The sequence below is a fragment of the Mytilus galloprovincialis genome, chromosome 1 (assembly GCF_965363235.1).
Source record: "Mytilus galloprovincialis chromosome 1, xbMytGall1.hap1.1, whole genome shotgun sequence".
Lineage (NCBI taxonomy): Eukaryota > Metazoa > Mollusca > Bivalvia > Mytilida > Mytilidae > Mytilus > Mytilus galloprovincialis.
In genome coordinates, this window is record NC_134838.1 from 74,633,105 (window position 1) to 74,705,193 (window position 72,089).

The window sequence follows — 72,089 nt, forward strand, 5'->3', positions numbered from 1 at the left end:
CATGTCGTTATCAGTTTATTTTTCGACTTTTGGGTTTGAATATTGATCTTGTATTTTCGTCTATCTTTCAATTGTAAATTCAACAATTATTAGTTAAGTTTCAAATACAGAGTAATGAAATTAATTTAAGTGAACATCGCATACCAATGACGTTAACATAAAAGTCTTGATTAACAAACGAAGGTAAGTTTTTACAGCTTGGGATGAATTAATTATTAATCCATGAAAGTGTCGTGAACAAACACCGATAAAATGTCTCTAATCAGTTGCAGGTCACTTTGAATTTGTTCTTGTTTAGGAATATTATCTGGTCAACAATTACAGACGAAAGACGGTTTGACTTTCTATTTTTTGTTACAAGTAGTGCACATAAAAGCATTCCCTCGGAAGGAAAGGACGTTGCTGGTACCACTATAACAAAATGTAGCCTTAAGATAAACATATTTATGTTCTTAAGTGATTTTTCTTTTTCAACGGAACTAAAGTGAGTGGACATGTGAAGAAAATTATCTCAAAATGTATAACAGGCAAATGAGTATCCGAGTACTAAAACTGTACTCGAGTACTCGGCCTTCCGAGCGAGTACCCGAGTACTCGAGTATTCGATGCCATCCCTAGTATTTTCATTGGAGCTCTGTATTTTTGAATTTTTCTTTTTACCAGTATAACAGTGTAAGTTATTTTTACAATGACCGATTATTTTTGAGCAACTACATCTTGAACGAATATCATTCCATCGAAATGAAATGTAAAATAAATGTCTAGAGCAGTTTGATTTTCTGCCAAGAACATTAAAAATATTGATTATTACAACAAGTGTTGCTGAGTTTAAAAACAACTTCTCATTGATAATTGATATTAAATATAATTTAGATGACAAATATTTTTATCACATGGGACATCAACACGCTCAATGATTTTCATTCAATTTTCGCAATGCAAACAATAACAATTCACGAACACGCTCAATGATTTTCATTCAATTTCGCAATAAAAACAATAACAATAACAATTCACGATAGCTGCTATTCCTTTTTTTAATTAAGTGTTAAATGTTAATACGATTTTAATCTGTTCTTAACTACATTTATTTAGCAAGAATGTGCGGACGGCGACTTGGACTAATTACTGGTGACGTCTATGATTATCAGATTGAATCTTCATCACTTAAGGACAATGATCACCAATTTGCCTTTGGTCGATTATTTCGTCCTGAAAATGGTTGGTGTGCACGTTCTACTGATAATACCCCATGGTTTATGGTAAGAAACATACATTATTGTTTGCGTATTTGTTGAGGGATAATAGTTATCAAAGGTACCAGGATTATAATTTAGTACGCCAGACGCGCGTTTCGTCTACACAAGACTCATCAGTGACGCTCATGTCAAAATATTTATATTTTTAATCTCTTGATCAATTACTTCCGAAAATAAAGAAGATTTACGCCGGAAGCTGATACGGATTTTCTGCCCCGACCGATATGGCATTCTAATATGACGTCCTCATTACGCTTTGTTTACAAAGCCGTGTTTTAGTTAGCACAAACTATGTTTGACACATGCGCACAAACTTACTGTTTGCATTCTCGTGATTTTCACTTTTATTCTTATTAAAAAAATTATATTTAATCTACTTGGGCTGGTACTGCTTATCAGATCGGGTGTACAGATACGTCTTGTTTCTTCCGGTCGTTACACATATGCAAAAAACACTGTATTAGGGATGAATTATATGCTAAATAGAAATATTGCCTTAGCACCTGATATTTATTAATTGAAAAAAAATAGGATATTTCTTTATTCCGTTTCCTTTATCACAATCAGTCAAAATTTCATTATCATAAATATCACGCAATCGCCAAAAATCAAAGATCAGACGACGATACTGATATTTTGATATTTAAGATCGGGATAACTTCAGATATTTTTTTTTTTTTGCTTTCTAGGTTGATTTGTTAGTGCCATTGAAAGTACAAGGCGTAGAGTTACAAGGAATTAAAGACGGACAAAATGTTAAACTTATAAATTCCTTCAATATTTTATACGGAATTGATAGGAACAATCTTGCTATTTACCAGAATCCAATGGGGACAATGAAGGTTAGTTTTCTCATCTAAAGATCACATAACCGTTTGTTGTAAGCCTTTTTTTTTACGTATCCTTATAAATTTTTCAGCTTACATCCGGTAAAATTGTATCAAACCCGTTCTTTGTTTATATATTTTAAATGCCATCAACAAAGTAAATTTGTATTATTTCAAATGTAAATAAACTTTCCATAGATTCAAGGATTACAATTCTGTTCGCATGCGTCTACTAAAGACTCCGAAACGTCCCACGAACCAATCAAAAATATTTATAACGCCAAAAAAGTACAAAGTTGAAGAGCATTGAGGACCAAAATATCGAAACAAATTTTAAAATACAACCAAGTTCATCAAGTACATGTAGTTGTGTAGAACATCCTGAGTATTCTGAAAAAAACTTTTGTAAACAGTTACTTTATAAGTATGACCATATAACTGATATATTGATGCCAACACAGATTTGCTGACTACTGATAAGAGATAAAAAAAAAAAATGAAAATTTTGTCGGCATGTAATTTTTTTTAAAGCAAAATTTATTTCTGAAAGTGGTTTCTGAATTGTTTCGGTGGATTTTGGTATTTATGTATATAACACATTAGCTATTAGGAGCATTAAAATTTAGAAGAAGATAAAAAAACAGGACATCCTATTATCGTAGATTCAATTTGTATAAGACATTTGCAATACAATAAAAAAACAATTAAACACCTTGATTATATTGATAAAAGCGTATTTTTCAATCGGTAATTGACAGCTACGTATACGAAAATGGGTCCGACCTAGACATCAGGATTAACATTTTGTATTTGCGCCTGATGCCCGTTTCGTCTACTTTAGACTCATGAGTGACGCTCGAATGAAAAAATGTTATAAAGTCCAGATAAAGTCAGAAGTTAAATAGCATATAATTAATATCGATATTCGTGTGTTGAATACGCTTCATTTGGTAAGCCCAAAAAGACTAAACAATTTGAATCCCAATATAATTTAGTTACCAATAACCCAGGCAAAGACCCAAATTGCTGCATAATAAAATTAATAAAAAAAGCAACAGAATAATATTGAACATTGTAAAAGGAATTGTCAGCAATAACAAAATTGCCAATGAAAAAACAAGTCCATAAACGGTCTGTCTATATCTATCTAACTTTGGCATGTACAGTATGTTCAGTGACATAATACCATGAATAACACAATATTAAATAGGGATATATGGTATGATTGAAAATAAGACAATTATTCATCAGAGTCCACCTACATTGGTAGGAATTAAAGGTTACTGTAATGCCGTCAATATTGATAACAATGAACTAACAGTATAGCTGGGAATAAAGGCTACTACATGACAAGAGCAAAAACATTTCTAATGAAACTTATGAAAAAGACCACAAACGAAACACATATAAAACAGAGAGTTCCGAACAAAGGCCACAAATCACAAACATAGGACAGACATAATGAGAACAGAGTAGGCTTTAACGTGATTGTTAGCACTTAACCATGTAACAAAAGCACAACATTAAAGATACTGTAAAAATCCGTTGAAAATACATTGACTCATAACATGTAGATCGACAGAAGGCAAAACATAAAATCAACTTAAAAGAAACCACTTAAAAGACACAATGCATCAATCTAAAACAACTCACAGATTACACAAAATGTAACCAAGTTGCATTTTAACTCCATTTTTGTGCATCCCAACAGGTGTTCAAAACCGATCCCTCAATAGGAGTATCGATTCAGCAGTTTATATTCACCACAGAAATTTACAGCCGATACATAAAGGTTGTCCCACTCGAATACACCGATGCATGTTTAAAGCTAGAAATAATTGGCTGTTCTAAACAAGGTAAGAGCACAAGGCTTAATTTGTAAAACAATGTATTTTTTTATATAAGATATACTTACTAAAAAATAAATGACTTTTTATTTTTGCTTCAAATGACACTAACCTTGCATATTTAAATAATTGAAATTAAAAGATAACTGTATTGTATTTGAAGCTTCGCGGACGTCCATCGGTACTTGTAATGTTACAAATTACCTGGCGACGCGTACAGTTATCTCTCTTCTAATGCTAATTAAATTCATAATTAAATTTCAAGCATTATTTCAGTGTAAAACTTTCATTAAAGAAAATTCCACGAAAAGATGGTATCTTCTTTGGTCCTTAAACTATGTGACGTCATACGTATGCTTCCGGGGTCAAACTTAAACACCCGGTGTTTTCTGGCTTCTTGGTCGCTTCATAATGTAATAAATTGATACAAAGAAGATTTTAAGGTGCAACACGTGAGTTTTCTTGCTTATTATTGTAACAATAACATGTCAATACATTCCGCAATTCAAAATATCGGCTTCCGAAGTTACAGACAAGGAGATAGAGAATCTACACTTACTGTCATACAATCAGAACCATTGATACAAAATAATTGCATTAGAATTATGAATCATTATTTATTATTTTTCAGCAAGACGTGATTTGTGGTGCAGAAATTACAAATACGATTTAGGCTTTGAGGTTCTACCATACCATGCGTTTTGGATGATCGAAGACCACGATGCTATCCGCATGATAAAAACAGATGTCGATATTCAGCAATGTATTGGACACTGTCAAAATATTACATGTCTTTCTTTTTCATTCGATTACCACGAAAGATATTGCGTTTTGCATATGGGTCATAAATACACACGACAGTTTCAAAAGTGGTGGGTAAATAAAGTCGATGTCAGTAACATCTATTACCAAAGATTGTGTTTTAAAGGTTAGATATTTCTTCAACATGCAAATGTTTACTTAGAAAGAATAACTTTTTACAAAATTTGTAACGATACCAGGAGGAATAAATCTGGCATCACTATGGTCTAATTTGGCCATGATGATTTTTTTAAATATGGAAGTTGTTGTTCAATAAGGTTCATGTTTAGACAGCTGATATCCTTCAATGTTGGTTTTGAATGAACATCAATATTATATTTACATGTTTAAATGGGCTACATGTAAGAGTTACTTTATTAGTGACAAACGATATTTCCCCTTGATTTTTATTTCAATTGTTTATTACACAGATATATAGACGTTTATAAAAATATTTGTAATAATTGTAATCATATTTCATAAAATTTGACTTTTGAAAACATTTAGATTTACTGAAATATACGTCTTTATCTTATCTTTAAGAATTCTTAGAAGTTAACGAATGTGGCTCAAAAATATTCCTAAAAGACGAAAACACAACAACAATTGTATCCCCGAGTTTTCCATTGAATTATGGTCAGGGAATAAATTGTGTTTGGTCTATTCAGTCGGAAATGTACGTGGAGATTGAATTTGTCTACATCAAACTACAAGAGAAAATTTTAGTGAATGATCTTCAAAAGGTAAGTATAACATACACATACACACATACATACAGTGCTATACCAAACATCCATAGCATTTTGGAGATTTGCACAATTACTTTCAGAATGGAAACAGCGCTATTTCAGGTTCAAAATATTGCTACTCGTTTATACCAATAATGTGGGTTACAGTATATGTGTTTCATGTCACGATATAACCGGTTGCTGCCAGGTAAAATTTTGGAATCGAGTATTATATATACCTTTTTTGTCGAGCCTTCGACTTTAGTCGAAAAAGCGAGTCATAGCGATCCTACATTCCGTCGTCGTCGGCGTCGTCGTCGGCGGCGTCGTCGGCGGCGTCAACAAATATTCACTCTGTGGTTAAAGTTTTTGAAATGTTAATAACTTTCTTAAACTATCCTTGAATTGTACGAAACTTTGACAGAAGCTTGTTTATGATCAGGAGATAGTATCCAGAAGTAAATTTTGTAAAAATAAAATTCCATTTTTTCCGTATTTTACTTATAAATGGACTTAGTTTTTTTCTGCCAGGAAACATTACATTCACTCTGTGGTTAAAGTTTTTAAAATTTTAATAACTTTCTTAAACTATCCTGGCCTGGAAATGTACAAAACTTGGCCAGAAGCTTGTTTATGATCAGGAGATAGTATCCAGAAGTAAATTTTGTAAAAATAAAATTCCATTTTTTCCGTATTTTACTTATAAATGGACTTAGTTTTTCTGCCAGGAAACATTACATTCACTCTGTGGTTAAAGTTTTTAAAATTTTAATAACTTTCTTAAGCTATCCTGGAATTGTAAGAAATTTGGCCAGAAGCTTGTTTATGATCAGAAGATAGTATCCAGATGTAAATTTTGTAAAAATAAAATTCCATTTTTCCCGTATTTTACTTATAAATGGACTTAGTTTTTCTTCCTGTTAACATTACATACAGTCTGCAGTTAAAGTATTTAAAACATTTTTAGGATTCTTAAACTAGCCTGGATTTTTACCAAACTTGGACAGAAGCTTCTGACAATCAAAAGATAGTATCGAGAGGAATAATTTTATTGATTTTTTTCATCATTTTTTATGAGTGTGTGATTAACAGCAAAAGTAGGCTAGACACTGGGTTCCGCGGAACCCTTACAAATTTTTTTTTATCTAATACTATTATCTGCTATCAATTATACATGTCCTACCTGCAAAAAAAAAATGCCTAAGTAACACAAACAGACATAATTGTTTAATGTGACAATCTTTGTAATCCCGCAGCTAAAATAAATAGAATAAATGTGCGATAGACATCAAAGTGACAACTACACACTCACACTATACGTTAATATAGGGAAAGAAGTGACCATGCCAATTGGAACATATCATGTTACACAGACATTTGACAACGGCAAATCAAACTATGATGATGTCTGGTAAACATTCAAGGTGACGATTTCAACTATAACATTCCAAATAATTTTGCGATTGCTTCCTTGTTCGCAATCATGCTTTATCAAGGAAAGAAAGCTCGAGAGTATCACATCAACTGGATGTTAAATGGCTAGATACAAGGCAGGTCTTAAAGAAAGAGGCGAAATATAGACCAATGGGACAAACTTATAAGTTAACATCAATTCTCTGTAATAATAGACCAAATATGAAAAATTTTGGCCAGATTATTTTTTTCCGATTACTTTTTTTTTTAAGTTGAAATGGTCCAGACTAACAGTCAAATTAAAAAAAAATAAATAAAAAAAATCTGTATAGTCTGTTGCCATGGAAACAACATGACATCATATGTATATATTAGTATAGCAAGGAGAAATGGCTAACATCGTATTTTATGGTAAAAATGAGATAAAGCATAACATTTTTTGTTATTTTCATGGGTATAAGAGAAGAATTCAATCATTTAAACTGCTAACTGACAAATTTTTCGAATAAAAACAGTTTTTTGGTCCACCTAACACAAAAATCGGCATGATTTTTCCCGATTTTTGTCATTTGTTACATCTGATTTTACCGAAAACGCAGAAATCCTCACACAAAGGACTATAAAATAATGGATGTTTTGTCAACAAAATGCTGCAAAAAAATTCTTGGGTAAATGTTGCAGAAAGTTGCAAGAAGAGGAATACTAGTAATTGTAATTTACCTTGAAATTCCCCTTTTTTACGTTCTATTTGTAAATAAATATTTTTCATATGAATATTTTCATGATAAATAGTCCTTTCTTATGAAAAAAAACTATTTTTAGATGTATTGAGAGTAAATATATCATATAACATATTCCAGCAATTGAAAATTTCATGCACAAACTAATATGGATGTAATTTCGAAAAATGAGTTATTTCCCCTTTTTGAAAATCTTCGTCCGTCGTCGCTAACTTTTACAAAAATCTTCAACTCTGAAACTACTTGGCCAAACTGAACCAAACTTGGCAACAGTCATTATTGGGGTATCTAGTTTAAAAAGTGTGTCCGGTAACCCGGCCAACCAACCAAGATGGCCGTCATGGCGAAAAATAGAACATAGGGGTAAAATGCAGTTTTTGGCTCATAACACAAAAACCAAAGCATTTAGAGCAAATCTGACATGGGTTAAAAGTGTTTATCAGGTCAAAATCTATCTGCCCTGAAATTTTCAGATGAATCGGACAACCCGTTATTGTATTGATGCCCCTGAATTGGTAATTTTAAGGAAATTTGGCTGTTTTTGGTTATTATCTTGAATATTATTATAGATAGAGATAAACTGTAAACAGCAATAATGTTCAGCAAAGTAAGATTTACAAATAAGTCAACATGACCGAAATGGCCAGTTGACCTCTTTAGGAGTTATTGCCCTTTATAGTCAATTTTTAACATATTTTCGTAAATCTTAGTAATCGTTTACAAAAATCTTCTCCTCTGAAACTACTAGCCAAAATTAATCTAAAGTTGGCCACAATCATCTTTGGGGTATGTAGTTTAAAAAATGTGTCCGGTGACACGGCCATCTAACTAAGATGACCGCCACGGCTAAAAATTGAACATAAAATGCAGATTTTGGCTTATAACTCAAAAACCAAAGCATTTAGAATAAATCTGACATGGGATAAAATTGTTTATCAGGTCAATTTCTATCTGTCTTGAAATTTTCAGATGAATTGGACAACCCGTTGTTGGGTTGCTGCCCCTGAATTGGTAATTTTAAGGTAATTTTGCTGTTTTTGGTTATTATCTTGAATATTATTATAGATAGAGATAAACTGTAAACAGCAATAATGTACAGCAAAGTAAGACCTAAAACAAGTCAAAATGACCATAATGGTCAATTGACCCCCTAAGGAGTTATTGTCCTTTATAGTAAATTTTTAACAATTTTCATAAAATTTGTAAATTTTTACTAACATTTTCCACTGAAACTACTGGGCCAAATTCATTACAGATAGAGAGAATTGTAAGCAGTAAGAATTTTTAGTAAAGTAAGATGTACAAACACATCACCATCGATTTATATGTATACTTTATTATGTTTTGACCTCTTGTACACGTTTGTTTCTGAGGAAATAATATTTTGTCTTGTCTTGCCATCACCAAAACACAATTTTGTCATGAATTAATGTGCTTCCTTTGTTTAATATTCACATAGACCAAGGTGAGCGACACAGGCTCTTTAGAAACTCTAGTTCTGAAACAATAGCATAACATCACAACATTGAAAAAGTGATACTTATTAAAATTAGCATCTGCCTAAAGTACACTTCATTCCAAAATTACGGTTTTTCAACAAAGATGTAGTATTTTGTCCTCTAACCTTTACATTAAATTGAATTGAAGAAAAAAATTATATGTTTTATGTTCAGTTTTGTTTCAAAAGAGTTTTTACTTAATTACTCAAAGTATACCCTGTGAAATAAATTGATTCTCAAATTTTTAACAGAAAACCCAAATTTTCCATAAATATAATGAACCTAGTGATGAACCCATTTAGTTTATCTCGGTATTTAAAGAAAATCATTTGTAGTATCCATCCCAAAATTCTTTGATTTTAGTGCCTCTCTATTTCTAAATTTTTTGTGCAAAAAAAAAAAAAAAAAAAAATTGTGTCACTACCCCTCCCCCACCCTCTTTTTCTAAGGTTTGCATTGAGGTTTTTTATTGTCAACCATAGATCAGTCATTTGAACAAACATATTTAACAAAAACACCACCATAAATATAACATTTTAGTTGGTTTATATGGTGGAAATTGTCTAGTATGATAGCAAACATATAAAAAATTGACATACATGAACAGTTTACACCCCTAATATAACCCAATTTGAATTATCCGCCATTGATTTAAAATATGTTTACCCAGAGATATTTTTTCATTAATGACTAGCTAAATACCTAATCTTTAAGTGTAGTGAGTCATGTTTTGGCTATATTTCTGCAAAAAAAATATTTTAGGGACCAAATTTGGTCGAATTTGAATCTTTTTGCTTAAGATCCACAGTACCCAAAATAGCTATTAGCTCTGACATTCTATACTGTATTTCACCGTATATGATTTACTTTAATAAATATATCTTTATAAAGCATATTCTGTTGTTCATTTAATGGTAAACTATTAAAAGCTATCTGACATAATAAATGAGCTGTTCATAATTGAAATTTGGTCATTTTGGGGTAAATTTTTCCTTGGTTGCTAAGGAAAATTATGTTCCTTAGCAACCGACAATAAGGACTGGGATGATTAAGATTTTAATGTGATTTTTATAAATAATGCAACTAACTTTGATGTTAGTGGTAGTTTTTCTATCACATTATTTTTTTTTATGTGGCCAGCTGTTGGTTGATGCATACAGAGAATTGATGTTTAAAAGATCCAACTGTGAACGACATAGTTAAAAAAAAAAATAAAACACAACGAACCCTACCAAAGAAACAGGATGAACTCATGTACTCTGGAACTGTGTATTATGATATTTTTATTTCAATATTCATAGGTATATGTTGTGTGAATGCAATGAGATTTTCATTTGGTGCATTCAACATAGTCACCAAATTTTTAATTATTGAAAAAAGTATTGATTACCATTTTGATCGCATATAACTTAAATTAATAAATCTATAACCTTTTTTGTACTTTAGATGGGTGTGTACGACATTAACCCAGGAGAATGTGAAGACACATTGAGTATCAGAGACAAAAGTGGCTATACAAAGAATATTCTTCCATCTGATAAGAAATTGGATGGGGTCAAACTAATATCGGTATCAAATAAAATGACGATACAGCTCTCCACTTGCTTTCATTATGAAAGAAATGATGCAAAGGCATTTGAACTGAAAGTATCTATGATAGGTATGTGCCGTATTGTATCATATATTAACAAGGTAGTATAAGTAACATATATGGCAATAAAAACCCGTAATAGGATATACATTACGATAAACTGACAAAAGAAAATAGCAGTTCTCTAAACGTTATATAGAAAACAAAAGATTGAGCAATATCAACCCATAAATAAATGGTAATGCCCCGAAGGTTTCTCTTGTACAGCTCCCATTGATGATATCTGCCTGTTTACTCCTAAAAGAATTCATTGATCCGTCATATGAAAGTTTAAATTTTATCATTATTTCATTTGGTCAATGATTGAAATATAATAATTGTTAAAACAAAAATAAAACGAATTGAAAAATGAGTTGTCCATAAACTCTAACAAATCAAATGACAAACGCGTGCCTTCATCAACCAACAAGATGTCAAAAAACAATGTTTATGTACCTGACTTGGTATAAGCATTTTATATGAACTAATTGGTGGGTCAGACACAAAATGTGCATGCTCATGCAGTTGTATTTTGTATATATGGTTTGTGTCTTATTTCATTGCTTAATAGAGAAATGTGAATAGATTTCTTTCAGTGTTGATCAAAGTGATTACTCATGGAATTTGTAAAACAAATATTATTTATAATAAATGCAGACATACATTTTGTATGATATGGTCAGTTTTTTGTACGTTTTGTTGTATAATTTGAATTCGAAACTAGTGTTCAATGATGCTACTGTTTTAACATTTTAACATATTTTTCCGATCTCTAAAAATGCTTTTGAAATAACAGAAGGAATTGTTCATTGTACGACAAAAGGAAGGTTTTGTTTTATTTTGAGGACGGAAGATGAATGTTGTAGGAACTTCTTAGGAAGAAAGATAAGAAGTTAGCAATATCTTTTAACTCTACTTTCCGCTATATAGATGATGTTCTTTCACTAAATAATTCAAAATTTAGTGACTATGTGGAACGCACCTATCCCATCGAGCTAGAGATAAAGGATACTACAGATACAGTTAAGTCGGCCTCATATCTTGACTTACATCTAGAAATTGACAATGAGGGTCGGTTGAAAACAAAACTTTACGACAAAAGAGATGATTTCAGCTTTCCAATTGTGAACTTTCCATTTCCAAGTAGCAACATTCCAGCAGCACCTGCATACGGGGTTTATATCTCCCAATTGATACGATATTCCCGTGATTACATTTCCTATCATGATTTTCTCGATAGAGGGTTGCTGCTCACAAGGAAGCTATTAAACCAAGAGTTCCAAATGGTGAAGTTGAAATCATCCCTTCGTAAATTGTACGGACGTCATCACGAGTTGGTTGACCGTTTAGAATAACCGTTTCACAAATGATATCGGATATGTTTTTTACTTCGTAACTACAATCCCCTTCTCTTTCATGAATTTGACCTACCGAATTAGACTATTTACTGGATTTGTTATCACATAAGAAACACGACGGGTGCCACATGTGGAGCAGGATCTGCTTACCCTATCGGAGCACCTGAGATCACCCCTATTTTTTTCTTGGGGTTCGTGTTGTTTATTCTTTAGTTTTCTATGTTGTGTCATGTGTGCTTTTGTTTGTTTGTCTTTTTCATTTTAGCCATGGCGTTGTCAGTTTGTTTTAGATATATGAGTTTGACTGTCCCTTTGGTATCTTTCGTCCCTCTTTTGTAACTTTACAAAGTTGTTTATGAAGCAAAACACTAAATAATAGACATCTAATAAATGTTGACATTGCCTTTCTTCAGATTTACCAGCATGTGGCGGAATAGATAGTTGTTTTCAGACATGTACCCAGCAATCGGCTTACATATTTACGCCAGGGTTCCCAATAGGTTACGAACCTGGAGACACGTGTTTTTGGAAAATAAAGGGTACATACGGTCAATATGTAACATTTTACATTATAAATCTAGATGTTAATGATGATTCCTCATGCGAAAAGTCGTTTATTTCTGTTGATGACATCGACCTTCTAGGACGTAGTAAAAGCTTGGGCAAGTTTTGTAAGGGCAGCCGGCCTTACAGTGTATTGACATCAAGTTGGGAGAAACTCTACATTGAATTTAAAGCTGCAACTGATCATGATTTACAAGGAAATGGCGGATTTCTCGGAAAATATGAATTTAAGTCCTTCATACAAGAAACATTTGATTTAGGAAATAATAGTAAGTACACATTTTCGTAAAAAAAAATATATTACATTATAGTTTATTTAAGTACACTTATAAAATCTATTCTAGTTCTTGTATTATTGATTTGTTTGTGCTATAGACGGATTTATCTATGATTGACCTAGAAAACATGGGCGCATCCATTAACACTCACGTGACCGATCCGTCATTACAACCGTGAAAAATAACTCACGTGTATTGATCAATACATTATCGATTTTCTGTTTACATTTTTATTTCCTTCATTTTATAATTTATTTCACTATGGATACTTCCGAAAGTTATAAAACGGTGGAGGCATTTCTTGGCAGTTAATAGTTGTACAAATAATCGTAGAAAATTTCAAGATGTGGAAAAATTCAATAAATAAAATATGTGAATTTTACACAATACAATTATAATCCACCTGGTCATGTTATTACTGGTGACCTTGGCATCGTTACCAATGAACAACTTAGAGAGTTGTTAGCCAAGGGACCAAAATATAGAATCCCCCAGCCCATCAACTGGAAAAAAAATTTCAAGTTACTGATGGATGCAGTTGAGGACTACTAGTATGCAAGAAAATGGGTAAAGCGCGAACCAGACGAACCAGAACTGGACACTTTGTCTGAATGGATCAAAGCTATTCGATCATGCATTCAGAGCGCATACAAAAACTACGATGTAATATGAGTACAGTTCAGTAGTCCGATGTACGTTCATCCCTAATGTAATACTGTACTACTGTATTTCACTGTATTGTATACATCGGGGACTTATAAAGGAATCTAATACAGATTCAGGATGAAAATATACGGGACCTCTGTTTTGGGTGTTTTGGGGTTTTTTTTGGGGGGGGGGGGGGAGGGAGTTGTGAAAACACTTAATGACGCTTTTAAAACATAACTAGTTATTGCTTTTAATTAACACGTGTTCGTCTTTTGTGGTTTAATGACATTCATTTATTTTAAGCACGAACCGGAGCATGATGTTATACTATGCATACTAGTAGTTTTATGCCAAGAAATTTTTCTTCAAAAGGAATTGGAATCGAACACCTTATAACTATAGGATAACCGCTGATACATGTAACAGGGCCGTTACTCAATTGTGCACCTGGTTTTTCTGATATATCACATTCTACCCGGCAAGTCGAAGACAATTTATTTTTATTGATGTTTGTGTTATAATAAGCAATATTTTGATTACCCAATGATTATAAACGATGTTACCGAATACCGTGAGTTATATTTTAAGGACACGACACCTGGCCTGCAATACACTTATAATTGTTATGTCCATCCCTTATCTAATTACTTTACTTTTTATTCTGTAATTTGCCGAGGTTCACGTATGCTTCACATTCTTGTGTTTACTTTAATTATATGCGGTCTGGGAAATAGACGTATATATTGTTTACTTTTGTTCACGGTTGTAAAGCGATCGCTATTACGACGACGCCTAGGAGTCGCATCATAAACTAAGGCAGATAATTGGAAAAACCTGTCTATAGTACAAGTTAATCTATCGAAGACCATGTTCTTTCTGAATTAACTTAAAATAGTATTGAAAATTCAAATATAAGAATTACTAACAAGAAAAAAATACTATTCACACATTTTTCAAATGACTTTTCATAATATACATATCTAAAAAGGAGTAAATATTCCAAAAAGAAGCAAGCAACCAGTAAAACATTATAACACAACGTTGGAGATGCCATGCGTCCATGGTCAAATGTATTCCAAATTTCCTTAGTTTACAGTAATACCATACAAAAACATTTTTCGTAAAAATGCTGTTTGCATAACCTGCTTGTTTATATATTTTATTGTCAAATGTTATATATCAAAGGTTGTAAAGAAAATTGGTATGGATTTAAAAACAGTTGCTACGGAATGCAGAGGAAAACTTTTGGGTTAACATGGATTGCAGCTGAGAGTGAATGCGAGGTTGAAGGAGGACATCTTGTTAGCATAGCCGACCAATCAGAAATGGAATTTATTCATTACCTTGTAACAATCCTCAGCAACGACCCGAATGAAAATCGTGCATATATTGGTATTTGATACTTTACTATAATTATAATGGTAAACATACTTTTCATAACAAAAAACAACGATTTTGACTCTTGAAAATTCTTAATTTTCAAATATGTGCTTTGGTGTTGCTCAAGTAACAAATGTGCTTCGCATTCTCAAAAAAATCATTTTGATAAAAAAAAGTGATGGATGTTTGAAAAAATTACACATAAGACAAATGTTAACGAGAAGGTGCGATATTCTCTTGGAGGCCGTTTATATTTTACACATACAATATTTTTCTAATATATCTGATTTAAAGTTGTTTGAAAACAACTATGTTTCATCAATATAAGCTTTTTTATTTGTAATATATAATTACAGACGCAGATATTATACCCCTACTGCAACTACATGCTTCAAATCAGTTTTGCAATACTCGCTTGCGAATCTTTAATCATATCAGTTATCCAATCGTCTTCGTCATAAGTGTATTTACAACGATCGAGAAAATATGTCAACAATTTGAAAAATTTAAATAAAAATTGAATAAAACAAGTATCGAACACACGTATATCTTGCGTATTTTCTTTATAATAAAGGATTAAAGAAGAAGACGAATGGATATAGTATTAAAGACTACATTTGGTCTGATGGTAAACCGATGACATTTACATCGTGGTAAGTTTACATTAATTTCTTTATATTAACAAAATTGTACTAAACGTTCTTAGATAAGGGACTAGGCGGCACTTCAATGTCCTTACCACTGAAAGTTATGTTTGGGAGTATTTTCATACAATGGACCGACCCTGCCAAGTGTATAGTTATAACTCAAAATCAGGAACCTCACCCATAGTTGTCGTATGTCATTTATGACTGTTTTTGGTTTATTTGATATCGACAATTTGGATTTATTTGTTTTTTTGACTTAATTCACAAAAGTGATGTTATCCTTCAAAATTGGCTAAGAGGAACATCAATATTATTTCTTACATGTTTTATGAGCAGTTTTCTGATTGACTGCCCGTATGTCCGTATCCCGACTGGCCAGAGGTCCAGATTTTTTTTCACTTTGTTCATGCCATATTTTTGACACAATGTATTAACAAAATGTGAAGAAAGACATACATACATGTGATGTTGTAGTTTTTGTTTGTTGCGTCCGAGCATGCTGCATAGGTGTGAATTATTGGATTAATAATATATTGTTTAGACTATCTTGGTTATAAATGGTGAAATTGAAATCATCCCTTCGTAAATTTTACGGACGCCATCACGAGTTGGTTGACCGTTATGGAATAAACGTTTCACATAAATTATGATATTAGATTTCTTATGTGGGAACTACAATTCACTTCCATTTTCACCACGAATGTGACCTACCGAATTAGACTACTAGTAATTACTGGGTTTGTAAAAACATGAGCAAGACGACGGATGCCACATGTGGATCAGCATCTGCCTACCTTTCTAGAACACCTAAGATCAGCCCTAGTTTTAAATAGGGTTCGTATTGCTTAGTCTTTAATTTTCTATGTTGTGTCTTGTGTACAATTATTTGTCTCTTTGTCTGTTTTTAGCCATGGCGTTGTCAGTTTACTTTCGATCTATGAGTTTGACTGTCACTCAGGCATCTTTCGCCCCTCTTTGATGTAGATTTGATTTTTTTTCTCATTCCAATAGGTACCACGATCCTACTTCGGAACTGCAACAACCAGATGGTTTAGAAAATGAAAAATGCTCAATACTTCAGTTGTTCAGTATTCATAACATGAACGACTGGCATGATGTTGCTTGTGCTTATGATAAAATATCTAATTTCATATGCGAAATAAGTCAAGACTTCCAAATTCATGGTAAGATTTATGTTATTTTACAACAAAATATAACAAAATAACGAGAAAAGTTTCCCTGTACTAAAGCATGTTTTGAAATATAAGTACTAAAATACGCAGAAGTCATTTGAATCGGCTGAGGGTATGTGAAATAAAGGAGTGGTTGATATCTTTTTATTAACGTCTATGTAAAATAAAAATTCGTATTTTTGTAATTTCATTCGTATTGAAAACGGAGAGATACAATATTGATTGTCAATCTGTTTAATACAAGTAATAAAAAAAGGAAGACTCCTATTTGAAAATGATAGTACCTTATATATTTTCAGAGACACTTGTTATGCAGAGTTATGCAATGTCTGACCCCTTATGGGAGAAATACAGTTATGAACATATCTCTAAACCCAATGTTTCGGCAACTCATAAATACATATTACTGCTAGACATCGAGTAGGCATCGCATGTCAGGGGCGTAGCTAGGTATTCATTCAACTGTATGCACAAATCGGCAGGGGGTCTTGGGGCCGCTCAAGGCCCCCAGCAGGTCCCCCCTGGTACATAGTACATATTGACGATCCTTCATTAAAAAGATAGGTACGTGCACGTAAACACTGATATTACTATATAATAACACTATCCTTTTGACTAGAAAGACATCAACCATCAATCTTTTGATTCTTAAACCTTCACCCTAGCCACACAAACACATACACACATAGTCGATGCCTAATGCAAAAGTTCTGTTCTGTTCATACTAACGTAACAAAATTCAAGAAATTCGTATTTCTTTATATTCCGCTCTACTGTAAAATCCCTACCTGCTTAGGAATTTGAATAATTGTGGTCATTACACGTAGATCTGAGAGTACTCAAAATTACTGGAAGCTATTTGTTAGATTGATTTTTAAACATCCTGTGTAAAATATTTATGCAAGTTTAGAACAAAAAAAAGCCAAATTGATTATTTACAATAAACACAACAGAGAGCTTAGTCCTGTAATAGGTGTTGTACAGGACGAAGGTCTGGAAATTTGAAAATGCCATGCATTGGAAAATGAGGGATTATTGGATAGGAGCAGAAACTTTGCCTTTTAATAGACCAACTACGAACTCCTCAAAGAGTGGCATTCTCTCTACAACTAGGCATAATATTAAATTTCCCCATTCTGACCAGACGTGAAGTCCTACGTATTTATACATCCTGCACAGCCAAACGGACGACCAACATTGGCAAGTCGGGTGAAGACAAAGTGGAAAGCTAGTTGAAAACTAACAAGAAATAATTAAAAATTCATGTGTCTAAGTTGAGGTTCATTCAAGTTTTTGTTGATAGAATTGAAATGATCTGAACCAAAGTTCTAGTTTATAGTTTCTATATAAGGTACACACATAAAAAATATTCAATTCTATCCAATATTCCATTCACTAAGGACGAGAGACTAGTGTACACATGACATTCGATAATTAGAGTTGACACTGGAGTTCATGTACATATAACGTTGTTTATTATTTTTTTTAATAAAAAAAAATATTTGTGAAAAAATTATGTGTAGGCACGTGCCTAAAGTGCCTAACGGCAGCTACGCCCCTGCATGTGATACATGTTAGACATTGCATAAAATGCTAGCTACTTGTATATAAATGATGTTCTATTTGCTAATATTTTAAAAAGTAATCAAAATAGTTTTGATCATAGTTATTTTATATGCATGTCTTTAGATGATATAAGAAACACATGGAGTCATGTTACAACACAACAAACAGATGCTTTGTACATGTGCGAATCTGGTGAATATATCTTAAATACTTTTCTATGTGACTCTGTAGAGGACTGTATCTCCGGTGATGATGAGCGGAATTGTTGTAAGTATATGTTTGAACTTTTATAATTAACCTATTGTTTGAAACAAACAAAAATCACAGTTTACATTGCCGTTTACGCGGGAGGTTTTGGCTAGCCACCAGGTTTAACCGACCAAGTGTTTTTGTAATGTCCCAAATACAAAAAAGAAGATGTGGTATAATTACCAGTGAGACAACTAACCACAAAAAACCAACATGACACAGCAATTACTTGTTAATTACTATTTAAAACAATTAATGCATATCTTTTTCATAAGACAAATCATAATGTAAAATTAGAAAAAAAACACAAAAATCTTGACAAGAAACAATTAAAGATCCACTAATAACATGAATTTCTCATGAAAACAAATAAAAAAAGAGAATTAAAATATGCGATTATTCACCTTCTGAAATCTATTTCAGCATCAATAGATACGGAGGACCAGTTTACCTGTGATGATGGCAGCCGTATATCAATAAGTCTTTACTGTGACTTCATACTTCATTGTAAAGATGGGTCGGATGAAAACTCTTGTGGTAATAATACTTAATCGCACACATGTTGTCTGTTAATGAAAATGACTTAACTACAGTTTTCATAAATGTAGGTACTTTGAATTCAAGCATATTTGATAATTGAATGAGAATTAATATTTTCTCCAATACATGTTATAAACGCTTAGTTTCCAGTCGTGCATACGACTAATCAAACTTGAACTTACGTAGTTTGTATGACAATTTCTAAGAGCATACATACAATGTATGTAAAAAGTAGTGGACAAATAATCGTAATTTCAAAATGAAAATAATTTGGAACTTACCTAAAAATATATGTGGAACCGTTAAAACGTTGTTTATTTTTTCATGACTCATAAGTTAAAAATGAATAATGATAATAACATGAATAACATCATTTTGTTAAAATCGAAATAACGGATTTCAGAGGGTGAAACCTTTGTGCACAAGTACTATCGGCTGATTAAAGAAATTGCATTCACGATTGATTAATTCTAAATAATGCATGACATCCTGCTTATTGTTTTTATTTAGAGAGACGAGCCTGTTTACCTGATGAATGGCAATGTACCAACAGACAATGTATAGCCAACCAACAAAGATGCGATTTTGTGGAAAATTGTTTAGACAAGTCCGATGAACTTGAATGCGGTAAATAAAATTGAGAATAGAAATGGGGAATGTGTCAAAGTTACAACAACCCGAACACAGGGCAGACAGCATTCGAAATGAATAAGTTATGTTCCAATACCATTTAATGTGTTATTATATAAAAGACATAATTACAAAAAAAAAACGTTTTCCGGGGAAAGTTCAAAACGGAAAGTTCCTAATCAAATGGCAAATCAAAATCTCAAACACATCAAACACATGTCGTATTCCTGACTTATATAAGCAGATTTGCCAAAATCAAAACAAAATATGAGATAAGATCTTCGCCTGCCTAAACTTACTTTTGAGATTTTTAAAGTCTAATTCCAGACGTGTGATATGGTCATCGTTTACTTTAACTCGTATTCTAATATGACATGCTTCTTTCGCTTTTCAAACAAACCAATGCTCGAAATCCAATAACATTTTTGCACATGCTCATAATGACTACTGCAGACAAATGAATTTTACCAAACTGGCATGCATCTAATAAATGTCATTAATCAAAACCACTTACAAACTCTTGAATGATGTACTTGTTGTTACTAAATACATAAACAATGACTACAATGTGTTACAAATCGCAATTGACAAATTTGACCTAGATACGGCAGCCGTTCATTTTGACTGTTCAAATCCCTTCCCTCTAAAAAAAAAAACCAAATTTGTCATAAGCGTGTTTACAAACAAAAAAGGGGAGGTTCACGGAAGAGCCTACAGAGACGCTCTACACTATATACACATCGGACATAGAAATAACTGTAATTGTCCTAATTGTCAGAATCGAAACAGTTAATGCAAGCTATACTTTATTATAGTTTTAACAAAGATAGGCATTATATTCTTGATATTTTAGTCCTCACTATCGCACAGGCAAAAATAATCACGAATATAATGCCAACCCATGCTAAAACTAAAATAAAGTATAGCTTGCATCAAATATTTCTTAATTAATATCGAAGGAATGTCTTCAACTAAACAACTAGGGAGCCTTGATGCAATACCTTTTTGGAAGCATTACGCCTCTTTCATGGACATACTGCCAGCATAAGTAACATCTAGTTTAAAGACTTGAATAAACACCTTTGTTTTCCTTTCTTATTCTACCCTATGTATCATTAACTGATATATATATATATTTTAAACATACTCTGATTCATAAATGAATATTTCAGAAACATGTAGATTTGAAAGTTTTCAATGTTACGATCAGCAATGTATACCATCAACAAGAGTTTGTGACGGAATGATTGATTGCAGTGGACTTTTTCATGAAGACGAATCTGAAGACTGTCAACAAAAAAGACAACATACTTGCAAAGATTGGTGGGCCAGCGGGGCAAAACGAAATGGAGAATATCTTATAGATTTATATCTAAATAGTAAGATGTTGTGTCTATGTAAATTTCAAATAATATATTCATGTTACTGTTGTCGATAAAATTGAGAATGGAAATGGGGAATGTGCCAAAGAGACAACAACCCAACCATAGAACAGACAACAGCAGAAGGTCACCAACAGGTCTTCAATGCAACGAGAAATTCTCGCACCCGGAGGCGTCCTTCAGCTGACCCCTAAACAAACATATACTATGAGATAGTTTTCTCATACAAGTATTTGTCATTTAGGTGATCATTTATATTCTAAGATATTATTTTCATTTCCAGTTTTAAATTTGTTAGATCGGGGTTTTAATCGAAGTCTAATTAAGCCAAAGTTATATATCTACTACTTGCATATAATGACGTCACATGAGGGGTAATCAAGCTTACAATTTATTCCATCAATAGGTCAAATTCAATGTGTTGGTGAAAAATAAAACATACAACACTAGATACCAGTATTACTTACCGATATAGTATTAACTTGAATAAACATAATAACATACATTTGTATCACTGTTGCTACAAATACAGTCCGTTCTATAATATGCCTACAATGTATCTGCTATTACATGTATTATATAAAATATTTTTTTTCTTCTTTTTTTTTAAAGATTTATATATATTTCATTGAAATCTTTACATTTGTTAGTTTAAAACAACGATTACCTGTACCTTATCCCGGCCATGTTAACATTAGTAATGATATTTATATATACAGGAGTTAGTGGTTGTTAGTAATATTCATTAAATACATATTATATAATATACGGGTATATATACATGTAAGTTAAATGCTAACAATTATAAAGATGGTTCAACATAAATGTCTAATAAAACAAACAAAAAATAATCAATTTTTCATAAATGAGATATTATTTAGTTTTTGATTTTAAGGAATCAAACAAAGATTATAAATCAAGAGTAATTTCATTTCTTGTATCTCTTTCTTCTCTCTTCCCTCCCTTTTTTAATGCAATAAATGTTTAAATGATTTTATTAAATTTTAACTCCTCTACCCTCCCAAGAAAAATAAAAGAAATTAAAATAAAATAAAGTTAGATAACTAAGATAAACTTTAGAACACACTGAAAGTAATTAAGACATATAAAAACTGGAAATGGTAAAAATTGATGAATAGATAAATAAATATCAGGAAATACCAATGTAAAGAGGTAAATAGAAAAAAAAAGAAATTAGAACAACTTGCATTCACTTTCACTTTCTCTGTCTCTCATACACACATACAATTCTTACTTACATATACACATACATTACTTACTTATGCACATAATTATAGTTTATAATTATATGCATCAAAGTATAAACAAATTCTTATCATAAAAATAACTATTACACTTACTCGTTATTCATTTCAGAGAGTGCCTTGGTAGAATGCATATTTCAAGAGTCAAAAGATCAAATTCATGTTACGACTGTTGTCCATCATGATAACGAGGAAATTATAACTGCAATTACGGACGGATTCGATATAAGACCCAAATATTTTGCCAGTGATGCACATATTGTTATGTTAAAGCAAATGGAAAAATGTCAACAGGCCATAGAAGTTAATTGTCATTTCTCACAAAACAGGATCTATAGATCATCGCTAGATGGAAGAGAGATACATAATAAACAACATCAAGGGAACTGTGGATGCCCTTTCGTCGACAATTGTAATTCGGATATCAACAAGTAAATTATATTTTTGATATAATATTAAGAAAGTAAATAGAAAAATATCCATGGAGAAAACGATGAAAAGACAACAAACCACAATAATTATAACAATAGCATTGCATATACATAAACCGATAATATGAAGCCTTTTACAAATGATTTGTAATGTTTGGTTTTCTGTTTTGTTTTGTGCTGATAAACCATTTTCCAAGTAAGGAGACCCCTCTGTCACTTTTTGTATATGAACAATACCCAAAGACTATAACAAACCCGGTCATAAATTGCCACGATATCAGTTACTTTGGATGGGTAATCAGCAATGTTTTACAGGGTTATTCGTGGCTTTTGTTAAATTTATAGATGTCAAAATCGATAAAAGAAGGTACAATTAGGAGGAAATGAACATTTGTAAAAGTTAGATATAAAACTGTTTAATACTTTTTTTGGTAAAATCTCAATTTAACAAATGTTTAGTCACATAGAATGCTTTTCCAATTATTCAATTTTCACATCTATCTATCATTTGAAACTGTGTATAAAATAGAGAGAGACAATACCAGAAGGACAACAAAACTAACGACTGGACAAAAATATATGAAACCCATTCGAAAACCGAAAGAAATCCAAAAATAGTGTCGAAAGTGTGAGAATATCGTTCCTGACTATTCACTTAACATTTATTTTGTTATCAAAAGTAATTTTTATAAGCATGTACTTTTTTTGCTTCAACACTTTTTGTGCTCAATAGATATATATATATATATATACTGCTATCTTAATAAGAATGTATGTTGCATCATTTAATAAAACGAAAATGCAATTTGTTTATTTTTAAAGATGTAACTGTGGTACTGAACCATATGATTGGTACTCAGCAGATGATAATGAAATACGATCAGACATTGGTGTTCTAACAAATAACAAAGATCTTCCAGTTAAACGGATACGTACAATATGGACAGCAGGCGTCGATACTTTCGTTAAAATTCATCTAGGACCATTAAAATGTGAAGAAGGTATTTGAAATCTAAATGATATATTTTCAACATTAACAGCAGTATGTTTGTCATCAGCATATTCATTGGCAATTTGAGTTCAAATATCAAATTGCCAATGAATATGCTCAATATAAATCTAAAGATATACTATGATATACGTTAATGACAGCGCAACCGCGCGACAATAAAAACAACATACGATTTAATGATGGCACAACCAGATGGTCAACAATGTAAATAAATTTAGCTGAAATTTAAAGTCAACACTTGATAATGCAAAAATTAGGGTTTAATTCGTTCGTATTCATTTTGAATTATTGAATAGCATCCATGAACATTTGTATTGAATTTAATACTATAGGAGCCATTACTACGAATGACTGAAGTTACCGTAATCTGTATGGTTCAACGTTACGAAATGCTGGATTATTGACAACGTGGACATACTCATATTATTATTAAAGGACAAATCGATATTCGTTTTTACCATCATGACAAGATAGTCACAACACTCTGCCTATAGTATAATTAACAAAGAAACCAAACAAAAAAAAAATCAAAACAATGGGTTTGTTGATCTATCGACTGTGATATTGTTACCATTTATTGCTAGTTATTATTGTCCTTGACATGAATATTTCTTTTCGGGATTGATCATTATTTCAATAACTTCAGATCAAACGTACATTGTTTTACAAAATAATTTCGTTCACAATTATGTTTTATGTATATTATGACTGGCGTATTTAATTTATAATCCTAGTACCTTTAATAACTAATATGTATGATTGAATTAACATACAGAATACGCACAAAGGGTAATATAGTGTTTGATAAACGCTTAAGATACGTAATAAACTGAATTTGCTTTTTGCCTGTTGTGTTTGTTTTGTGCATGTACTAACTTTGGGTCATGCATTGATACCCAAAATCCTTCGTTTTTCAATAGTATCGTTTACAAAAGTTACACAATGTTCAATTCATTTCAGATATTTCAATAGTATCAACTGTTTATTTATGCAGAAGGGGACAGAGTGTATCATCACATGTACTTTGTCTATTAGATTATGACGACAAAGGAGAACTGATTGGCTGTAGAGACCTGTCACATCTATCTAACTGTGGTAAAATATCTGATTCAACATCTTCTGTTTTGTTATGTAAAGCCCAATTAAAACACTTTTCGCGTGCATGGCTAATAAACGTCAGGTAGCAATTGCTTCAGTATTTTTTGTAAAGGTTGATTTAAACAATTACTAAATTGTATCAAAACTTAATCTGAAACTTCCACAGTATCAATAGATGTTAATGTCTAATTGGTGTTGATACCTTACGTCCGTCAGTATTTATATGTTAGCCTGTTAAATGTTTCAGTTTCGCTCTCTGTTAATATATACAACCACGGAACGTTTTATAGTATATCATTTATATATTTGAAAGGTATTTTTATACCAATCATGTGCATTTCATTCTCATTCCAAATAAATGATGACAGAAGAATGAACTGTTTTTTTATAAATATATAAAAGGTACATTAACGATTACCACCTGAAAGACATGTTAAGTAGTGTATGATTTATTACTCACTAAAATAATGTCAAAAACAAAATCGTAGTATGTTGTATGGGTGTTGATAATCGTTGAATGTCGAATGCTAACCTATAGTTGGCTTGTTTTACGTTATTCGGTCTCAAATAAGAAGATTAATAGTGAAATTCCTTTCCAGGGAGAATTATTATAGTCAAATATTGGGTTTGTCTTTATATAAAAAGAAACAATATTTATTTTTCAGAACAGTTCCTTTGTCCTCCAGGATACTTTAAGTGTAAAAATAGTTACTGCATTCCACCGAAACTGTTATGTAATGGAATTCATGATTGCCCACTAGGCGAAGATGAATTTAACTGCAGTAAGTAAAGACTGTAAAGCAAATATATATTGACTTAAATTGATTTTCTATATTGAAACTTAAAAAAAAGAAACTATATAGTTGCAAAACATTTAAACATAATTTTCCATTTTCTTTGAATCAATGCGTAAACAGCAATTAGAGAAACACAAGAAATGATTCAATGCAATGCATTGTCCAAACATACTGAAATGGAATACACTGTACCAAAGTAAAAGATTGCAAAGTTTTGTTTTTTTTTTATTTATCAAAACCATTGATTTGATGTAAAAACCCGAATATATGTTGTTGATTTTTTTGCTATTTCATCTTAATATGAAAAAACTTAAACCAGGTCTACTTTACTTTTTTAATGCTTTTGCAGATATTTGAAAACCTAATTCTCATCTTCGAAATTAAATGCAGTCTTTTGCCATCACTTTTCGCAAAAATAAAATTGACTCATGTGTTCAATAGGATTGTATTTTCTCACCTTCTGATTTAGTCAGATTCTTTCAATCATGTGCATTTGCTAAGCATATATTAATTATATTTTATGATAAATTGGAATTCAAACATGTGTATCGTTTTATTACTTTTGTAAACTACTATATATTTGTCAAAGCGTTGTACATTTTTAATTTATTTACTTTGTGATTCCACAGGCAAACCTCTTTGTAGTGGTCTTTTTAGATGTCATAGTAGTAATTTGTGTTTAAATCCAGACAAACGTTGTAATGGATTTGCTGAGTGCCCACAATTTGATGACGAACTACTCTGTCATACCGCATGCACAGGAACTTGTAAATGCCACGGTTTATCAAGAAAATGTATATTTGAAAATATCTCTGAAATTTCATTTCTCTCTGAAATTCGAAAAATTGACCTGAGTCTGTCAAATTTATCATCGTCTAGTTTAAAACTGAAAGAAAATGTGCTTTTGGCAGAATTGAATGTATCTAGGACAGAGCTTCATAATCTTGAAAGATTGGAATTTGGCGAATCTCATAACCTTTTTTTATTGGACATATCTTTTAACCAGTTGACCGCTATTCCAAAAAATATTTTTAGAGGATTAACTCATTTAAAAAGTCTTCTTCTACTAGGAAATCATTTCCTTGAAAACATTTATCCGAAATCGTTTTCTGGATTGCATAGTTTGCCGATGATATCGCTTCGAGAAAATAATATTTATCTATTGACAGAAAACACTTTTATTGGTTTAACAAAATTAAAATTACTAAATCTCACTGACAATAAAATAAAAATGGTGGAAGATCGAAGTTTTGCAAGTTTAAAAAACTTAGAAATTTTAGACATACGACGAAATAAAATTAATATATTTCAGAAGAATATATTTGAAGGTCTTACTAATCTGAAGGAACTATACTCAGATGCTTTCGTATTTTGTTGCCTGAGACCGGATTCTGTAAGGGAGGCAGATTGTGTACCAGAGAGAGATGAGTTCTCCTCGTGCTCCGATATGATGCGCAATGACATACTTAGAACCTGCTTATGGATTATCGGTGTGTGTGGTTTATTTGGAAACCTGATTGTTCTTGCTTACCGCATTTTTTACGACCGAAAATCGTTGTCAAAGAGTTACGGCATTTTCATTACTAGTCTGGGAACTTCTGATTGTTTGATGGGTATATATATGTTGACAATAGCTTCAGCTGATGTCATGTTTCGTGGAAACTACGTGTGGAATGACCTGTCATGGCGGTATGGAGTCGCTTGTAGAATAGCTGGAATTCTATCTACAGTGTCTAGTGAAAGTTCGGTAGTATTTCTCTTTCTAATAACTATCGATCGATTTATCGCGATCAAATATCCATTTGGGGAAATAAGGTTTGGAAAGAAATCAGCCATACGTATATCTTTTGTTGTTTTTGTGACCTCCTTCATCCTAGCCGTTATTCCATTACTTCCTGGATCGTATTTCGACGGAAATTTCTATTCACGGTCTGCAGTTTGCCTTGCACTACCGCTTACCAGAGATAAACCAAATGGATGGGAATATTCATTTGGAATTTTTATTGTGTTCAATTTTATCTTATTCGTTATAATTGCTGTTACCCAGTTAGTGATATATAAAGAGGTTACAAATCCAATTCATATTAGATCAACCAAGAAAAACCAGGACTTAACCATTGCAAGAAAGCTTTTTCTTGTTGTATTCAGCGACTTTTTATGTTGGTTTCCAGTTGGCGTAATGGGTAAGAAATAATAAATATTTTTTGTAAAGTTGTTTTAATATTGCTTTTCTTTATCAAATAAATATAAAAACAATCGGAAGTACTTAACAGCTGCATTTGATTTGCACTAAGTAAATAACTTATGGGGCCCTTAAACCAAACCGATATAATTATATAAATAAGCAGACAAACACGAGCTGAAATAAACGAACATAAAGCAAAAAAACGATATCTTCGGACACTCTAAATTTAATAATAAATCAAGCTTTTCATATATTCTTGAGCATATCCTATTGAATATGCCATACCCTTTCCATCGCAAGTGGTCAATCGCAATGCGTCGGTGGAAAAATATATGCCAAGGCAAATATAAATATATTCACCTACCTCAAAACTATTGACTGATTAGACGATGTAACCTTGAATTCATCAGAAGATCAGGTAAAAAAAATAAGGGAATTGGATGTACTAAAAAAATATTTAATCATGTCAATAGTCTTCAGAAAAGTCTGTCTAAAGAATTTGAGGAAGACGTCATCGATTAAAAAACTCTTTCTTTGTTTTGAGATGTTTTTGTGAGTTATTTTTGTTTTATTGGAAAGAATGATGTCAGTAACATATGTTTTAGCTCTATATAGATACGTCTTAATTTCAAAAGCAATTGACGCAATATAACAATCACCATTATTCGCAAAATTACTTGAGATATATACATATTATATTTAAGATTAATTATCTTGAAATGAATTTGAGGATATAATGAATACTGAAATTTAAATACGGTTATCTTTCCTCCCATAACTATAGAATAAGATTTAAGATGTATACATAAAACAAAACATTATAAGGTCAATCATTCCCTTTTAGTAGATTCAAATCGCGGCAGAGGACTATGTATTCAATGATTTATTTCTGCTGTTGAGATTCATACAATTAGTATAGCAACTGTGATAAACTAGCAAACACATCATTTTTCTCAAAATGTACAGATTGTTACAAAAACAGAACAAAAATAGATAACAATGTTTTAGTATTTCATTTTAGAATAGTTCTGGAATAAATGAAAGGTTATCATCGTGCTTTGACAAAAAAAACAACACTTTTATAATAAAAAGTGTAATTTCGGTTTAAAAGAGGGACGAAAGATACCAAATGGACAGTCAAACTCATAAATCTAAAACAAACTGACAACACCATGGCTAAAAATGCAAAAGACGAACAAAAAACAGCACACATGACACAACATAGAAAACTAAAGAATAAACAACACGAACCACCCAAAAAACAATGGGTAAAAAAAAGCTAAAATACACATGTATTACTAAAGAAGAACAGGAAAACAAAAACTTGACAAAGCACGTTCCCGCAGTTTTGAGTGTTTGCAAATTGTAAAACTAATCTAAGAGGTTTCATTGAATTATATACATGATATATGCAAGCATCGTATTTCTTAATACAGGAATGTGACACTGCTTAGAAGTAGATTGTCATTTAAAGAGATTCAATCGACCATGAAATATAGGTCACACCAATTTAAATAATACTAAAATATCTTTTGCTACAATTGCAGGATTAATGGCACTACGAGGACATTCCATTCCAGCCGAGGTTTATGCCTGGACTGCTGTATTTATCTTGCCAATCAATTCTGCTTTAAATCCATTTCTGTATACATTTGCATCTATTAGAGGAAACGTATGTATCTTACATTTTTGTTGTTGTTTATTGTCACTTTGCTATCTTCATCCCTTTTTAAATAGATAGCGCTTCTGTGTTGACATGAATTGTCTTTGATATGATCATAATTATGAATTAACTGTTTACAAAACTTTGAGTCATCGCAATGCTAAAAACTGCCAAGACCAGGAAAAGAAAACATTTGCCGTATTTTACAAACCCTTTATAAACTGTGTGTTATACATGCCTTTCAACTTCGTCACTTATTTAGACCTTTAAATGTTCATGATTCAAGCATTACTGACGGAAATTTTGAAGAAGCAACATCCATCTAGTGTACACAGTTTAAGTCCTGGTATCTATGATATATTCATTTAATTAGTTGGGGACTTATCACAAAGATAATGGGACATTTCTATGTACTTGTTTCTGATTTTATACAAAAGGGCAGACATAACGAGTATGTACCTCCTAATATTGTGGTAAACATACGGAAACCTAGAGCTTTCATGAATATAGAAAAACAGTTTCAAATCATTAACCAACTTAAGAACTTAAGAAAAAAATGCATGTCAACAAATTATCAAAAAAAAAGGAAACATAAAATATGATCCACTGTCATCAACGTGTCCCTATGTTGTAGGCATTTTATTTTGATAACAAACTTCAACGACATAAATTGTATGTATATATCCCCATCAAACACACCTGGACTCACATATTGTGTTTCTTTTTTCCAGATGCGTTTGCAGCAAAAGAGGGCATACCAAGCTGGGTCTACGACCTCGAAAAGGTCAAATGGTAAAATGTTTAACTAATAGTTGGCGAAATATAAAATGCATGCAGGCCGTACGGTGACTATAGTTGTTAATGTCTGTGTCATTTTAGTCTCTTGTGGACAGTTGTCTCATTGGCAATTATACCACATCTTTTTTTTTATATGTAACCAAAGTCAAGCTGTGTTAAACATAATTCAGTGACTGTTATAAATGAGTTATTTGTCCACGATACATCGGCAAAACACATACGGATTTTGAGAAATATTTCCTTGCATACTAAAATAAAATATTATTAATAATCATTTGTTAAACAAATTTTGTTCAAACTCCTGATGGTCATGCAAACTGTAATGAAATCAGTCTAATATACTTTTTATTAAGTTTTCATGTTTTGCAGGGCAATAACACAAAATGAATATTCTCTGTTAATATATTAAACAAATGATACTAGTTTAAAAAACAGTGTCAGTATAATCAAGTGTATAATTAACAAAGTGATTACGGTGCATCTTAAACTTACGACAAATGACCTGCTTCATCCATCTATATCGAATGAAATTCTAGTTATGTTTACTATTTTTATAGAGCTACAGAGATACATTATCGTAAATCTGAAGAAACGATCGCTAAAAGAGGGACGAAAGATACCAAAGAGACAGTCAAACTCGTAAATCGAAAATAAACTGACAACGCCTGGCTAAAAATGAAAGAAGACTAACAGACAAACAATAGTACACATGACACAACATTGAAAACTAAAGAATAAGCAACTCGAACCCCACCAAAAACTAGGGGTAATCTAAGGTGCTTCGGAAGGGTAAGTAGCTCCTGCTCCACATGTGGCACTTGTCGTGTTGCTTTTGTGATAATAAATCCGGAAAATAGTCTAATTCGGTAGGTCACATTCATGAACGGGAAGGAGATAGTAGTTACGACGTAAGGGAGATATACAATATCCTTTGTTAAACGGTTATTCCATAACGGTCAACCAACTCGTGATGACGTCCGTAAAATTTACGAAGGGACGATTTCAACTTCACCATTTAGAACTCTTGGTTTAATTTCGTTCGTGTGAGCAGCAACCCTTTATCAAGAAAATCATAATAGGAAATGCAAGCACGGGAATATCGTATCAATTGAGATATATATATAACCCGTATGCAGGTGCCGCTGGAATGTTGCTATTTAGAAATGGAAAATTCACAATTGGAAAACTGAAATCATCCCTTTTGTCGTAAAGTTTTGTTTTCAACCGACCCTGATTGTCAATATCTAGATGTAAGTCAAAATATAAGGCCGACTTAACTGTATCTGTAGTACCCTTTATCTTAAGTTCGATGGGATAAATGCGTTCATTAAAATCCTCACCATTATCATCATAGTCACAAAATTTTGTTCCCAATAGTCACGAAATTAATATATGTTTGAACTTGTCTGTTTGAAATGTATTTCTTACTGGCATAATTACAGTTTCTTGGTGCAATGCACAAGGCAAAAATAAAGGTGTTTACGATACACACGATGATGGTATGGTGGATAACATTGAAAAAATGGTCAAAGAATTACTACATGAGAATAAAATCAAAGAAGATGACGTGGAGTATATGATAAACAAACTCACTAATACCATAGACAACAATAGCATAACTGGGGAAAAGGTAATATAATAGCTGCACTTTTTTTTATATAATACATAAAGTTTGGATGTATAGTTGATGGAGTAAAGCACATAAACATCTGAAAAAAAAAATATTTATCAATTTGCTCTTTTAATTAGTTATTCAAATATTTAAAAACATTCCTCGAACAGTTAAACAAAGAAACTGTTAAATAAGAATGTATGTATATCTTATGGGCCATGACATTGTGTTAAAGTGATACAACTAGCTTCTCTAGGAAATAAAAATCTATCCAAATCAATAACTAAAACAAAAACGTCAAATGTGGACTCTACTTTTATGGACCACGCAATTGTGTACAAATATCAACGAATTTGTTCAATTTGACCCTTAATTGTCATTCAACAATCAAAATGTGAGGGACCACCGGACAGATAATTATGTGCTTCGCTAATTAATAATATTCCACCTAAGCATCGTAAAATCAAGATCCTCACCGTTATCATCATGCTTATTAAATTTTACTTTCAGTTTAGCACAGTATGTAAACGAATTCCGAGTATTCAAACGAAGAGACAAAACAACGATGAAGACGACATTAGATATTAATTACTCAGCATGAAATTCGTTAAGATAGACATCGTATGTTAATAATGAATATATATATATATATATATATATATAGTTTAATTGAATGCTCTATTTGTGATACCAAGAAGAAGCTTGAAATTATTTTTAACATGTTCACGTGCTGTTCGTTTGTTTTTATTTATCTTGCCTTGAAAATAGATTAAAAAGTCATTGTGTATCTTGTACAAAATGTATCTTGTAAATTCACACAGAAAATTGAAATTTTCCATTGCATTAGTTATTTATGTTCTTTCCGTGTGATTTCAGTAAAAAAAAAAAGAGAGAAAAAAAAACTGTAAATGTGTTGAAAAATATTTTCAATACAACAGAGGGGCAAAAGAAACCAGACAAATATGCTAACTCAAAACTTGAAGATAAAACGACAACACCATGGCTAAAAAATAAAACCAAAGACACACAGACAAATAAGAGGACACAACACACAACATATAAAACTAATGAATAAGCAAATTAATCCCCCCTTGTGGTGATCTCAGGTGTTCCGAAAGGTGAGCAGATCTTCTTTTACATGTGTCACCCGTTCTGTTGTTCATCTTAGTACAAACCGGTAACAATTGTAGGTCACATTCAGGAAAAGGGGACGGGATCTTAATTATTGTATCGTATCCGCTGTCATCTGTGAAACGGTTATTCTAAAACGGTCAATCAACTTATGATGGCGTCCGTAAAAATAACTAAGGGATGATTTCAAAATCACCATTTGGAACTCCCAAATTGATTATTGCCTTGTGAGTAGCAATCCTGTATCAAGGATATCATGATAAAAAATGTACCGATATTAAATAATAACGAAAATTTGTACATAATATTATTAAATATTGTTACCTCAAATCACTATTGTATTCATTTAACTTTATAAAAAAAATGAAAAAAAAAGTATGTAGTATATAATAATGAATATGTAGTTTGTTTTTGATGCTATCTCTGTTGTTTTTTTCTCTAAAAGGTTCTTAAAAATGATCTGTATAATATCATGAATTTGTTGTATGTTTATGTTGTTTTGTAAACATTAAAGACAGTATAATATGAGTGTGTAAAATTGTAGAATTTCCTTGAGATATGAATTCTTTGATTACATCAAATGCTGACTACATCCTTGATATGTTTGTATAATGTCTTCGAACATTAAGAACAAATTAAACTGTCAATTGTTCTTGAACAATTGAGAGGTCTTTCCTTTTGTAATGTAAAATACATGTTCCAACAGACGTAGAATGTATTGAAAAGGTCAAGGTCAACCTTAAAAAGCTCGAAAACACACTAAAAATCCTTTATATAAGGTTAAACACACTAAATTCGCTATCTGGGACATGACCTTGACCTTTGACCTTTTGACCTTTGTCAAGGTCATTAGTCCCCAATGCGATTACTGAAGACCCCAAGAGTCTAGGACCTTTGGTTATATAGTAAAGCTGATTTTGTCTTTTCAGAAACCTAAAACAGGGGTTATGCCCCTTATAGAAAGGTCAAATCTCTTTGGTCAAAATGTAACAAAGTTGCGCCATAATGACCCAAACATTTACCACTATTTAAAACTTCTGTAAGTATAATTGTTTCTGAGATTATCCCATAACAAGGTGTTAGGTCAAAGGTCAAGGTCAACATACAAATTTGACCTTGAGGTATTTTTCAAAGATACATGAATTGATGATGATTGATGAAGATCCTAGGTGTCTACGACTTACGGTTTCTGAGTTTTGGTGGCCAACCGACACCGGTTAATTTTCATAGGGGCATAACCCTACCAATGAGTCGTTGAATCTTTTCGATCCAAATGTATCGAAGAACCGGGGTCTGGTCCTGAACAAATTTCACCCTTCGTTTTTTTTTCTACCTATTACGGTTACGGTGTTGGAACGATAACAAGGTTTTTGGGTTTCGGAGGGATTACTCCGAACCGACAAAATATTTCGACTCACAGGGTGAGTTCCGGATAGGTATTCATGACACCGATACAAAGTGTGAACATGAAAGCGACATGGTTTACGGTTACGGAGGTTTATTTTGTCAAAGTTTGGCGGAACAAAAAGAATAGTAATAATAATTAAAAACCAATTGTTCAGAGAACCATTGATGGTCTTTCCACCAGTAAAGACCTTTTTTATATTAAAATATTAAAATATGGTTTAAAATGTCAATTTTAGCGCCAAATGACAGCTTATTGAACGCTTATTCAAAAAATATATGGTTTCTATAAAAAAAATATATCGAAAAGGGAGATAATCTTTTACTTCCGGTTTAAAAAGTTTACTTCCGGTATTGTTTGATAGTTTACTTGACGCTGATTCCAAAAATATATGGTTCTATATACTTTTACTTTGATTTAGTACAAAAAATAGCTACTTCCGGTTTACAAAAGGTCACTTCCGGTTGTGTTTTTAAGGTCACATTGCTTACAACTTAATGCAAAAAGTCCCATGGCTTTATCATGTGTACATATGAGGTAAAAGCAAAAGTCAAAATCTAGAACGTTTAATTAGCATATGACCTTGAGCTCAATTTCAAGGTTATAAACCAAGGACCTCAAATCAAAAGACTCTAGTCCTCTACTTTATATTGTTAATGAGTTATATTACCATACGTATGATATTAGATATAAAAATGGGGAAAACTCGCGTCAAATGTCTACGTACCCTTTCGACTAAAATTTATGTGTTACGACATGTCGTAACTAACAATTGTGTGAAAATATTTTGTGGATATCTTGTATGATTACTGAAAATATGAGATAACAAGCCAAAATCAAAATATAAATCATGACCTTGACCTTTGACCTTGACCTCATTTTAATTTTTTTGGACCAAGGACATCAAATCAAAAGACCCTAGGCCTCTACCACTTATGGTTTTCCAGTTAAAAATGCATATCACTATATCAAATATAAAAGGGGAAATAACTCTCATATGGAGTCTCCGGATAGCTTCTGTCAAAATGAATCAAATCATCCTGAGGATATAACGAGCAATTTGGTAAAATAAATTTGTCGGTTTCTTATACGGTTGTGAAGATTAAGCGATAACAAGAAAAACAGTGTTCGGGGAGATAACTCTTACATGGATAAGATTTTGGTTACGAGCTGTCAGTTTCAAAAGCGTATTAATTGTTCGATATCATATACCATATATCTAAGCGACATCTTGCGAAACAAAAAAACTGCGAAGGAAAGAAAATTAGGCGGAAGAAAAAAAATAATAATTAAAAACCAATTGTTCAAAGAACAATTGAAGGTCTTTCAACCAATAAGGATCTATTTAGATATGAAAATATTAAAATTCAGTTGAAAATGTCAGTTCCTATGGCTTAATGATGTATAAATATGAATTTTAAGCAAAGGTCAAAATCTAGAACGTCCAATTAACCTATGACCTTGACCTCAATTTCAAGGTCAAAGACTAAACATTTCAAATAAAAAGACACTAGTTCCTTAATATGTATGGTTCATGAGTAAAATCACTTTACGCATAATTCTTAATATAAGAGGGGCGAAAACTCCCTTTTATTGTTTACGCACCCTTGCAACCAAAATTTATAAGTTACGACATGTCGCAACTAACAATTTAATAAAAAAAAATTGTCGATATCTTATAAGGTTAATGAAAAAAGGTGAAAATAAGCCAAAATCAAAATTTAGAATTTGACCTTGACCTTTGACCTTGACCTAATTTTCAATTTTTTGGACCAAGGATCTCAAATCAAAAGACCCTAGGTCTCTAATATGAATGGTAAATAAGTTATATCACTTTACGCATAATTTTAGATATGATAGGGGCTAAAACTCCTGTTTATTGACTACGCACCCTTTCAACCAAAATTATTAAGTAATGACATGTCACAACTAACAATTTAGTAAAAATAATTTGTTGATATCTTATAAGGTAAATGAAAATTAGTGAAAATAAGCCAAAATCAAAAATTTAGAATATGACCTTGACCTTTGACCTTGACCTAATTTTCAATTTTTTGGACCAAGGATCTCAAATCAAAAGACCCTAGGTCTCTAATATGTATGGTTAATAAGTTATATCACTTTACGCATAGTTTTAGATGTGATAGGGGCTAAAACTCCCATTTATTGTCTACGTACCCTTTCAACGAAAATTATTATGTTACGACATGTCGCAACTAACAATTTAGTAAAAATAATTTGTCGATATCTTATAAGGTTGATGAAAATGAGTGAAAATAAGCAAAAATCAAAATTTAGAATATGACCTTGACCTTTGACCTTGACCTAATTTTCATTTTTTTGGACCAAGGACCTCAAATCAAAAGACCCTAGGTCTATATCACTTATGGTTTACCAGTTAGAAATGCAAATTCTTATATCAAACATAAAAGGGGGGATAACTGTCATATGGAATCTATATACGGCTTCGGTCAAAATAAAACAGAACATCCTGAGGATATAACGAGCAATTTGGAAAAATAAATTTGTCGGTTTCTTATATGGTTGCGAAGCCTTAGAGATAACAAGAAAAACAGTGTTCGGGGAGATAACTCTTATTTGGGAAAGTATTCGGTTAAAACGAGTTGGTTTCAAAAGCGTATAAACTGTTCGATATCATATTCCAAAAATGTAAGCGACATCTTGCGAAACAAAAAAACAGCGAAGGAAAAAAATTAGGCGGAAGAAAAAAAAAAAATAATAATCAGAAGAAATCCAATAGGTCTTTCCACGGAAAAGTGGAAAGACCTAATAATAATAATAATCAGAAGAAATACAGTAAGGTCTTTCCTTATAGAAAAAGGAAAGACCTTAATTAATGTAACAAATAAAAACAAACTCGGAGGAAAATTCTAAATGAAAACCCTCTAAGCAAATGGAAAAATCAAAAGCCCAAACACATCAAACGAATTGATAACAACTGAAAAATTCCTGATTCGGAACAACATAGTTTTATAATTAGCCAAACACTTGTATGACAGGCCAAAAACATATCCATAAATTGACAACGATGTGAGATCAAATCAAACAGATATAATAGGTACAATTGTCATTTAACGGGGAACAGCACTCCGCATTGTATCATAATCTTAATCGATAGAGACAAAGCACATTTCCAAAAAACCGAGCCACGTAAAATAGATATGAACTAAATATAGACTAACCAGTAAAAGTTATAAGTTACAACCAATGAAAGAATACTATGATCCATTATTAAGATGATAAACAACGTCGGTACCTAGAATCTAGACTTCAAGACCATCAAATATCATTTATGAAATTGATAAGGAATATTTATCAACAAGGTTTAGGTATCTTCGATGAACTTTTTCAGAACAAAAGACAAGACATTCTTTGACATACGTGTACCTCTAGTTCATCAACTTTCTGTTCATACTCTGGTAACGTTATACAAAGCTGCAAGCTTTAATACCAAAATATATATCACATATGCAGGTGAAGTCGGAATTTGCTACTAAGAAAAATTAATAATTTCGAAATAAAAATCTTTTCGTTTCTCATAGATCCTGGTAAAAGTATAATACATATATATTGACTGTCCCTTTGGTATCTTTCGTCCCTCTCTTATATACCGATCTCAAAGGCAATTCAAAAAGATGAAATCCATATAAATCCACAAAACAAACATGACAAACGCTCAAGATTAACCGAACAAGTCAAATGAGAGACAAAGGCGTTTTTATATGTATATGTACATCACTTACTAAATAATAAAATGTTGTATGAGTGTCATAGAGGCAATTCCCAATCTAAGACAAGTTATTAATGTAAACCATTATTGGCCAAAGTAAGACATTCAACACATCATCTCGCACCAAAACAGCAAGCTATAAAGGCCCAAAGTAAGAACATCTACAGAAAAAATGAAGCTAACAACCAACAAGTCATCATAATTTCAATTGTTATTAAGTTGAAAGAACTTGATGCTAATCAGATAAAATTAGAAAGGTATCTACAAATAGAATATTTTATGGACTTTGTGCAATGACTAAGTATTACAAAACATCATATTCCGCTGTTTGTACATATTAATAGTTTTATCAATATCTGATGGTTGCGACTATCCACGTGTCATTGAACAAATCTTCATATTCCTCTTTCAGTATCATATTCCTCTTTTAGTATCATATTCCCCTCTGAAATGTCGGGACTAAATAATGCGACGTTACGCGCGGTTAATGTACATAACGTCTTGAATTTCTAATTTCTAAATAGACATAGCAAATATCATTATCATGTTCAAATTTATGTCAGACGTGAAAACAAAAACACTAATGATTAACTTTTTATCCGTACTGTTTATCAATGTATGTCGTGTTTAGTAATTAAAATAAGCGGATAAGAAAAAGAACGCATGCAACTAATATTTGATGTTCAAAAAGTAAACAATCATAGGCAGTGGAATAAAACATTAATTTCCCTTGGCCTCGGGAGATATTAAAATTTGATCATTCTCGTAAAATCATATTTCTCTCTATCCCTATTTAAATATGAATATTCTTGGGTGAACAAATCTTTATATCTCCCTGTGTGTAATTTTATTCGGATGTAAAAGTGTTGACCGAAGCACATTTTGTATGAAACCTGGAAGCGCTTAATTCTGAAAATGTGTGCACGTTTAACACTTTTATATCCCAATAAATTGTAAAACAGAAGCATTCATTACTTAAGTACAAATATATATATTTTTTTAAAAACTGCATCAACAGAGATATGCAGAAAACAAATGAAATCAATACTAACCAAGTTTTACAGTCACCATCACTTTTTGGGTTGACTGATACGACATAAGTGTATTTCAAATCACTTGCTTCATGGTTTCGCTTTTTTATAGTTTCGATACCTGAAACGTCATCTGATTTATTATTTCGCAAATTTTGAGCTTTGAATGATTGTTTTTACATTGTGGGTGTTGCATTCAAACCAGATGATACTAATCATGTGAACGCATTCAGTCTATTTGCTTTCAAAGTTCATGCGTTTCCATCAGTATTTTATTACCTTAATATGTATATTCTTAATTGAGTTTCTTTTATTACATTATACATGATTTCCATGACTTAAAATACATGACTACAATTTAACATTATGGAATAAGTCGTTTATGTTGTTAGAAATTGCTTCAGGGGTCCTATATTTTCTATATATCATGACACTCATTTTGTTTGATAATAAGAGAATTCAATTTTATATAAAAAAAAATATAAAGGATCAAGTATAACTTGATTTCGATTAAAACTAAATGGACATCGGTGGTCAAGTGGTCTTGATAGTCCAACTATTTAAAAACATTTTTAGAAAATGATATCTCTATAAATCTGAAAAAGGAATATTACAGATATTTTTATATTTCAAGACACTTCTGTAATTAAAGTAGACGATAATCCTGTAGATAGATATTGTAACAACGCTAAACTATACTTTTTGATGTATAACAACTGAATAGTTATATGAAAATACAAGCTGATTTGAAAAGTTATAAAAATATTTAAAAGTTACTGTCTTAATTTAGTCTGAACTGAAAATTCTAGCTTTTTGTACCTTTTGACATGTTTGACTGATTTTTTAATATAACAGAAAAGCAACAAACTACCAAACAACATATTTTTCTGTAAGATCAATATATAATTGAGATAGTTAAACGTGATATGTAACACTGAATAGTTATATGAAAATCCAAATTTATTTGAAAAAAGAAATAATTAAAAGTGTCAATCTGATTTTAATCAGAACTGAACATTCTAGATTTTTTTTACCTATTTATTTAATCTTTGAATTTGACAGCAATGAACCAAATTACCAAATAACATGGACTTCTGTAAGACCAGTCAGTATATAATTCAGACCAATAAAGAGTATTACTAACGTCAAGACTGAGTCAAGACCATATTCAGATTTTACCAAAATCAGCAATTAATCTTCGGAAGGTAAGATCGAGATGAATTGAAGTCTTGTCAAGTAAAATATGTCCGCGACTCTACAAGTCAATCACAAGATATAGTATTTTTGGACACTAGTAGTATGTATTGTTTGTGTTTTTGTTTGTTTGTTTGTTTGTTTTTTTTTTTTTTAATTATTGACCTGACGAGTTATAACCCTTTTCAGCAAAGTGTTTAATTAGTTTGTTCGTATTGGTACTGTAATTTTCCGCGCCACATTATGATTGCGCCTCTCCCAAGTTAGGAGTCAGCTGTTATTCAGTGATTGTCGTATCATATTTGTTTTTCGATTATTGTTTTGTACATATCAGGTAGGTAGTTTTCAGGTTTTAATTGTTATACATTTGTCATTTCGGGTCCTTCCACAGGTGACTCTCCTTTATTGGTACATGTAGTACATGTAAACAAGGGTTTTGATCATTGTTGAAGGTCTTAGGGAGACACATATTTGTTAACTTTTATGGCATTAGTTTTGTTTTAGAGAGAGAGTTATTTCGATCACAAATCTATCACATCTTCTCGTTTGATTTTTATCTGTTATGAGCAATTACATTCGACGGTTTCCAATAGCGAATCATGAAACTACTTATTCTTAATTATCAAGAAAATGTGGTAGGGTTTGTATGAAATAGTAATCCTCAAAACAGTTAATTAGTAGCAACTGTAGTTGCTATTAAGTTAATTTCAAAGCACTAAATATTTGATATAAATGATAGAACATAAATTTCCAAAAGTCCGCACTCACAACAATTGTAAATGTATGAAGATCATGATCATAATTAAAATGTTATTGTTGAAGAAGATATTAACCTTAAGGAATACAATGTATACCATTGTATGTCAATGGACTTTTGAACATTGCTAAATTCAGAATGCAAGTTATGCTATTAGTGCGTCGTTTCATATAACATGTTATAATTTTTTATCAATGATGAATCTAGATGGAGAGGAAATTAAAATTTATTGAGTACATATGTTGAATTTGCGACTTCACTCAAAAGAAACTTGTCAATATGATCGAGTTGCCATTAATAAGAAAGATATCTTTTGTAAGTTGATTTAGACAATCTAACGTTAAATTCTGTTCCTTGCATATGATATATGTTCTTTTGATTGCAGATATTTATGATCATATTGCCTTAAATAAGCGTATATAAGAAAAATATATTTTGCTACGATTTTATTTTTAAAAAAGCGGCGCCGTAGATACTAAAGTGGTTATTCTAAAAAGGACGAAAGTACCAAAACATATCACAAATGACAATAATATACACCCAACCCATAAATTCACACTTGAGGTATCTTATAATTATATACATGTATGCCCATGTTAATTTTTTTATAATATTCAAAAAAATATTATTCAGAAAGTAAGGCCATAGTAAACCTTAGATAAAATTGTCTTTTCTTTTAAATGTTTTTTTTTATTTTGTTATATCGCTCCTAATGTGTAGTATTTGTATTAACAAAACTCTGACTTTTAATTGCTTAACTTTTGAACGCGCTACAAGAAGGAACATCGACCGCTCGAAATCTTTAAAAATATTGGAGAAATGACTGTAATATATTTTTTCTGTCTATGAAAAAAAAACTTAAAAAATTCGGCGAACACTAAATGCGTAGCAGATCATTTTAAAGTGTGCACCAGAATTTAATGTTATTTCGAATAGACAGAAAAATATTAAAGTCATTCCTTATAATTTAATTCCAAATTCCATTTATCCGGAGTAAATTATGAAAAAACGTTGATGACGTCATGAAAAAATGACAAAATTATGGCAATGAGCTGATAAACAAAACACTGTCTGACAGCCAATTACACGACGCGTGACATCTAAAATTTCCTCGATAAGTCCATCTTAATAACGGAGGGTGACTGTTGTGTCAAAAACGTCAACAAACTTTCTAGTTTGATAAACAAATATACAAAAAATTCAACTCAAAAAATATATTTAATTTAAGAAAATAAATGTTAGTTGTGTTCGTTTGTTTCAATTATTTGTTTTTTTTTTTCATTTTAAATCATCAGAACAACATATTAGATAAAATAGCATTATTTCGTTTTAAATATTGATATAAAAACATGATTTTGCTAAGGACGATATCTTGAACTTTTATTGATATATTAATATAACTAGGTTACAGCCTTCACGTATTCGACATCTTATATAACTCATATTTTCATTCAAATGTTACCTTTGAAAACTAATCCACCAATAAATTAACATTGATGAGTTAAATTAGCAAGCTTACAAAGACGCAACTTTTCTTTGTTAGATTTTAATAAAAAGAAGTATTAGCAGGCTGCTATATATTTATGTATTCAATTTTTTCATCTAACAACCGGTTAACACCCAAAAATGTTCAATTCACACTAATCATCGTGCAATAAAAATTTCTAATATGTCATGTTCCACACAACTCCGGTGGATAAAACGTTATGAATTCTTTGATCTTTTATAATTGTAATGGGGTATATAACTTCAATAAAAAAAGAGGCGATGAAAATGAGTATTAAGATTCATAAGTCAGAAACAATAAACATTTCCATGGCAACACATAGAAAACGATCACATGACAAAAAAAAACAGTATACAAAATACAACATAGAAAATAAAATCTGAGCAAACTCAAACTCTACCAAAATTGGTGCTTATCATGTGCCACCTGTCGTCTTACTGCTATACAAATACACTGTTTAGTCTACTTCAATAGATCATTTTGGAGGGGAAAGGAATGGATTGTCTCTTGCGTTGTTACCTTCAATGTAAGCATATAGCATCAACCCTCTATAACCTTAGAATCACTCATAATTTTAAGTTCGTTGAAATAGGTAAGTTCAATCAAGTGTCCATAATTGAAATAATTAAGGGAACAGATATAATTCATAAATAGGGGAACACAGAGTTAAAGAATAATGCGAGCTTCTTTTATTCGTCCTAATTATTTCTTTTATGAAGTCAACCGCGTGTAAATAAAGGAGCAAATCGAAATGAAGAAGAGAAAAGTTCGTACAAAATTTGCTACCTTAACAATGAATCTTTACGAATAATATACTGATCTTATATTCCCCTTAGGAATGTATCGTACATGTACATGTAGCTTTATGAAAACAAATATTATTTGTGTTAGTTTTGAAAAATAATATGTAAAAGTCCTGAAGCTGGTGTAAGAAATATTTTGTGGACTTTAAGGGTTGTGAATCATTATTGACAGAATTTTGACGTGACGTAACGTATGCAGTTTGGTGGTAAGTTGACAGTACTAATTTATAAAGTCTTACTTTTGATGAAAAAAAAAATTATATGAAATAGCATTGCTCATATTTTATAATATTGAAACGAGTTATCTACAAAGTCGACGATAAAGTAGTGAATCCATTTTCGAAATGGATGTGAAAGCCTTTATGACACATTTTTAGAAGAAGAAGATAAACAACAAAAAGCATACAAATGAATTAAATGTCAAACTATATAAACAAGTTAAAGGCATTAATACTGATTAAAATGTGTAAGTTATTTCAATAAAGGTTTGCACAAAAAGATCATTTGTTATTTCAAAAAGAGCAGAAGTAATGGTCGTATGTAAAAAGAAATCACCTCTTTACTTTCCTGAGCACAAATCACAAGTTAGCTGCTACATTGTAATTGACAATATGAGCTATCGTTTATTTTCATACGTCCGTTTACAAGACGTATTATGGTATACCATTAACCGTCTGTCAATATGTTTGTACGTCCATACACAATCAATAACTAAACATTTACCTACCTTTTCCCTGTTTTGGGAAATTAAGTAGACTTCCACAATGGTTTTCGAAATGTTTCTTCTTAAAGGTACCTCCACGGAAACTACGCGTCTTATTGACTTTGCAAACAGATTAAACTTTGGTACACGCAGAAGGCGATTGCACAACTTCCTCCGTTTATAAGAATGCCTTTTGTAAACGGACGCTATTCAATGACACAAAAGTGATCTTAGAGTTAGTATATCAATTAAACCTTCATCTCAACAATCTTGTACGTGCATCTGAAATACAAGGTCTACTGAAAATATGATGTGTTCATTTTCGAAAAATTAAAGCATACTATGGTCGCGCAACTTTTTGATAGGCATATTACATTCACAAAAAGCACTGCCAAGTTTCAATGGTTATCATTTTACCTTTGACATTTCTCATCGTCAACTTATATATCCAAAACACATTAAAACAAAATGAGTATACAATACAATATATAAAACGGTCTTCATTGGATATGTCAATTTGATAAAGGCGTAATCATATTAACCTCTTCGGATTCGTCTGTTCAATCCAAAAGAACTAAAAGACACCCGCGAAATTGCGGGCATTTATTGCGTGATGAAGTATATAAATTGTAGTAAAATGAATTTTCGAAAAGATTTTATAACTGGAGGAAATGAAGGCAAGATATCAAAAGTCTGAACCTGCGGGTACCGTGTTGACCGGACAATTTTGTAGCTCTCTCCCTTTTTTTCTAAAGTCCGTTATTTTCTCCCTGTTGTTCTGTATACTATGAATATACATATACGAAAAATAAAGAGTATTTGCTGTTTACTACCAATTCCAAATTTAATTACTATCCACAGCAGTCCTTGGTGTATTATACTATATGGATACACTTGGAATTAATTGTAAATAGCCAATACGCTTCGTTCATTGTTTAAGGTAGCACAATACAAAGATTTTTTTCATTCCCAATTAGATAACTTTAAACTGATGTAATTCATTTCATCCTTCCTTATATTTTATAACCAGTTATCAAAGGTACCAGGATTATAATTTAGTACGCCAGACGCGCGTTTTGTCTACATAAGACTCATCAGTGACGCTCATATCAAAATATTTATAAAGCCAAACAAGTACGAAGTTGAAGAGCATTGAGGATCCAAAATTCCAAAAAGTTGTGCCAAATACGGCTAAGGTAATCTATGCCTTGGATAAGAAAATCCTTAGTTTTTCGAAAAATTCAAAGTTTTGTAAACAGGAAATTCATAACAATGACCACATGATATAGTTGTGCAAGAATCTATATATATATTTTGGGATGCTATGAATAACAAAGAAGCTAAATTCATTCAAGTATGGACATCACAATATAGCAACTAATTACATAACAATTAATTATGTAATAATTATGTCATAATGAAATTATCACAATTTGAAAGATTAATCATTTTTCTTTCTTTTGGTACTTCATTTATAAAATTTTAAGAAGGATGAGTGGAATTACATCAGTTTAAAGATGTCTGATTGGGGATGAAAAATTTTTGTATTGTACTACCTTAAGTATGCTTAAAGAATACAGAAAACGTGAACATAATTGTTTTGTCCCCAAGAACTAAGAAAATTTAAAAAACGCTAAACAAAAGTCTTGTCTAAAACTTAAAAGTCCGTCCGATGACGGAAACAATATCCGAACGTCATTATTTTCGTTTTCCTCCCAAAATAACTCCAACTGAATAATGATAAGCAAGGATAACACATGCGACTATGTATGGTACCCATAGAACACAGAGTCATACATGTAATGCTCAATTTCTTGTGGATGGAAGAGAAGTGACACACAAGATGAGGTCTTCTCATTTAATAGTATATATGATACGGACTTTTCAACAAATGTAGACCCAGCACTAGGGTCCTTTAGTAGCCAACCAACGGCACAGGGTCTATTGTATTGTCGTGCAGTGGTTAATATTTGCTAACATCTATTGTATATGGAGTGTGGTGGATAGTTGTCCCCGTTGCAATCATACCACATCTCCATATTTGTATACGTTGTGCTACTCAATTTAAAAATAGATGATGACACGCAATGATAATCAATATCCTAAATCAGTTATGAGAGGTTCAATTATTTGAAGATAGTTTATGACAAACCATTTTACTAATTATAATAAATTCAAAAACCTTAAAAACTGTAAAGATATCTTATATATTTTATAAGATATATGAAATAATTGATAATGTATCATGTGTAACTCATATAGTGTATAAAATATATGTCATAGTTTAAAAGATATCGAATAGAGTTTATAACATACCTTATAAGGAGCATTAAATGAGATATCTTATAAAATATATTAACTATGTTTGAAATATTTTTAAAAATCTTATCAATAGTATAAGATTTCTTATATATAAATATCTGTATACTTTAGCTTATGTCTTTCGACTTGAGAATACATCTTATTAAGTAGATAACATATCTAATAAAAAAAAGTACAAGATGTATAACATGTATAATGTATTGTTGAAAGTGTCTTTTAAGATATCATACAGTTTATAAGTTATCTTGTACACTATATGAGATATATTTTAAACTATATGAGATATAATTTTGAGCCTAGCATGAAATTATCTGTCATTTAGTTTGAATGATCACGTGTTTGTCATTATATATAAATTAGATCAGATCTTAAACGACTATAGGCAAGATGGGTCGATGTTACTTGGTGTTGAGCTGAATCAAAGATGCACGGGATCATTTCTGTTCTAATTTCTTGTGGGCTGTTTAGGTATTGCGATGCTGTAATTATGCCAGCATCACTCTTCAACGGTAAGATACATGTCTTTACTATCTATTAATTGAATGTTTATTAAAATAAGATTTAAACCGCTTTCTTTTATTTTCTGATTATTCTAAACTATCACAGAATAATCTTGTATTGCTTAGTTGTTTGTTTTGTAATTCATCTGAACTATGATGGATATCAGTAAACATAGAAATGAAATGTGGTATGATTACTGTAGAGAAAATTCTCAACCAGAGACCAAATGACATATTAGGTAAAATCACAAAAATACTGAACTCCGAGGAAAATTCAAAACGGAAAGTCCCTAATCAAATAGTAAAACCAAATGATAAAACAAATCAAACGAATGGACAACAACTATCATATTTCTGACTTGGTGCAATCATTTTCTAATGTAGAAATGGTGGATTGAACCTAGTTTTATAGCGATAAACCTCTCACTTGTACGACAGTCGCATCAAATTCCATTATATTGACAACGATGCATGAACAAAAGTTTCAATTGTCAACAAAGATACTTTTTTATCGTATCTTATAACTAAGATCATATGTATTTTACTGCAAAAATCAAGGTTTACCTACGGTAACTTTCATTTATTTTTATTCGGAAATATGGGGTAAAACTCATATTTCATACATCTTGAATGGCTTAAAAAAAGTTTAACATAAATGTGTAAAGCCTCGGTCACACCTTAAAGCCTCGGTCACACCTTACCGGATAGCACAAACGGACGCCTAACGGAAGAAAATAAAAGTTGTCCGTTGACAAAATTGTTATCCGTTGGGAGTCCGTTGATGTACTGACCGAATAAAACTGACGTGTAACGGATGCATAACGGACACACACCGGATATACAACGTACGAGAAACGGACACGTACCAGACAGAACTGATGTTGGACGTACATCCACCGGACGAGATATACGGAAAAATCAAAGGCGACAATAATAATACATGTAAAACAAATCGCATATATATTCAAAATGTTTCTGTGTAACTGGTTTTGGTTTATTCATCAAAATTCCACCAAAGGGCAGTGTCGGGCCTGAATAAGAATCGATTATGAATAATAAGAATTCATGAACCTTAAGAAATTTGACATACCAATAATTAGCATTTCTGATGCGAAATTTTCAATTTGCATTTATCCGTTTCAGATCCGTTCAACATCCGTTTTATCCGTTAAACATCTGGTAGAAGTCCGTTGGTGAATTTATCTTCCAGACCTCCAACGGATGTATCACGGACACGTAACGGATACAAAACGGACACGAAACGGACCAGTACCGTAAAAAACGGACACCTAACGGACGTTCAACGGACATTTCATCCGTTGGACGTCCGTTCAAAGTTTTGAACATGCTTAAAAATTTTCCACCGGACAGAACAGACGCCGACGGATAAAACGTACGCTGAACAGACATGCAACGGATATGGACGGACGTCTAACGGATAAGAACGGACGTCTTACGGACATGAACGGATTGAAAAAAAGTTATCTGTTAGGCTTTCGTTCGAGCTATCCGGTAGGGTATGACCGAGGCTTTACGGATAGCTCAAACGGACGCCCAACGGATGTATTACGGACACGTAACGGATACAAAACGGACACGAAACGGACCAGTACCGTACAAAACGGAGACCTAATGGACGTTCAACGGACATTTTATCCGTTGGACGTCCGTTCAAAGTTTGGAACATGCTCAAAAATTTTCCACCGGACAGAACAGACGCCGACGGATAAAGCGTACGCTGAACGGACATGCAACGGATATGGACGGACGTCTAACGGACATGAACGGATTGAAAAAAAAGTTATCTGTTAGGCTTCCGTTCGAGCTATCCGGTAGGGTATGACCGAGGCTTTATGGATAGCTCAAACGGACGCCTAATGGATAATTTTTTTTTCAATCCGTTCAGGTCGGACTCCGTAAGACGTCCGTTCTTATCCGTTGCATGTACGTTAAGCGTACGTTTTATCCATCGACGTCCGTGTTGTCCGGTTGAAAATCTTGAGCATGTTCAAAACTTTTAACGGACGTCCAACGGATAAAATGTCCGTTGAACATCCGGTAGTCGTCCGTTTCGTTTCCGTTTTGTATCCGTTACGTGTCCGTTATACATCTGTTGGAGATCTGGCAGATAAATTCACCAACGGACTTCTAACGGACGTCTAACGGATAAAACGGACATTGAACGAATGTGAAACGGACTCATACCGGACGTATAACAGATGAAATGGATGATGAACGGATCTGACCCGGACAAATGCCAATCGAAAATTTCGAGTCAGAAATGCCAATAAAAAATTTTGAGTCAGAAATGCCAATTTTCATCAGGTTTATACATTCTTATTATTCATAATCGATCTTAGAGTAAGGGGACGTCTTCACAATCAAGCAGCTGTTATTCAGGCCAGACACTGCCCTTTGTCGGAATTTTGAAGAAAAAAACAAAAGCAGTAACACAGAAACATGCGTCATGCGTCCGTTCGTGCTATCCGGTAAGGTGTGACCGAGGCTTAAAGCATTAATCAATAATAGTATTTGCTTCATAATTCATTTGCGTGAAGATTAAAGGTAGCAATCTTATTACAATGGAAAGTATTTAAAACCCACAATAGAGTACCGAAAAAATTATATATTAGCTCTATCGCTACAAAAGGATGGGGTCCCCCACCCCATATTATTTACATCTACCTTCTAGTTCTGTCAACAAAATCTGTATTTGAAGTGATTATCACCGTCTTACCTTTTGGCCATTCAATGTCATTACCTGACTTACACGAAAGTTTATTGGTTTTCTCGTATGATATTTGAATTCGGTATTTTTTGTTATTTTACCCCTTTTTTTTGTAAACATAACAAATATTATTTTTATCTTAGGCCCATCCAAAGACCAATGTAAACTATTTAACTGAAAACAAACATACGAATTTTCTGAAAGAAAACATTTAATACATCAAAACGCATGGTTTTCATGTTCGAATGCATGTGTGTATACACCAATGAGACTAGAATACAACAGAATATAGGATCAATGCTCTAATTGAAAAACGCAGTTGATGAAAAATTTAGGCTTATATTTACCAATTAAAAATACCACAGGTAATTTTTGTTTGACCTTCAGCATGGTTTATATCTATAAAATATTATTCATTGACAGTTGCTTAACGCTCAGTGTAAATAATTTGAATAAGAAAATGTTGTATGAGCGCCAATGAGACAATTATTCGTCCAAGTCATAATGATGACTACTGACGAACAATACAAACAGAAGAACTAACGTCCTTGTTTGTATAAACAAAATAGGAACGAGAAACACATATGACACACATCAGCATAAGACAACTACTGAACAGGAGGTTCCTGACTTAGGACAGGTGCTTAGACTGTTTTTGTCTGTTTTTAAAATTTAAATTTTGCCACTTATTGTTTGATCTTTGGGATGCTTTTTGAGGTTGACTGAATTAAGAACTAATAAATGTCAAACCTGTTTTCCGCTAACAAATTGAAAAAAGAGGGTTTTTCACTAGTCAACAGTTTCCTGTGTAGGCTAAGTGGGACCATAGTATTTTATTTTAACCTTATATTATTATTGAATGCTGTTATTAAATGTTCCTTTTTATTACAGTATAGGTTTACAAATGTAATGTTGACACTAATATTTTTTAAAAGATAATAACTGCATGTCTGACCTGTTTGGTACTACGTATAAAGGCACCATCAACTTTACCATAAACGGTTTGACTTGTCAGAAATGGTCAGCCATCACACCTCACAATCACAGTTACACATGGGTTGGAGACCATAACTACTGCCGAAGTCCACTGCTGGCTGATGGAGGACCTTGGTGTTATACTACAGATAAAAACAAACTTCGAGAGTTTTGTAATGTCCCGCTTTGTGGTAATGGCAATGATATTATGTTAACCTCATGAATAATATAAATCACCCGCCGCGATACATCGCTGGTCGGTGGATGAATTAAAGTGTCTTATTTGTAGCCTTTTTAGTATTATCATCTTTTTAAATTATGCATATTATAAGGTGGACACTTATCAACATATTTCTGCTCTTTCTATTTTTTATTATCTTATTGCTAAATGAGACACATATTATCAGTATCGGATTCGACCCGAAAATTGTTAATAATTGTTCATATTAAAAAAACAAAAGGTCCTGAAGTCAAAAATTTATTGATAGACACCATTGTTTTATATAAGTTATATATTACCGGTAATCGTATTGGACCTGGTTCTTTTAGATATATAAATAATCAGATCTACTGCACAAATGTTTTTGGGTTCAAACATTGTATAATTTAAATATTAAACATACATACCAACTCTTACCATTTGAGACATAGCCACTTTTCATATTTCATTTTCAAAAAGATTAAAGTAACCTGTCAATGAACAACGTTCAGAATTTGAACGTCAGAACTTCTATATTATAGATATATAAAAGAAAAAAAAATGACGTTCCAAAATAAAAACGAATGATAAGATAATCTGATTTTTTTTATAATCTTTTATTGCATAGTTGCAAGTAATCAAACGTTTTAAAAGAGTTCATTATTTTAGTTTATTTCACTTAACTGGTATATTGTTTTTCTTAACATTGTAGTTGGAAGTCCGTTTGAAGAAAGGAAATGTAAGTAGTATAATGAATAGTCAGCGCAACACTGCGTTTCTTTTGCTATGATAATATTTGATAGAAGAAACATCAAATGTGGTGTTATTGCCAATGCTACAAATCTCCCCCAAAGACTAAACTGACAAAGAAGTTTATTTATATAGGTCACTGCACGGCCTTTACTTATTTTGTTGACTTGTCTTAAACTTATCAGACGAAAATTACAAAGCAGTTTACCACCCTATAACATACTAGAATAACGTTAACACTATCTCTTTATTATTACTTAACTTCCAACTTCAGTAGTTTATAGCTAGTACTTTATATATATATATATATATTTATTTTTGTGTTTTTACACTTTTGAACAGTGTTTCATTTTAATCGACAAACGGTGAGAAAAATAATCGACAAAATCGCAAAATACACGAAAAGAAACCCACAAAAGACAAGTTACTTTCAGTTGATCTCCTTCTCTCCTAAATTGAAATTGTTTAGCTTTGATTTGATAAAATGGGAATGATAAAATGTCAGACAGACGTTAATTCTATCACACAATGCATTGAATACAAATACGCCAGGCAAACGCAGTATAGCCAATATGATTGCCCCATCCTCTTTACTGTGTACTTCTTTATTGAAGACTACTATTCATTATTTTAACATGAAGAGAAAATTTCTCACATACGAAATTTGATTAGTCCCCTAATGAAACATTAAAAGAAGTACTGGAATGTTTTAAGCTCTGTTTACAGCAAAAATAATTACTAATTCTTATTCAAACTAACGTCGAAAATTAAAATGTGCTATTGATGCGTCGAATTAAGAAAGTAAATGTGTTTAATGTTCCACTAAAGTAAAAACAAAAAAGGACACTACAGAAATATATAAACTTTGCCTGCATTTTTCAACCTATTATGAAAAAAGTCATACACTATGGGAACATATGTTCATTTAAACAAACTTATCATATACACACTGTGAAAATTGTATATCAACTTTTTTATGTTGTGACCAATGCAACCCGGTTTTGGGGGTGAACACTAAGTTTTCGAACAAATCTTGAGGCCTGTGAGATGACTTAATTTGTTTAAAACTGGTATTGACGAATACTGTTACACGTAATGCAGTACAAGCTAGTGTTTATTTTTCCAATAAATGTGTTTCAATAACATTTTTGTCCAATTTCTGTATTGTACCTTTGATATTCGTTCACTTAGATACAAGAAATTAACTGAAACTCGTAAATCAATACATTTTCGTAAAAATCAACACTAGCGTGTACTGCATTACATGTCACAGTATTAATTCATGCCAATTTTTAAAAAGTCATCTCGCAAACCTCCAGATTTTTTGAAAAATTAAGTGTTCATCACCAAAATCGGTTTGGCCACAACATAACAAGTTTAAGTTTATATACAATTTTCACAGTGTGTATATGTTAAGTATGTTTAAATGAACATATGTTCCCATAGTTTTTGACTTTATTCATTATAGGTTGAAAAATACAGAAAAAAGTTTAGATGTTGATGAAGTGTCCTATATTTTAACTTTAGTGGAACCTTAAGCAGTTGGCATATGCAAATTAGTGAATCCTAAAAAGTGACAATCGGAATTTAGTACTATATGAAAATATTCTAGCCGTTTAACATCTTAATTAAATCCTGACAACACATTACTCCAACATGTCACATAAATATATAACTGAGATAGCTTTACAGTTTTATGAAAATCTAAGTCAATTTGAAAATATGTCAAAGTCTATATTCAGTCGAACTGAAAATTCTAGCTTGTTTTACCTATTTATTAAATCTCTAAATTTGACAGCAATAAACCGAACTACAAATTATGTAGCATTCTGTAAGATCAATGAAGAATTTTATGAACATCAAAATTTATTTGAAAAAGTTCTGAAAACAATTGAAGGTGACTATCTGAATTAAACCAAAAACTGAATATTCTATCTTTTTCTACCTGTTTATTAAATCTTTTAATTTGACAGCAATAAATGAAACTACATGATAACCTTAAATTTTATAAGATCAATATATAAGTGTGTTATATGGGCTGAATCAGACAAGCCGAGAATTAATTTGAAGGTCAACACTGAGTTTAGAGTAGACACTTCGAGATTGGTGGTGACAGGTCGAGACTAGTTGAACAATGAGCTGCCTCCATGATCTTGTTGAAAGTGTCATATTAAGATTATGTTTAATTATATTCTCTTTAGGCAAAAGGAATTTTTTAACCCATAGATTCACATAAAAAGGGACAGACCTACCATTCGTTACTTACAACTAATATAACTTGTATACCAACTGTATATTTTGACGTTGTATATCTATTCCATGAACATGTATACTTTCTCCTTTATTTTGCTTTTTATTGTTTGTTTTATAAAAATTTCACCAAGACCGATGTTAAACTTATGCGTAAGACATCATGTTTTGTTAGAATGAATTTCGTAAGCTACGCTCGTAACAAAACGTTTCAAGAAATTGACTTTGAGCAACAACAAAATATAAATTGTTGTATTGTTGATTTAGTTCAAAATGCTTCATACGATGAATTGAGAAAGTGATACAGTAAGAAGGAAAAACTATTATATGTTAGACAATTAATGAAACGTCAACGTCTGTATAAATCATTGAACAGGCGTCGACAAATTTACAGTAAAGAAACTGTTATAAAAATGGCCATCAACTACACATAGCCAAATAAATATTGCTCGATTCTTTGTACATAGTACAAGGATACGCCGAATGTATCAAATAAAAGCAACAGTAGTATACCGCTGTTCAAAACTCATAAATCCATGGACAAAAAACAAAATCGGGGTAACAAGCTAAAACTGAGGGAAACGCATTAAATATAAGAGAACAACGTCACAACATTAAAATGTAACACACACACACACACACACACACGCACACAGAAACGGACTAAGCATTAGACAAAATCCTATGAGAATAACAAATATAACATCAAAACCAAATACATGAATTTGGGATAGATAAATACCGTGACACGTCTTATAGTAATGTGAATTCACACTCAAAAATAAGAGAAAACAAACGACAAAGTGTAACTCTTTATCTACTGTAAAAAAAAGTTCACTGATACATAACAGAATAAGGTGACATTTCAAAGGTTTCCATGGCGATTTCAGTTCATTTATGAATTTGTAGTTTGTATGACCCTATTGTATTGTCAGTTTTTCTTTAAAGGGGCATTAACTGATTAACTGTCAAATTTTTGTTCAGCAATTAAGCGCAAATTGTCATATTTAGTTTTTTACCATGTAAAACATTTATCCAAATTATACAAAAAAATGTAAAATAAACAATTTACAGGGGAAGAGCTAGATTAAATGTAACTTTGTTATGTGTGTATTTAGTACTGACGGTATCTAATCAACTATTGATTGACATTCGAAGACTTTCAATAGTAAAACAAGCGATATAAACATAAAAAAAGATAGAAATCGAAATCGATCTCGTGCAATGATTTATGCTTTTTTCTGTTTAATTTCATCAATTTAAGTAGATTAAAAATAAATGTTAATCTTCGGTTTAAGCTGTATAAGAATGATTTGTATGTGAATCGTATCAGTGAATAAAATGATTTAGCTTTGTTACACTTTCAATGATTTCATTTTTTCCAAAACACGCATAATGCATGCGTAATCTATTTCTAGCTAAGGGGTTATATTGAATTTCGCCCGAATACTTATTCAATGAGGTCGAATTATTTACCTGCTTTGAATAATTCGTTATCAATGTTTCTAAATTTAATTTTACAAATATAAACCTCACTGGCTGCTAACAGTGAATTATAGTTTCACTATTTAACTTCATAAATAATAACAAAAACAAAATCACACTTTTTTTCTCATATATTTTGTAGCTAGTGCAACTTTAAAAGAAAACAAGCAACATCGAGTTAAGCCTCAAATTATGCAAAAACGATCTTACAGTCGTTGTTCTTCTGTGTTGTATAGTTCAAAGCTGTATCATGTTACCAGTTAGTTTAAGGAAATATTTTGCGGAAGAAGTTCATTTTGTTTTATGTTTTTTTTTTATTTTTAGTTTTAAGTAGACATAATATATCTAATAAATATTGAACAGATTGGTAATCCAAATATTAAATAAATTCGTCAGAAATGTTCAGTAATACTTAGCTTTATAAAAGCCACAATAACATTATTATCTCCCTTTCTAAATATTTCTCATTAAAAGTATGAAATAAAAGAAAGTCTTCAAAGTAATCAGTTCAATGATATTAAATTATATTTCAGTTAGATATATAAAAAATAACTAAATGTAATCATAATATTACATGTATTACGCAGGGGCATACAGTTACAGTTGAATATATATACCATGAACAGAAAATGGCGGACAATTTCACAGCAAAATATCATCATCCTGTTAGGACAAAAATTCAGATCTACATGTACCTGTGAACAATACCGACTTAATCAGAACCTTTTATAATTTGAAATCGTTTATGGTATAAATGTTTCTCAAAAATGCCTACCAGCTGGCACAATAAACTATACTTCAAATTCAAAAAATGATACCCAAATTTTCAAAATTATGTGTGCATTTTCAAAACTTCACAAAAGAAAATAGAATGTTATTTACTTGTACATATAACATTAATAACTTATTCATTATATTCTAAATATAAATATTCATTACATTTAGTGGAAATATTCTTTATATGCTGTATAAATGTTCTTAATATTTATTCTAAAAAATAAATATGGCAATTCCAACATCCTTTGTTTGAGCATTGGTCTTATAGGTGTTTGTGTATACTTGCTATATGTAGCTCAAATTAAATCGTAAGCTTTTCCACTATCATTTAAATTACCAATAAATTTATTATCCGCAGAACCGCCGTGTAAATCCAACTGATGTTTGGTTGTAACTTTTTGTTTAACTGATTGTTGACGTGTTAGTATATGCACAGCGCCAACGATATTACCAGAACCAAAAGACAACCATAACGCAAAGTGTTCCAGGCAAAACAAGATAAAAATAATTCGTAACATTCGAGTCTTTGATACCTGCGATCAACCTCATTAAAGTAGAGATCTCAAATTTCAGTATTATGAAACGAGACTAGCAGGCAAGTTCCGAATGACTTTTAACCAGATTGTTATTTAAAAATCAGCATCGTTATAAATACACATTAAATTCTATTCAGATGGTCAGCACCATTCACAGTCATAAACATTATCTTGACATAATTGTATTCATAACCTTAACAAGATCGAAAACGAACAAAAGTAAATAACAACCCTTTTATGTTGATTAAAAATTAACTTTTTGTTCTATTTCAAAGTCATGAATTTCTAGATGAATGATGTTATTAACATTGGACTTCCTCATCTTTTCTCATAACGGACTGCAATAAATTTTGATTCACTGCAATTTTCATTCTCAAAATGGGTTGTTTTGAATCATTGCAAAATGGCCAAAAGTCTATGTTTTTTCGCTTAAAACCTGTGTTTTAAATTTAATGTCTGATTACTTACATTATATCTTTTTAAAAAACCATTTCATAAGAGAAACAATTCGCATCTATGTTGAAAAACCTTAATTTCTTTTGTGCCAGAGAAACTGCATTCAGCTTTTCAATAATTCAGCTGAATACCATTTATCTATTTAAGAAATAAGAAAAGAAAATTCCCAACTGGTTTAGTATCATCCTGCAATAAAAAGAAAAGAAATAACATGTTTGCTATAACTTTAGCATTCCCTTTATATATATAATACACAATACATTCATATATTAAAACTAAATTTTTAGCCTACCGAAAATTTTAATTCAAAACTCTTACGGCTTAAATTTTAGCTGCCAAAAAAAAAACACTTTTCATTTCTTATTATCAATTTGACAAATCTTTTGTCCATTTAGACTGTCTGGCTGCAAAATGCTTCAATAATGGGACGTTAATATTGCCCTCATGTACCTGCCACTGTTCAGCTATGTTTACTGGAATATTCTGTGAAACAGGTATGGAACGTTAAATTGATTCTTGTGTGCAACGTGTATTCCACATGTTGATCATAACTGATAAGGTTGCTAAACATGATAACATTCAAGTTTTCTATATAAAAGCATTATATGGAATATTGTGATAATGTAAGAGATACAGAGTATTCTAATATTTAAAGAAAACAAGGATAATATAGAGTAATGTTAAACAATAGTAATATACATAGCTTCCATCTTAACTATACATGTTTTCGTTTTTAACTCGTTATGATTGAATTATGTAAACATATCTGTAAAGTATATCAACTAATTTAAGTAAATAATTGTGCAGAAATAAAGTCGACGCAATGGCCACAAGGATCATATGCCCTTCATTCCTCGATGTTTGGATGTCCAGAGAGTGATGAATACGGATGGTCTACTGGATATATCAATTTAACACTGTTCGAAAACTCAAGGAACTTCATTTGGAACGATGATGACCTGTTTACATTTGAGCCACACATTCTTGGTCCATACACTCAACATGCTATGCAGATGAATTTTTGTGTCATGAAATCGAACATAACAATACTCGATTATGATGTTGATGAGGATGATAAAGTCAAAAGAACATGGCCTCCTGGAAATTACTGTATATACAGGACTGGTGAGGAGTGTCCTTTCGGTAAGTGATTTTAAAACTCAAATTATACTCATAGCATATGTAGTTTTGCCTTGTCTATATTTACAGAAATGCAACTTATAATCCTTAATTTTGATAACAGAATGGAACGCTGGGTGAAAAATCTGGTCTCTCTCAGTTCAGAGTTCACATGATGCCATTACTACTTTGTTTATCATCTTAATTGTATGTTACACAAATGTTTTGTTTGTCTTTGTTAATTATTACGTTTACTGTTTCGTATTTGTTTTGATAATATCCTTATGACATGGCTTATTACTCATACATCCCGTCATTATGTTATTGTGCTAAGGTGAATTTTTGTATTCTTATCTTTCTTTTTTTCGTATGTACCTTCTCTCTATGCCTTTTTGTTTTTCTTTGTTGAATTGTTTCTTTGTTTTACAGGGATGAAGATTATAACACACAATGTTGATTGCTGTACCGCCTATAATGTCTGTTTGTTTTGTTCACACATTATTGTCCATATAATAGAGTTTTCGTGAGAAATTGAGCTACATGTTCTTATAAATTATTTTGTAAGACCACTATTTTCTATAGAAAAAGCCTATACCAATTCAGCAATATACAGTCGTTATTCATTAATATGATATATATGTTTGACTTTCTAATTTATTTTCGCAGCTCTCCGTCTAGAATTTTTAATGGCGATCGTTATATTTGTTATTTTACTTTTTATATTTTCTGTCTTGTAAATCACAGACCCCCAAACTTGCTTGTACTAATTAAGAACATAGGTTACTTGCTTTACACTTATTCAGTGCCTAAAAGTGCTAAAAAATGTATCAGACAATTTTATTGCGTGTTCTTTATAAACGGTTTGTTTTGTTTTCTTGGTATAGAATAGTGCTGCTTAGTAGCTTTTCAGACAATTTAATTTGTTGATGTCTTGTACAGGTTATTACAAGATAAGAATAGTTAATTAGCACTGAATTTACCGCAGATATCTCATACTAAAACTGACTGCAATTTTAGACTGAAAATGATTTTATAATTTACAAGTCTGTCTCTTGGTTAAGTCATGTTTGTTTAACTCTTAAACTATAATTTAAAAAGTATTTTCAATATTGTGTTATCAAAATTGTCATCAAAGTTGATGAATTCGCTCCTTTTTTAATATTTGTTTTTTTTTTGTAGGTTTTAATGAAGGAAGTTTATACATCCGTGGTTATAATTATAGTTTGGGGGGCAGCCTACCTCACATGCTATTTGATTCTTCTTCGAACTTCGCGCTTGTGTATTGCTGTAGGGAAGATGGAAAAGTCGATCAGTCAGTACATCTTCCAAGCGAATTTCCTTTTTTCTTATATCTGGTAGGTATAATGGAACTGAATAAAAGTCAGGTCTAACCAACGCATTACTATTTGAATGGTGTCAGCTATATGTTAAATTTCCTTCATAATAATTGTTATTGCTAACATCTTACATGTTTAAGGGACGCAATTTACGTTGCAGAAATATCAAACGACGATCTGCGTGTGCTATGTACAAAAGGCCAAACAACAATAAAAGATAACAAATAAAAACAGACTTCATGGTTCCTACATCAATTTATAGAAAGAAAAAAAGAAATTTCAAAACATATTTCAAAAAGAGAGGTTAAGATCCTAAAGGGACTCAAAATCTCAAAAGTCACAAAACTGGCGATGCCGTTGTAACAACAAAGAGAGATCACTAGACAAACAACAGTTTACAAAACAAAACATTAAAATACCAAGGACTGACAAACCCCACCTCGTACCTTACTAAAATTCAGCTGCTCCGATCGGGTACGCATATCCTCTTCTACGTGTGGCACATTTGACAGTACAGCAGAACCACACCAAAAATTATGTGAAACTAGATTTTTCAAAGAAAACTACACATAAAAGAAGTGAGAAACATGATTTAGAATCGGCAAAGTATATTTCTAGTTTTTAATTTTGATTGGTTAACGCATTCGCGCGTCGTAACAAAATTCATAGCCCCTGCGTGTAGCTAACGCATTTATCTGAACGTTGCTACCCATCACACCGGAGATCTTTTCGGGCGTAGTAAATATATCACTTAAGCTGCCACATTGTTACTAAATGGGACTACTGACCTAGCTATGCAAATGATCAAGGTTGCCGCTACACTGTCTTTGACGTAACTCCCACATCATTGAGTGCCAAATTTGACCCATTACAGTTTCACAGTCTTTAGATAAATAAACGTCTTATATTTGACTACGAGCATGGTTCTACCAAAGTCGTATCTTACACCACGGTAAAAATATTTCAATTCCCAAATTTAAATATAACATTTTTGTCGAAAACGAAAAAATATTGTTGCTTTTACGTTACATTATCTGGTCAAATTGTCTACAAATCGTAAAAAAGGTAATAAATACTGTAACGTTAATATCCGGATATTTTAACACCCGTCGGTACCCTGTACACCGTTAACGTTCAGCTTCGCCCCACGGTGTACTTGGATTATAAAAAAGAAGATGTGGTATGATTACCAATGAGACACCTGTCCACAAGAGACCAAAATGACACAGACACTAAAAACTATAGGTCACCGTACGGCCTTCAACAATGAGCAAAGCCTATACCGCATAGTCATCTTTAAAACGCCTCAATATGACAATGTAAAACAATTTTGATATACCTTACCTTAGTCAAGGTAAGATATAGTAATGCAAAAAGTATGTTCGTTTAAAATAAAATAAGTTTTTTAAGAGGCGTCTATTGGTTTTTTCTCATGATTTGATACAAAATGTTTTTTTTGGTTTCAAATGTATGTTTCACACAGGTAAATTTCGTATGTTCTATGTTTGTATGTTTTGGATAGTATTAATATTGTTTTGATTTGTTATTATTTTAGGGGCCTTCCACCGAAAAATGTCAAGAAATAGATAAAATGGATTGGAAACTAGATGAATTTTACCTCCCTTACGACAATAATTCTTTGCTTGATGAATTACTCCCAAACTTTTTATCACATCCCACGCATACTTCTCATATTGGTCTACCTTTATGTTACTACCAACCCATACGTGAGTATTGTTATGAAACCTTTTTTAAAGTCAGCATGGGGGCCTTTTTTATCTTTAATTTTTAGATATTTATCTTTATCATTACTTATCTTGTCAATTATTCGCTATTTCACAAGTGCACTCCATTTGTCTTTATTTGTTGCCATTTTTCTGTATTTTTTTCTTTTTTTTATTTTTCGTTATTAAATGTTTTCTCTATTTTACTTTTAGTCCCATTATTCCATTCTGTAAAACACATCAATACTTTCTTATATCGAATTTAATCTGATTCATAATAAAATGCAGTATATTATATTCATCAAATAAGTAAGATTTCAAGGCACATGTTATGAAAATATTTGTGTTTCAAATCGAATACATTTTATATGTTTAAGAAAAGAGTTTATGAAACAAATAACATATATTTTGTTTTTGGTCCCATACAATTATACAAAATCGATTAGATAAGTGCATATGCACATCGTATTCGAAAAAGCTTGACCACAAGTTTAATGGTTTCAAATTATCTTACACATTGCTTTAACTTTATTTATGTATGACGTAAGGAGGACGTAGATTATTGAATAAGAATTAAATATTCATAGTATGTAATGCAAACTAAAATATTTATTGCGTTTGCTTTAATTATAGATAATAATCTGCAATTCGCCGTAGAAGTTTATTTTAGTTTACATTAAGGAGAACTAAATTTTAAACATGCATATGAAATGTAAGGATGTATGCTTTCCTTGTGCATACTGAAAATGTTTTAAGAGTGAAATGAAAAATTAAGAAGGATTAAAATCAGATTTTGTAAAACTAGCATGATGATATATTTAAGTGTCAAATACATGTAGGACTACCAAAAGTTCTGTAACTCTGAAAAAACAAACCAGACAATGTTAAAAAATAGAATACAAGTCTGCATTTGCTAATGTTGACAGGAGTATAATGTTTGTAATAGTTTGAAACAAACAATCATGCTTTTGCTAGTTCGTGTAATGAAGAAAATTGCCTTTCATTCATTAATCTCATTTTAAAGTCTGATATCTCTTGGTTGACAATTTACTTTAATTCAAATTTTATCTTACCTTTCTTAAAAAAAAAGTAAATTAATTTAGACATTGACAAGTAATAGTTTAACATGTGAAAAAGTTTACTTTAATCTGACATTTAATGTCCCCATTGTCTTTTTTAAATTAATAAATTCCATTGTTTCGACAGTTATAACATGTGAAAGCACAACCATTACTCGTCGTGTGATATAAACACCTTTTGTTTTGAAAGAAACGTAAACATGTACAGTACGAATACTTAAAAAGTAGCATTCTAGACTATGAAAAATATAAACGTAGAGTTCTAAATTACAAATACTTTAGAAGAGATAAGTTTTAAAATTGAAGGTCCGCACGAACTATACTGGTGTCGAGAAAAATATACACTCTAAATAACGCTAGGTTCATTCATAAAGTTTCAAATTCAGAAATGTTGGTTTAGATATGTTTCTTGTATGCTACAATTATCATTTTGAATATAATATATATGTATCTTAATATTATATTTGTGATGTTTAAAAAATTGTATTACAAACTTAAAGTATGTCATAACGAAAAGTCACATAGTACATTTAAGTTCCATCTTTTATGTTGGTCTTCGAAGATAGAACATTTAATGAACAGATTGACGATACCACACTTAGTTATTTTTTATAATTTATTTAAAACATAGGGAAACGAGAATGTATGTATAAAACTGATGATGGTGCCTCTTATAATGGCCAACTGAATGTCACAAAATATGGAAATCCCTGCGATTTATGGACAAATGTGACGTTAGACTTCACCTCCAATACACAATGGATTGGAGAATTTGAAAACAACTTTTGTAGAAAAACAAGGTTGGATCCTCCGAGTTGTTATATCAATAGTACCAGATCAACGTGTAATATTCCTGAATGTGGTGAGTATTTCAATGAAATAATCAGAGTACAATATCTGGAAATAAATGCAAAATTTAGAAGAAAAAAAATAAACGAATTTTATCCATTTTACATGTTTGCAAATACATAAAAAGGAATAAAGTACATGACAACTAAATAAAGTGAATCTGTGGACTAGTGGTTTCTCTTTTTGTTATATATAATTATATAATAATGTTGTGTTTAACATTGACTATGCGAAAATAGTAGCCAAGGTGAGAGACAATAGTGCAAGACCCGAAGAGGAGTGCACTATTGTCTCAAACCCTGGCTACTATTTTCCATAGTCAATGTTAAACACAACATTAATATCATTATTATACTGACTGTTGACTTTTTTCAATAGTGACAGTAGTGTATTTCAGTGTAAAAAAATGCGCTTTATGTAACTCTGCATATAGATGTATTTATACTGCAACTAGTTGTGTTTATTTCCTAAATATAGAAGCATAGCTATATTTTGTATAATGTCAATTTCATCATGGTACACTTTCTCCTCATTCAGAGGTCCATTAAGGGATCTAAAAGGTTTTTTTTACGATTAAAAAAGCTATGATTTTATTAATTCAAGTTGCAGTATAAAACAATACTCATTATAACTCAATAACTTACAAAAAAAACAATGAAAGCGGATCATAACTATTTATCTGTAAAAAAATTACTACTAAAGTATTCAAACAATTTTGGCTTCAACGGCAGTAAGCAGAAGTAAACAAAGAACAAAAACGTTCTTACAGAAACTACAGTAAATTAAAGTCTCTTAAAATGTCAGAGACATTTAAATGGATGTATCTTCTATTTCCCCCTGATTGTTCAATTGTAATAGTTTATTAATTGCCATGCTTATAAATTCAACCCACTTGTTTGTCAAAGCAACTAAGCTCCGCCTTTGCACGTGAAATTGACAATGATTGACATGAAAATCAATAGTCTGTTGCAACAGCAAGGCATACTATTTTCGCATAGTGCAGTTAACGCTATATATTTCTTTAAAAAACTATGCAAAAATAGAGCAATTTTTCTATAGAAGGACATTCTTACAGGAAGTATAATAATTTTTTATAGTGATTAGGATTATAACACGTTGTTGACTTCTGTAGCCCTATTTTTAACATTTTTACCTACTGTGTCTGTTTGTTTTGCGCACACTTCGTTGTCAACATAATGGAATTAAAATTCCTTACAAGCTAGCTATAAAATCTGGTTTAACTCACAATTTTCTACATAAAAAAATGGCTATATCAAGTCAAGTATATGACAGTTGTTATCCATTCATTTCTGTGCTTTTAATTTTGTCATTTGACTTTCCGTTTTGAATTTTTCTCAAAGTTCAATATTATTGTCTTTTTACTTCTTTTGAAAATTAGTTTATCTTCAGTGATCAATTGTTTACTCTTTGCGTATATGCAAAGTAAAACGCCTATTAATGAACAGCAGAATACATATATAAAGTATGTAAACTTAGCAAATATTTAGTTATAGGCTTTCATCTTACGATCCTTCACGATAGATAATTTAGTTAAAACGCTATCAATGCAATATTCATGCCTAATATAGTATGCACTGTGTTACATTCTAAGTTTCAACTGACGCAGGTATGTAAAACTAGGCCACCGAAAGGTAAATGTCGTTCAGTCTTGGTGATAAAGTGGTCTAGAGCGTTGAACACAGTGCAGGCGGTGTTGTTCAAATCCCGGCGAGGGAAAACAAACACTTGCTTCGCATAGATTCATAAATAATAGACGATATGTGAAAAGAACAAGACACATCGACTTTAAACTAGATCAGTTGAATGCAATAAATTAAATAGCTTCATAACTAACCTTTAGAAAATCATACAAATGCACTAAAGAAAATTTACACAATGTTAACACGCATGGTCATAGCTACCTTGTGAGTCAGAAAATATAACGATCTGAAATACATAAGAAACATACATAACTGAGAAATGAGTATTTCATATATTTAATTAACGTGTATTGCATAAATAACAACAAAATATAATTGCATGTAGTTAATAAATACTGCATATATAACTGTGCTTTACTTCAAAATTACATCTCATTGTTAAAAGACAACTCCTCATTAATCACCTAAACTATCCTGGTGTATGAACGCTTGCCGCTTGTTCTAATGTCATGACCTAGGATTTCTTATACATCTTGTATAAATCTAAGATGTGCAGATAAGCTTTGTAATGAGCCAAAAACCCACAAATTTATGCTAAGGGCTATATATATATAAAACTTGCAGTTTATTTATTCTCCTTTTCTTTCAGAGAAAGACAGCTTGTCAGTATTTGGAAAAGGAAGAAGCTATAATGCAGCCAAACATGATGAACAAAATATGCCTTCATATGTATTGGATGGCTTAATTCGTATGTTTTGAAACATTACTTTTTTTGATACAAGTGTCACTGATATCTTTGTTGAGCTTATTGATGCTAGACAAGCCTGCAATGTTCTGAGTGGCTTCGTAACAGGAAGCAGAGCTTGTCCGCATAAGGCACCGTTCTTATCCTTAATTCTCTGAAATCAGCAACACTCGATAAATGATAGCATGAGAGAAAATATCTAGGATAAATATACTCAGTAAACTGGAGAAGCTTGAATTTTCCTTACAGGAGGCAAGCACGCTAAAATAATGTCTTTCGACGTAAACTTAAGTTCTCAGCCGACCGTCATTGTCAATTTGTTATGGTAGTTCTAAATAGATGGCATCTTAAACTATAACTGTGTATCTTTTATTTCAAGTTCCATATAATAGATGCGTGCAGCAAAGCATCGCAAATAAGAATTACTTATAATTAGGACATTATCTATGTAGTGGAACTTAAAAAAAGCTCAGAAAAATGTTGTGTTTTTTTACATTGTACCTGAAGGTCTTGCATACAATCTATTTCACATGAATATAGGTACAAGAAGGAGGGTACATCTGTTTCCAATATTAATGCAATTTGTCACGACCTCTTCAAACGTAACAAAAAATGTTGTAAATATATATATATATATATATATATATATATATATATATATATATATTTACAGATCTAACATTGTTGGGTTGATGTTTAGACGAGTTGTATATATATATATATATATATATATAACAAACATCTTGGTGATGGCTGTTCAATAAATATTTTACCGAGAATCAGAGTGGTTTTACGAACGATTGGTATGAATTATCGATTATGCTCTTAATTCTTAACATCTTATATTGAAATTAACAGGTACTGGACCATCATATGTATCCGAGAGGCCATCTTCTAAGCCATGGTACTTACTTAACCTTGAAGAGTATATTGAAGTTCATGCAATCGTTATTCACCGACAGAAAGGTAAGCTTATTAACATACACGTGAAACGAAAAAAAAATCAATTTGAAATTGTTCGACATAGTGACCAGCATTGCCACTGATAATGGCAATTGCATTTCAACAATTAGTTTTCAATTACAAAGTGTATGATCGAAAAGTAAAAAAAAAAAAAACAATATATGAAAACCCAGACAAGAAACATTAGAGATATGCATGATGTAAAACAATAATCAATATGAGGCTTAAAATGTTATATTTACGTCAGATTTCAATAAAACACAACCATCTCGGTATGCAAGTACTGACGCATCGTGGGGTATCGACCAAATGAACTTGTTTTTGAATTTGATTTGCCATATATATGTTCTTTTAGTTTTATTCTGTGCTCATCGATTCCAATAAAATTTAATATGCTTTTAATGTATATGAATTTATCTACACAACACGCTTAGGTTTGCTTTCATCCCTTTCAATTGATCAACCCTAAGCCATGCTCTTATCACACAATGTGAAAATGATGTTTGAATATGCAAATAGGAATTCGATAATTCCGACTGGGTATTGTCATCTGTGTATACAATTCACTTGAGGCTAACTTTTTGTGTTTTCACATTTTTAAGACAAATGAAAAGAAATGAAATATTGGAAATGGCACCATTTAGAAGCTACTCGCTAGGAAAAAAAGAGAAAATGTGTTAATGCAAATTCCTACGACAGTTACTGTTAATTTTGAGAAATAAAGGCAACAGCTGTATACCTCTGTTCAAATTCATAAATCGATAGAGAAAAAAACAAAATCCGGGCCACAAACGAACACTGAGCGAAGCATATCAAATATAAGAGAACTACGACACGTCAGAGACACAGCACCGAAATGTAACACAAACAGAACCGAAATAATGTAACAATGGCCATTTTCCTGACTTGGTTCAGGGCATTTTATGAAAAAAATCGTGGGTTGAACCTGGTTTGTGTGGCATGACAAACCTTCCGCTTGTATGGCAATGTTAAGTATAACATTAAAATTACAACATTACATGACAGCACTACAATACAAATAAATGGGAGAACATATAGGACAGAGAAACACACGAATAAACGTATTCCCATCTGCAGTAAGGAAAAACATGAAATATTTGATTATTATATAAAAACAAATGTTCAAATTAAAGATTAAATTAATATCAATCAAACTCCAGCCGTTTTGTATTTAATATTATTTTTGAAATGAAACAATTTTTTTTTATTGCAGTTTGGTACCCTTTAAACAACAGATATGTAGGAACGTATGTTAGTAAACATCGATGGGACTTCCTGGCATATGGAGCATACAGATGTGACGATAACAGAAACCCCTGGAAACACAAAATATTTCGCTTTCAGTGTAAACGTCCAATTATAGGACAATATGTAAGCGTAAAAAACTATGACATTACTGATCCTGGTCATGAAGAAGGCTTCTTACATTACTTTGAAATAGACGAAATACAGGTATTGGGAAGATGTAAGTAATACTTTGCTATTTTGATAAGTGCAAAACGAAGTAAAGGTAGTATATATATAATGAAACCAAGTATCATCATATACGCATTGATAAATTAGTTGCCAACGCACAAGGTTATAACCAGATGATTACCGTGTCGACACACTTGTGCATGCAATTTTGAAAATTCACATGATAATAGTGTTTTTTCACGTATAAAAGTACTTTGGTGTTAACATGAATATCAATGAAATAGTCATTTATATAAATTGTCGGTTACAAAACTTTGAATTTCTTGAAATACGAAGGATTTTCTTATCCCAGGAATAGATTATCTTAGCCGTATTTGGCACAACTTCTTTGTAATTTTGGGTCCTCAATGCTCTTGAACTTTGTACTTGTTTGGCTTTACAACTATTTTAGTCTGAGCGTCACTGATGACTCTTATGTAGACGAAACGCTCGTGTGGCGTACGAAATGATAATCCTGGTACCTTTGATAACTATTCACGTGATTTAAATATATATATGTTTACCTTGAATTGTATCGTCTTTATAAAATAGAGAGATTTTCTAATATAGGTAATTAAAGCCCAGCTCCCTTGTTCTAACAGGGGTCATATGAGCCGGATCACCCCTATCAGATCACCCCAGCTTGAGTTTCTTTGTTTTGCATGTTTTCTTTTGTTCTGTAACATTTTGGAGGAAATGTTAAATCCACTATAAAACTTATAATTATTTACACGGAAAATACTATCTATCAAACTTTACGAAGAAAAAAATCAAATGTATATGATGGGATTCGAACTCAAGACATTAAGCATATCAACTCACGACACGCTCCACTTCACCAGGATGACTGGATACCAACTATTAGTAATTTAACATACTTAAAGGAAGCAAGATATTTTTATAAGTTGGGCGAGTTGGCAGACATTTTTTTCAGTTGGGTTTAAACCCTTTTCGTTAATAAGTGAGTCGGCGGCCTGGTTGTTTAATTTGATTTTACACTTTTTCAAAAGTGGGGCGAGTTGGTAAACAAGAGCGAGGGGATTTTTTTTATAAAGTGGCGATCTAATGTGGGTTGATAAATTTGCCAGTTGGGCGAGTTGACTTTGTTTCATATCTACTCATCGTGTTCGGGGGGCATACAGGTTATATAATATAGTAATATATAAAGTATATTATGATGGTTGTATGGCATTCTTAACAAGATTTTATGAAATGTAAATGGTTTTTCGTCTAATTTAAAACAGCTGGGATGTAAAATAGTTATCCCATTCGGACTTGAAGTGTTAGTGTTAGATCACCCTCTAGCAACCGGCCATCGGGGTGATCTTACACTTACACACCGCGTCCTCGTAGGATAACTATTATTAGTTTGATGCCTCTTGTTGACCGTGTTTACTGCAAAATCACCGCAAGCATGTGATACAATAAAAGGTCACAGTTGTCACAAGTGACAAATCAGTGTATGTCATAAGCAGTCTCTGCGACTGACTCCAATAAACGTGTGTCTTTGCGTTTTATTTATATATGTTTTCGCTTTACCACCTTATATATATTTATATATCTTAGTATTCTTCAATTGATCTTAAGAAAACTTCAAAAAAGTGAGTTTTTGGTATATTTATTGTTAGACAGTTTTCTAATTATATCTATTTATGAATTTACAACTTACACTACAGCTTATGAATAAGTTACAAACAAAGAACACATAACTCTGAAATGAAGGACAGTTTCGTAATATTTCCATTCACAAACCTATGACACTACATCATTTGTACAAGTATTTTTTTCTAGTTCGTAAGTAAGTAGTTAGAAATATACTTAGGCTTTTACCAAATATTAGAAAGCAGTTAAGCACTTGTAAAAATCCTTTTAAAAATTATTAATAAATAACAACTTTGAACAACTTCATCTAGAAATAAAAATATCATTGCATCGTGATGAAAAGTTACAAACAAATTTATAGAGCAGCTTTATCTTTTCGCCTGGAATATTCAAAATCTTTGTCTATTATAACAATTACAAAATCATTCCACAGCAAATTAAATTAGTGTAACTTAATTGAAAACTCGTATATAATGAGATGATTGGGACGTATTTGTAATAAACAAGATAATTGCTAAACATAGAATACAAATCCCGTTGCTGTGATTCAAAACAACGTCTAATCGATATTTACATAAACATAGTTTACCAGTATCTATATAATCTGAAACACCTACAGTGGTCAAAAGTTTTGTTAAGTAATGGCATTTCATCTCCTTATGCAAACAATCACAATCCACGATTGTTACTATCCTTTTATCATTTTAACAATGACTTTTTTTTTTCGATGACGTATTCAATGGTTTATTTTGTTGATTATATTTTTATTTTTTTCTTCATAACTTAAGCAACAATGTGCGGACGGCGACTTGGACTAATTACTGGTGACGTCTATGATTACCAGATTGAATCGTCATCACATAAGGACCATGATCATCAATTCACCTTTGGTCGACTCTTCCGTCCTGAAAGTGGCTGGTGTGCAAAACCTTTTGATAATGTCCCATGGTTTATGGTAAGAAACATCCATTATTTCATATCGGTTACAATTAGCTTTTCTTTAAAAAAAAATAAAAGGGATTATATGACATTCTTTATTCCTCAGTAATACATTCCATCGATCTCTAACAGAACAAAATGGCCCCAAAAAATGGTTGTTAACGGACGTGTTCATGTTTAGAAGGATTTGCATTTAATAAATCTTAATTGAAGAACTGGTCAATATCGTGATACATAGACTGTCCGTAGGCTCAGTCCTTATACTGTCGTAGTCAATACCAGTCTTGTTTGCAGTCACTTTATTGCAATAATGACCAGTAGGTAAATAACTATTATGTTATTATCTCATGCTATATTGTCATCACTAACCATGCAATATTATACTCACTTAAAATGTCGTTAGCACATAATTGCTAAATTTAAAGTTATCAAAAGTACCAGGATTATAACTTTATACGCCAGACGCGCGTTTCGTCTACATAAGACTCATCAGTGACGCTCAGATCAAAACAGTTAAAAAGCCAAACAAATACAAAGTTGAAGATCAGACGTTTGTATTGGTATCTAATTAATTATCTAAGATGCCGATAACTTCCAAAAATATATTTATTTTTTCTAGGTTGATTTGATAGTGCCCTTAAAAATACAAGGCGTTGAGCTACAAGGAATAAAAGCCGGACAAAATGTTAAACTTATAAGTTCCTTCAATATTTTATATGGAATTGATAGGAACAATCTTGCTACATACGAAGACCCAAAGGGAACTATAAAGGTAAGTGGTGTCATCTAAAATTACATGACCGTTTGTTGGATGAAAAATATGTCAAACTCTTTTATTCGTCGTTTATACCTTTAAGAATACGGTAAACATGGTCAATTTCTATAATTTCAATCGAATGTAGAAAAAGCATCATATATACCAGGATAACGATTATGTACTCCAAACGTCTAAAAGACTTTTCAGTGGATTCAATGACGAAAAAGGGGTAAATAAAGTACGAGGTAATGAGCATTTAGGACCAAGAAATCTGAAAAGGTTTGCTAAATACAGCTAAGGTAATTGATTTAATAGGAAATATCACAATTCTAATGTTTGTAAACATTTAATGTATTAATATAACCGTATTAATGACTATTGATCGTAACAGTCACTTGGTGAGTTCTGATAGAAGATCAGTTTAATTCTTGATATCTTGTCAGCATGATCAGTTATAATGATCAGAATTTATTTCTGAAAGGTGTTTTATAAATGGGAATGGGTAACATGTCAAAGTGATAACAACCCGGTCAAAGAG

General features: G+C 31.6%; 1 protein-coding gene across 1 annotated transcript; it reads left to right on the forward strand.

Moving 5' to 3' along the window:
- The first annotated feature begins 22,562 nt into the window (after window positions 1–22,562).
- Window positions 22,563–33,689, forward strand: LOC143083563 (uncharacterized). Its single transcript, XM_076259824.1, has 9 exons — window positions 22,563–22,875; window positions 23,698–23,876; window positions 24,848–24,982; window positions 25,651–25,767; window positions 26,412–27,965; window positions 29,515–29,639; window positions 30,362–30,422; window positions 31,871–32,058; window positions 32,551–33,689. The coding sequence occupies exons 1-9, from the start codon at window positions 22,709–22,711 to the stop codon at window positions 32,626–32,628; spliced, it is 2,604 nt and encodes an 867-aa protein (XP_076115939.1). The 5' UTR covers window positions 22,563–22,708; the 3' UTR covers window positions 32,629–33,689.
- The last annotated feature ends 38,400 nt before the right edge of the window (window positions 33,690–72,089 follow it).

Coding starts and splice junctions, on each gene's coding strand:
- LOC143083563 (XM_076259824.1), top strand. CDS start 22,709: ATGTTAAAGCAAATGGAAAAATGTCAACAGGCCATAGAAGTTAATTGT. Junction 23,877..24,847: donor ACCATTAAAATGTGAAGAAG/GTATTTGAAATC, acceptor AATTCATTTCAG/ATATTTCAATAGTATCAACT. Junction 24,983..25,650: donor GTCACATCTATCTAACTGTG/GTAAAATATCTG, acceptor TTTATTTTTCAG/AACAGTTCCTTTGTCCTCCA.